This window comes from Cryptomeria japonica, chromosome 8, assembly GCF_030272615.1.
Source record: "Cryptomeria japonica chromosome 8, Sugi_1.0, whole genome shotgun sequence".
NCBI lineage: Eukaryota > Viridiplantae > Streptophyta > Pinopsida > Cupressales > Cupressaceae > Cryptomeria > Cryptomeria japonica.
Genome location: NC_081412.1, coordinates 335178656 through 335250744, shown reverse-complemented (window position 1 = coordinate 335250744; position 72089 = coordinate 335178656). Strand labels below are relative to the sequence as shown.

At 36.5% G+C, this 72089-nt stretch overlaps 1 protein-coding gene across 1 annotated transcript; it reads right to left on the bottom strand.

Moving 5' to 3' along the window:
• Positions 1 to 19347: 19347 nt before the first annotated feature.
• On the bottom strand, positions 19348 to 52858 carry LOC131079163 (kinesin-like protein KIN-10A). Its single transcript, XM_058017072.2, has 6 exons — positions 52091 to 52858; positions 51325 to 51480; positions 51133 to 51240; positions 22848 to 22958; positions 20500 to 22629; positions 19348 to 20267 (listed from the first exon to the last, which is right to left on the bottom strand). Exons 1-6 carry the CDS (start codon positions 52646 to 52648, stop codon positions 19974 to 19976), a joined length of 3357 nt encoding a protein of 1118 aa, XP_057873055.2. The 5' UTR covers positions 52649 to 52858; the 3' UTR covers positions 19348 to 19973.
• Between the last annotated feature and the right edge of the window lie 19231 nt (positions 52859 to 72089).

Sequence of the window (72089 nt, the reverse complement as noted above, 5' to 3'; positions counted from 1 at the left end):
CCTAAAACAAAAAAAAAAATGATTTTTTTTTGAAAATTTTTTTTTGAATTTTGTTTTGAAATTTAATTTTTTCGAAAAAAAATTTCCAAAAATTTTTGTTATTGATTTTTTTTTTCAATTTTTTTTTCTTCAGAAAAAACTAAATTTTTTTTTTGAAATTTGTACAATAATAGCAAAATTGGCGAAAAATTTTTTCTCACCAAAATAGGCTGACTTTATAACCAAAATTCATGGAAATGGCCTTCTGGACACAATGGCAGGGTCGGATCTGGTCTAGGATGCCTCCAAAAGATGTTGCTCCTCAGATCTGCCTCTTGATGTCGCAATAATGTTTCTTCAAGACGAATCAATGACGCTCTAATGGCTCTGATACCATGTGAGATTTTGCCAAGATCAAGAGCTCAATGAAATGTACAAAATAGAGACACAATATAGGACAAGAATAGACTGTATTCTCATCAATAGAAAATGATCAATAGTTCAAATTACATACAATGTAGATGAACCTGCTTATATAGGCAAGGTTAGGGATATGTGAGCACACAAACATGACATGTGGCTCAATAAGAAACAAGGGTAGGTAGGAAATAGGTGTGGGTAGGTAGGAGAAATAATATAATAGTCCACATGAGGTGGATCACCCACTGAATGTGGAGTGTAACAACAAGATCAACACCATAAAAGGTGGAAATTCTCCTACACACACTATCCCAATGTGGCACAAACACCCAAGTGTCTCATACCCAAACTACTATGAGATGCATTTCCTAAGTAAACTTAAGTAAGTGTAATTATATCCAAGATGAATAATTATTTACACCAACAACATAACACCAATATATACGAGTAAAACCCAAGATGGGAAAAACCCCGATGAGAAATGCTGCTGGAGTCTACTGCTCCAATCTAGCCTCACAATGAAAAACTTTGTTACAATGTTTAGGGCACCAACCCAAGGAGATACAACCCTTTATTTAGAGCACCAACCCAAGGAGCACCAACCCCTACTATTTTAGGGCACCAACCCAAGGAGAAACAACCCCTGCACCAAGATACAACTCAGTGTTCACAATAAAACATCAATTATAAAAGTAGTTGTCTTGTTACAAGTGAATCTTGTAACCATTTCATATACCTTACTTTGTCAATGAGATACCTTCTCCACTACACTGACTCACTCTTTTGTTGCTCTCATTCATTGCTTTGCTTGCCAGTAAACTCTACCGATTCACCTCTCTTCTGTTATGTTCTCATTGAATCTCCTCCTCACTGCTCAACGCTTCACTGGTACTACACTCTATCGGTTCTATGTCTGCCTACTCTGCAGCTTCCTTCACCTCTGCTCTATCCGTATGGACACTACTGGTTCTGCTCTTCACTCTCCCTCTTTTCTCAAATACTCATTAAGCACTTGGCTGATTTGCTCTCACATGCAGAAGTAATACTCAATCACTTCGCAGTAGCACTATCCTCTTCTCTTCAGCAGCAACTTAATTATGTCTTTGGCCTGCATATTTATAGACTGATTTTCCCATCAAAACCCAATTCAAAATCTGGGCAGTTAGGGTTTCATCATCACCCTTGAGGCAAACCAAATCCAGTCAGATCTTCTGCAATCTGATCTCCCAGACAACCAATTGTACAACTCTGCCACTAATGCGCCTTCCAATACACGTTTTCCAAATGTAGTAAACATGGTCATGTATCTTGACTTGCCTCTATCAAAACACCATTAATGTTTCTATTGTTTCCTCTTCGAGGTCTTCTCATAGTCTGATCTTCTTGCTTCAATCCAGGCGCCAACAACTCCCTGATTCTTCTCTGTCATTCATTCTTCCTCGAGCCACACTTCTCTGATCCGATTCATAAATCATGAGATCCATATTCAATACACACCTGTAGAAATACCTATCTCTACATAGGACTTCACCAATCTCTGCGAGCTTGCCACCTTGACTCCAAGTGACATCCATGTCGACCAACTGCCAACAAGAATCTTCATGTTGGTCCAGATAGGATCACCAACCAAAAAATCTACCGGTTCCTCTTTCCTGCCGGTTTTCTAACCCTGGTGGTATCTCTCATTCTACCGGTTAACTCCTCATGTCTACACTTGTTGAAGTGTCGGTGGAGCACCTAAACAAGTCTTTAGACATGTCTATCCCAAGCATGCACATTACCACAAGGTTGGGGGGGGACATCTGCATCTGCACCTTGCTCATATTTATGGTGGACTTACATACTGACAAGCACTCTTCATCAATACTGGCATCTCAACATGCCTTCTCAGTCAATCCAGTGCATATCCCTGATTTCATGCACTTAATGCACACCTCTTCTTTCTTATCTCAAAAAACTATGATGCACACAATGCATGATAGGAGATAAGTTCCATTTACCAGTGGAGTAGCACCTTATCTTCTGCATCATGCAATGTACTCATGTGACTTCCCTGTTTGTGCAACATATCTTTAAATAGGCACATGTCATCCGGTGTGGGCACATTTACTATCAGTCATTGCTTCTCATGATGACTACATATTCATCAAGTGGGAGTCTTGTTGTCCTGCAACCTTACAGCATACCTGTGATTTGTTCATTCTTCTCCTCTAGTGTTGATGTGATTTAGGTAACATTCTACCTCTTCATCACAAACAACATCTAAGCACCTTTCTCATCCTGCTTGTATATTGGTCATGACCTTTACAGGCTGACAACCACTCATTTGGTTGATCTGACTTCCCCACGTCAACACATCACTTACTAGTTGACATCCTTTCTTTATCAGAGATGTATTGTATCGGTACTGATCACCTTACCATTCCATCCACACAAGTCAGGCACCAACTTGTGTACCAGTGACTCCCAAGGTCATCTTCCTTACCTTACCGGTGTTCTGCAACACAAGGTGATATCAAAGATATCTCAACCTATACTCCTCCTTAACAGTGTTGCACATACATCTCTCATACCAATAGTCATCCCATACCGATTGACATCAATGACAACCCAATGTCAATAATCTCCCCCTTTGGCATTGATGTTGGCATTGATGTAAACTCATGTAGTATCCGACATACTACATAATCCTTCTCCCCCTTTCACTGATCTATGGATTCTCATCACATGTAGTATGTAGTATACTACATAATCTTTCTCCCCCTTTGACAACAATGGCAAAGGGCACTATCAGAGTATCATTCCTCCTTGTATTTACCAGGCACTGACATAAATCTTTCTCCCTCTTTTCTTTACCGGATGTCTCTCATTCTTTGATACTAATTGTTACATTTTGTTGCATTTTCTCAAGTCACAGCACTTGAGATGGAGGACTCAACTATCAACTACTAGTCAACCTGCATCACCTCCTGTTTGATCCCAAAATTCTTTAGGAATCAAATGTGATTGTACTACCAATACAACTAGCCAACTGACAAGTAGGAATTAAATGTGATTGTACAATGAATACAACCAACCGCATGATAGGTAGATACCCCTTGCAATGAGATTCACCTGGGTATTCCTACTATGACTTTTCATCATCTGCAGTTTTGGGCAGTCAGTGTACTTACTCTTCTAAGTTCAAGCATCCCAGCTTTGCGTCATAGCCACTTGAACTCCCCCTGAGTCATAGATCTTAGTTCCTTATCTCCAGTGAGGTCCAATATCGGGGATCCAATTATCTTCATATTGGTTGAGTTATGCAATTGTGATCATCTGATGATCTTTCAGTTCCATTATATCCACCATAGCCTATGACATGATCCTGGATGAACACAATGCCATACAATTTCATCATCAAGTCATAATTCTAACCGTTTAGCCCAAAAATATGCATGTTTGCATGATCAACCATCGGTCCAACATATGTCATTCAGGTTATTTCCAATACCACCTGAGACATGAACTCCACATTCCATGCTACCGGGGATAATGCAATTATTTCCAACTTTATTGTCTTTCATAACCTACAAGTACCTATTGGCATCTATGTCAGTAACATCCTACACATACTGGTTAACATCTGATACCAATTGTTAACCTCCACTTATTGACACATGCAGTAGTGATCCAACACTGATCTGTAGGTGTCTAGTTAAGGTAGCCTCTACAAAGACTTATCATATCATTTCCATCCTTCATAGCGGCAACAACATATTCTTCCATGTTGCCTTCTTCGTTGAGGGGGTGAAAGATAGATTCAATGTGCTACTCCCCCTAAGATCCTACATCTCCTTTAGGCCTTAGGAGATATCACCTGTGCAATGGGTGCACGGTGTTGGTCCATGGTCTTCTTCCTCCATACCTGCATGATCTCATTCTTCTTCCCATTTTCAGCTTTGGGAGCAGGTCTTTCCTTATTCTGCTGATGAGTCCTTCCATTTCCTTATTCTCCATCACATCCAAAAGTAGTGCTATAGTAGCACATAGTATTCATCCCAACTTCATGACATGGGAATCTCTTGACATACCGGTTTGACCATCTTCTTCCAGTCATGTTGTTGTGACTAGCAACCAAAACCGGTGGACATCTTTCTCCTATAGGGACATTTCTCCTTTGGTTCCATGCAGGTCTTTGACTTCCATATGCTCTGTATTCACCTTTCTGCAGAGCATAGTTATACCGGCCACCATGTGACTGCAGGTTCCTCTTCCTGCACTCAAACTCTCTATGGCCAAATCCATTGTAGTTCTGACAGACAACATTTGCATAACCGGGAGAGGGGACATGCATGTATCTACTCCTGGATACATTTTTCTCAGATGCATGATGTCCATGAGATCCTATATTATTCTTTCTAGATCTCTTTATGCATTCCCATGCCCTACTGACATAAGCATTACATGTAATACAGTAACCGGTAAAGGATGGCATATGACTTAAAAATTTATTTTGCCATGCATGGGGAGATCTTACCGGTTTGGCATCTCCATTTCTGCTTCTCTGAGAATGGATCCTTGGTTGTCCATTCTGTGTAGCTCTTCCATTTGGTCTCTTCTTCTCCCACACTTGCTTTGCCCTATGGTAGCATTTTTATGTCCTTTGTCGGTAGGAGGTCTTCTTTGTTGCTTCCTCATTTTCTTGCTTCCAGTGAAGCTGTCTTCTCCCATCTTCCCTTTACCTTTTGGATCTGCATTGTTCCTCCTTCGTGCAGCACTAGTCTTCATTCTTGTCTCCAAGTCTTTAGTGATTGTTCTTAGGTCAACCTTCCTCTGGGGAGCATTTCTGACTGTGAAGGTCTGTCCCTTGTTCTCTCCATTTGAGGAGACAAACTTAATGTCATTGTGGGGGACATTCTTGTTGGTGGATCATTCACTAGCACCACTTCCTAATCCTTCAGTGTCCTTGGCATGCTTCTTCTTCTTCAACATTTTGTCCAAGGCATCACTACTGCCATCAAACCAGATTCTTACCTTGAGCTCATCCTGACATTTCTCAAGGTCATTTTGGAGAGTCTCCATTTCTCCAAGCAGCTTCTGATATACTTTATCTTTAATTTCTAGCCTGGATACTATATCTTCACACTGGCACACTTTGGTGTTCTTTGCCCAAGACTTCAACTCTGAGATGCATTTCTCAAATTCCTCAAGATATTTTGTCAGCCGATTCTGCTCTACTATAGCAGCATTCTTGAATAGCTTGTATTCATTTCTCAAGTTCTCCCTTTCACTTACCTTGGAGTCCAAGACTGATTTCAAATCATCAGTCAATATTTTTGTCTCTTCTAGTTGAGAGGTCAATAGGCCAACCTTTTGGTTTGACACATCAAGGCAGATTCTCAACTAACTGCAATCCTCATGAACTGATCTTTTGTAGATTTTAAAATCATTTCTAACATTTTGAAGCTCATCTAGAGCACTTTCCAGTTCACACTCAAGATCTACTTCTGCATCTTCCTCGTCTTCTCCTTCACTATCAAATAGATCTTGATGACTAGATCTATCTGTCTTGTCTCCTTCTCCCTCATCATCACTGCCAAACACATCTTGTCAGTGGGATCTATTTTCCTTATCACTTTCAGATGTGTGCACCTCATCTTTAGATCCTTGAGCCATGAGGAGGTGGGTTGCTTCTTCATCAATCCTGCAACTGCTAGTGGATCTGCCTTCATCATGTGCACATGTATCTACTACATTGTTCTTATCACTTCCACACACTAATCTAGTGGTACAGAGTTCATTTACATAGAGCTTCCTTAGTCTATCCCATAGACTCTTTTTTGATTTACACTTATCCACCTATGAGGAGACATCACTAGTGAGCCCACTGAATATGGCCTTCATGGTTTCTTCATTGCACAAGAAACTTCTTTCTTCTTCAGATCTAGTGGGAGGACTGACATTCCTAGGGAGACCATTGATAACCAACATCCATACGTCAAACCCTAGAGAGGATAGGAAGACTTCCATTCTACAACTCCAAATATAATAGTTTGAACCATCAAACACATGAGCAAGGATTGAAACTAAACAAACCATTGTGTCCTTGATCTAGAATCTACCCAAGCTAGAGAAAGCTCGTCTAGCTGGGAACCTAGGCTCTGATACCAATTGTTAAACACAATGTACCACTTAGAGGGGGGTGAATCAGTGGTTCTCAAACTTTTCCCTTTAGTTACCCTATGTGAGCATACCGATTAATAGAGCTAACCCAATGCAGACTTATCGATTAGTAGGAGACCAATACAAATGCAGTCACACAAGGGACATCACATAACACCAATATATATGAGGAAAAACCAAGATGGGAAAAACCTCGGTGAGAAATGTTGCTAGAGTCTATTGCTCCAATCTAGCCTCACAATGAAAAACTATGTTACAATATTTAGGGCACCAACCCAAGGAGATACAACCCCTGATTTAGGGCACCAACCCAAGGAGCATGAACCCCTGTTGTTTTAGGGCACCAACCCAAGGAGAAACAACCCCTGCACCGAGCTACAACTCAGTGTTCACAATAAAAACATCAATTACAAAAGTAGTTGTCTTGTTACAAGTGAATCTTGTAACCATTTCATATACCTTACTTTGTCAGTGAGATACCTTCTCTTCTACACTAACTCACTCTTCTGTTGCTCTCATTTGCTGCTTTTCTTGTCGGTAAACTCTACCGATTCACCTCTCTTCTGTTCTGTTCTTACTGAATCTCCTCCTCACTGCTCACCTCTTCACCGGTACTATACTACCGGTTCTTCTCTTCACTCTCTCTTTTTTCTCAGATACTCGTTGACCACTTGGTTGATTTTCTCTCACATGCAGAAGTAATACTCAATCACTTCACAGTAGCACTATCCTCTTCTCTTCAGCAACAACTTATGTCTTTGGCCTGCATATTTATAGACTAGTTATCCTGCCAAAAGCCAATTCAAAATATGGGTTGTTAGGGTTTCCTCATCACCCTCGAGGCAAACCAAATCCAATCAAATCTTCTCTGATTTGATCTCTCAGATAGCCAATTGTACAACTCCACCAATAATGTGCCTTCCAATACACATTTTCCAAATGTAGAAAACACGGTCATGTATATTGACCTGCCTCTGTCAAAACGTCATTAATGTTTTTGTTGTTTCCTACTCGAGGTCTTCTCACAATCTGATCTTCTTGCTTTGATCTAGGTGCCAACAACTCCCTGATTCTTCTCTATCGTTCATTCTTCCTCGAGCTACACTTCTCTGATCCGATCCATAAATCATGGGATCCATATTCAATGCACACCTATAGAAATACCTATCTCTACACGACACTTCACCAATCTCTACAAGATTTCCACCTTGACTCCAAGTGGCGTCCATGTCAACCAACTGCCAACAAGACTCTTCATGTCGGTCCAGATAGGATCACCGACCAAATACTCTATCGGTTCCTCTTTCCTGCTGATTTTCTAACCCTGTCGATATCTCTCATTCTACCAATTAACTCCTCATGTTTGCACTTGTTGAACTATCGATGGAACACCTAAACCGGTCTTCAGACATGTCTATCCCAAGCATGCACATTCCCACAAGGTGGTGGGGGACATCTGCATCTGCACCTTGCTCATATTTCTGGTGGACTCACATACTGACAAGCACTCTTCATCTATACTGGCATCTCAACATGCCTTCTCAGTCAATCCAGTGCATATCTTCAAACATACACATGTGATTTGGTGTGGGCACATTCACTGTTATTCATTGCTTCTCATGATGACTGCATCTTCATCAGGTGGGATTCCTGTTGTCCTACAACCTTACATCATACCTATGATCTGTTCATTCTTCTCCTCAAGTGTTGATGTGATTTAGGTAACATTATTCCTCTTCATTACAAACAACATCCAAGAACCTTGCTCATTCTACTTGTACACTGGTCGTGAGCTTTGCAGGCTGACAACCACTCACTTGGTTGATTTGACTTCCCCATGTCAACACATCACTTACCAGTTGACATCCTTTCTTTACCGGTGATGTACTGTACTAGTACCGATCACCTTACCATTCCATCCACACAAGTCAGGCACCAACTTGTGTACCAGTGACTCCCAAGGTCATCTTCCTTACCTTATCGGTGTTCTGCAACACAAGGTGATATCAAAGATATCTCAACCTGTACTCCTCCTTAACAGTGTTGCACATACATCTCTCATACCAGTAGTCATCCCATACCGGTTGACATCAATGACAACCCAATGCCAACATATTTTAACCACGAGACCTAAAAGCATAAGTCACAAAGACCGTTCAGTGACCTCCGTGAGCTCTTCATTCATGATGCACGCAAGTCATGGACAACATTGTAGTGTTCTATCATCGTATATGGATGAGATGTAGAAGCCATACCAAAAGGTATGAAAGAAACATGATGCTCGGGTTTATATGTTTTAACACTATATAAAATATAGAATAACAATAAACAAAATAAACAACACTAACAAGGATAAAAAGAGGATTAAAAGAGAAGCTCATAGAACTATAGAAAATTAAGCTTCTACCTAGTACAACCCCTTTTCAATGAACTACAAATAAAATACACAACGACAATATGTTGGGGCTTAATTAAGAGGTCTACCATAGTCAAGCCCTCGCTTTGGTGTTTCTACCTCCATAGACAACCAAGATAGATAAAAGATATGTAATAAAAGAAGAAAGACAATTGATATGCTACACAAAGATATGATAATGATAGATATAACAAACAAGAGCGAAGAAACTCTCATTCAACACTAGGAAAGCGGAAGCCTGCTAGAGTGGATGACCACAAGATGCTTGAACACATGAAGCTACAATAATAGTGGATGAAAGTGACAAAAAAGTGCAACAATTATGAGCAAAAGCATAATCAAAACTACTAAGAAAGAGAGTGTATATTACAACAAAGAACACAAATAATCAAGAGAACCAAGAACAAATTTACAAGAGTGATTAGAAAGCCAAAATGAAGCAAAAAAGGGAATATAAACAACCTAGAAAGGAATGTTGGTGGATGTGGAAGGAGGCGTTACACTATTGAAAAATAGCAAGTGTAACGCTCCGATGACCACTTTTGGACTTTAAATTTGCAGGACACTAGCACAGTGCACAGTTGTTCCCAAGCCAGATAGTCAACATAGTAGAGAAAGAGCACAAAAAGGGTGACAAGACAAGACAAGTGGGCAAGTGGATAACATGGAAGCCAAGGGAAATCTCCAAGTCGTCTTAAAGTGGAGGCATTTATGTGGAATTGTATGGAGTGCAATTTATAATGTTACAAATTTGAACACATTCTCCTACAAATTTGCAGCCTGAAGGTTGAAAGGTAGAAGATAGAAAGGCAATTAAGGAATATTTATTATTCAAGGACAACATGTAAAGGTAGTTCTTATCACCATGGAAGTGACAATAAAGGGTACTATAGCAGTTGGAAAGCTTGTAGGAGATTTTCAGGCAACAATATAGGGAAAAGACCTTTGAAACGGTCAAACATCATTTTATTCAATGTCAACTAAGTTTTTTTGTTTTTATAGAGTCAAATAAGAAAATGACTCTTCCAACACCTTAAGGATAAGTTTTGACCTAACAGCCAATGTAAAACACATGTCATTTGTCCCTCATAACTTGTTGATTACTAGGAATCTATGAAACAACATAAGTATACGCCTAGGGTCAGATTTTAGTTAGTTATTGCTATTCAGACAAAAACATTATAATTGGAAAAATTCATTTCTTTCCAAGTTTTACAAGTATTGTAACCCATTTTTTAGAATCAAAACATATTTTTTAAGTTTGTATGCAGTTTTGCAAGAACCTTATATCAATAAACATTTCTTGTCATTTCTAATTTGTATTTTGTGAGCAAATCATGAGGGCTTCACTTAGAGAACCTAGGCTATAACATGTGTGTTCATGGCATACTAAATCATCCCCCTATTTTCAAAAAATATTGCCCTAAAATCCTTTTTTGTCAGCCCCTCCCAATAGACAACCCAAATTAAAAACCCCCCTATTTTGACCATATATTATATTTTTCATAGCTCGGTTAGAAAACCCCCTATTTTCACTAGATAGGCAATATATTGAACTTATTTTTTTAGATATTAAACCCCCCAATATGAATGCACATGATATAATATTGCCTAGAAAGTGAAGCCCCTATGGTACAAATAAGGATGATAGATATAGTTTTTGTGATGTTGTATTCATTCCTTGAATCTTGTGTCTCATTCTCAACCCCTTCATATAGAAACAAACATATTTTGTGCAGGTCATAAGTTGTGCCATTGGTTAAAACAACATTTTTGCTTTGAAAACATGATTTCCTTCATAATGGTGTTGAGTTCCAACTTTCTTATGAAACACTAATGAATAAATATAATAAAAACCCGAGTTGCACATATCATATTTTGTTGATTAAACTTATTCTATGTCTAAAGCAACACTATAAATTTGCAATCATTTTTATTTGGTGCATCACTCCATGTAGTCTTAGGTTTGATTCCAAACCGTATCCTTTCTCTTTTAGTTTAGTTTAGTTCTATGAAAAGCTCCAAGGGAATAAACCCTCTCTAGAGCTTGTTCTCAACAATTAGAGACCACACTTTGTGAGACCATCCCATGTTTCACTACATTGTCAAGTTGATAGCTTAGCAAGTGTGAAAACCTTAGTGATAACAAGAAAATTAAAGAAGAATTTAGTCATCCCACCTATAAAGGAAAACATGGTTTCCACAACCAATAATTTTGAGAGAAGTGTCATATCTTAAGAAGATCCTTCTACATCATATCTCTTTTACTCAACAAACCACTCCCTATGGGAATTTGTGTAAATATGCACCAAAGCTAATCAACCATGTATTCTTAAGTATTTTTGTGGCAAGAGCTATATAACATACACATCGCTAGTGTCATTATTAGAGGTTCTCAAGCTGAAAAAAAATCTCAAATTCCTTGGCCTACTTCTTGAAGTCCTTCCTAACACATTGGCCTTGACATAGCTCCAACACATGACTTTAGATCTACTAGAAGAATTAGATCTCTCCTTAGCTCTAGGTCATCTATCATTCTTCTTTCTATTCACCTCATCCTCAACATAGTATCTAGTGTCAAAAAATATTTGATAGATTCCAACAAGTTCACCAACTTCTTTTGTGGGTTCTTATCAGTGGTTTCTCTTTATACAATTAAGAGAATAAAGTTGAATTAAAATCTATTTCCTTTCTATCAATTAAAGGGAATCTAACTCAAAAATACTACCATAAATCTCTATTAATGATCAAATCATCCATCTTGAGCTTCCAAAGCTCAAAATTATTTCCATTAAACTTCTCAAATTCCATTCTAGGTGTACCTACTATATCTATCACTAAAACACATGATACACTAAAAGAATCTTTTTGAAATAAATATAACTCACTCCTTCCATGGATATGTCCAATTTGAAAGGTTGAAATAACAAATGAAAGAAAAGTATAACAATTACTATATACTCCAATTAGGAGAGAAATACAAGTATTATAGTTCTAATTGTATTTTAATAGAGTAATGATAATAGTTAAATGTTAAGAAATGAAGATGAGAAGAAGCATAGGAACATAATACAATGCTTCAATCTCGATGCTTCATAAGAGCACTATATTGCGAATTAAGAAAATCTAACATAAAACTAAACATACTCAATCTCCATATGAATCCCTCAATATGTAGACAATAGAGAATTAGGAAGAAATCAATTATTTCCCAAAGTCATGAGATAAAACCAAGCCAAAACCATGCTTCCAATGTGCATAGCCCTATGAAAGGAGTCTTAGGAAAAAATAGTGCATATTCCTACTTGACCCAAAGAGATAAATTATAAGTAGGATATAGATCTTTGCATGATGAAATACAAAATTATGAAATAAGGAAAATACTATTAAGGTACCTAAGTTCACATTTGATAACCACTTATGATAGAGAATGAAAGAAATACATCAAATAAAATAATAAGGACTACTGCCTCCACAAATCATCATGTTGTTCCAATAATCTTGGATATAATTTAATAGATATGTGGACTTCTCTTCTTTTTAGCATAACCTTTTGATAGAAAATGGATTGGATGATAGTATGAATTTTCTCAAAAATTGTGTATTCATAATGGGTTGAAAAATGGCAAATTTATAGTTTTTGGATGACATAATTCAATAGTAGAGAATGATTAGAGGAATCAATAGATGAAGTTGATTCAAGGGACATGTAAAATGTCCATATATCATGTGTCCTTCCAAAGAGCTTAATTAGTGAGTTAATTGATTATAAGAATAAGTGAAGTGGACTTGATTGATGAGTGGGGCTAGGAGTAACTCTAAGTGAATTGATTTGCTAAATTTGCATGGATTTGGAAAATAAATAAACATTGATTTGCATGGATTTGATAATTTCATCTTTAGAAGATAGAAAATAAATAAATTATAATTTTATTTATTTTAGAAGAAATAACAATAGAAAAATAATTAAATAAATTTTATTCTGATTTATTTAATTATATAGATTGTGTTAGCTAATTAAATAATTAAAATTAATTATAATAGATGAGAAGAATTAATAGATGAGAAGAAATGAATGAATAGGTTAATTAAATCATTAAAAATTATTTAATTATTGTAAATGAAAGAATTTAATGTTAGTTTAATTAAATATAATTATTTATATATATCAATAGAATAATTGAAGAGAAATGATGAAGGTAAGGTGTTCACTCAAGAAACTAATTGGAAAAAATAATTTTTTGATTGAACTCTTGATAGGAAGGTTAGGCTAGGTCTAGTGGCTAAGGGCTGAAAAACGGAGTTGAATGGTGGAAAAATGGGTCAAATGTGTTATGTGATGCAGAATATAGTGAAAATTAAGGTTTATGAAGAATAAGTCATTTTTTTTTATCAAATAACGAATAGTGAAATCTATAAGTAAGTAATGGTGTAGATGGGAAAATATGGAATGGAAAGGTGCCATACTTAGGTTATGCTTGAAACATGTAAAAAATAATATTTATTTTGATCTAGCAAATGGATATTATGCACCAAGATATGAGGAACCAAGGTGATGTTGTATCATATGCATGGACTTTAACTCTACAAACAAAAAGTTTGCCCTAGTTCATACTAGATGTAATAGAACCTTGACGTGTGTGTGTGTGTGTGTGTGTGTGTGTGTGTGTGTGTGTGTGTGTGTGTGTGTGTGTGTGTGTGTGTGGAAGATAGTCATATATTGTTTTCTATATACAAAGGATGATTGGATGATATTATATACAAAGGATGGTTGTTTTTTATATTGTAGTAGAGTGGTAGATTCCATCTCAATTATACAACAATATCTTCAATTCCAATGGCATCCTCTACAACAAATCTATTTGTGATAGGTGACTTATCTTCAAGATATTGCACTATATAAAATATGTTTCTTGAAGGATGCACAAAATTCATTCTTTCTTTCTTAATCTACGTTTTCTTTTTGTGTCATCCCTCATCACTTTTCATCATTTTCCCTAAACCATTTTATCTTTTTTTCTCATATCCCACTTTTTTCTTACCTCTTTTCAAGCCATTAAGAGTGCTTGTTTTGATGTTTTCTTTCATTTCCTTTTTATATCTCGTTAAATTTTTATAAAATTAGCATCTTTCATTTCCCATTCCAATCCTCTCTTTAGATCCATATCAGTTTTGTTTCTATTTGTTTCCATTTAGTGTTTTAAATCCATCTCCTCCTCCCTCTTTCTCCTTCAAAACCCTGATTAGCATTGTCTAGATTTTTCATTGGTTGTTTTTTTTCTATATGCAGAAAATTGTGAATGCAAAACTAAAGAGATTGAAAAGATAAAACTAATTAATCAAACATACACATATTTCAACCACACTCAAGATTAGGATGTTAAGAAGGAAGAAAACTATATAAACAAAATAAAAACTATTAAAGTGCAAACTCTAGATTATCCTTCGATTTGATAGTCCCCTGATTTGATGTGTGCTTTCTATATAGTAGATGTTCGATTCTACTCCATGATAGTGAATGCAAGATGGATGTTAAGCTAAAATGAGATGCAAGATGGATGTGAGATGTTTAGTGGATGTGCAAAATGGTGAGTAAACAATTCTACATTATGAGGGTATGAAAATAAAAGTGGATTGATTTGGAAGGAAAATGGAGGGATTAAATAGGCTTGAATGGGAGATGGAAATGCATGAGAAGGACACACATGTCCTTGAGAAGGGAAAGCGTCATGGATGCAATTGGCATGTGTCCTAAAAAGGACAAGTGTCATTAGGAAGGGTGACATGTGTCCTTGAGGACACATGCCTATTTGGGAATGAGATAACCAAATAGGAAGGTTCCATTCCAAATATGGGGATATTTACATGTTTTAGGATATTTGGGATATTTTCCATAATTTTAGGAAATTTCCCCCAATTCAAAGACATTTCCCAAATTTTAAGAAAATTGCGATATTTTGGAAATGTGCACACATATGGTGAGGGCTAAGGGCTATAGGAAAGGTTAGATGGGGAATTAAAGTTAGGAGACATGTGGAGAAAAAAAGAATTAATTAATTAAATTAATTAATTCTATGAGAGGATTTTGGAAGAAAAGGTCGACATGAATTAAATAATCAAATTGCATATTTGATCTATTTAATAGAAGAAAGGGACAAATCTAATTAATTAACTAATTCATAATTATCAATTAATTAATTAAGGGGAGACTTTAGCATAATTAATAAAATTAATTAGCTAGATGGAAGGAACACTAATTAACTAAATATTGTGTAATTACTTAATTAAAGGTGCTTGGGATAACTAAATTCAATTAATCAAATTTAGGTGTCTACACTTTCAAACCCCAATTAATCTCTCTCCAAACCAACATTATTTCCTTCTTACTCTAGACATCTTGTCATTCATTTCATCCTTCATAAGTTTTGTGTTTATTTGTATAGTCTTTTGGATCTCCCAACTCTACCTTTGTTTAGATTCCCTTCCTTGTATCCATTTTCCCAACATGTTGTTTTATATATCTATGCTTGGAATTAGTAATATTTCTTAGTATAGATCTTTATTTCAGCATTTTATTATTGTTATATGCCAAGTAGATTTGTGTTAAAATCCCACAAGAGGACTCCCCATTAACTATTTTGTTTTGTAGAGTTTCCTTTTGAACTCATTGTTTACAAGTGAGATACAAAGAAAACCAGAAAGAATCTTCAATAGTCCAAGAGAAATGACAACATAAAGCTCCTTGTACATTTTCAACTATTTTGATATTTTAGACCAAGTTGCATCCCAAAGACTAGGCCACAATCTAAGGTGTAAGGACAGAACTAGGCCATAATCCAAGGTGTAGAACTAGTAAGAGTCCTTGCATCAAGTTTAGTCAAAGTTTGAATGGCAACTTCCTAGTAGCTTGTATAGTCCATATTTGGATGAATGACCCTTTTGTCGAGTGTATTCCTCACATTTTACTGTATTTAAACATATATTGCAAATTTTCTCTTATCTTTTGTTCTTTAGCTTGACATGTGTTTATAAAGAGAATGGATTAGTGGATCATTGTTGGAGATTTGCTGAAAAGTCTGGGTCTCTATGAGACAAAAGATGAAGCAACATTTATAGGATCAGGTTGTCATATCCCCACATTGCACTAAAGGTAATGCATTGGAATTTGTTGAAATTTGTCTTTGGCTTTTTTAGTACATTTCTCATGGTAACCACTTTTTCTCTATGCATCTAAAATCCCTTTTTTGTTATTTTACATTACCTAGCTTAGTATGTCACATCTTTTCAACTTATTTTCTAGTTTCTCACCATTTATTGGTCCTAACTTCATATGTATTGGAATAGGTCACAATAGGATGATTTAATACACACATGTAGATGTCCTTCATTTGATCTTTAATTATATACACTTGAAAGAAAAAGAAAAAGAAAATTATCATTAAGCCCACATATGCAACTAAGCATGGTTCAATAACCCGGACTCCACAAAAACTTGGCAGCCCAATTTTTTGGTTTGAACTCAACAATATAAAACATAGATATTTTATATAAGAGACGCAATGTGTCAAGTTCGTGCCAATAGTGTGGTTAGTTTAGAGTAGAAAGTGAAAACGGAGGAAGAATAAATATGGAGATATATAGATAGAGAGGTAAATAGATATAGATATAAAGGTCTACGAAGGGAGAGCAAGAGAAAGAGAAGGGGTAGACATGTTTAGAGATATAGGGGAGAGAGGAAGATAGAGAGAGAGGGAGATAGGTAAATAGAGAGGAAGAGAATGAGAGACATAGAGAAAGAGGGAGAGGGGAATGATAAAGAGAGATAGATGGTGAGATAGAGTAAAAATAGAGATATACAATAAGATATGTAGAGAGGGATAGAGAAATATGGGGAGATAGAGATATATGGGAATATTCTTTTTGTTATTGTTACTATCCTCTCACTAAATATAGCATACTACATTCATTGTACTTTGTGGAAATTTTTCATATGATAATTACTAATTGTTAGTTGTTATTTGCAAAGAAATTTATTTGTTTATTATGATGAGCTTTAAATAATCGACTTGTCAAGCAAGTATTAACTTAATCATTTGCAATAATAAATACAACTTAATTATATATATTTAAATTAAACAAATATAAATAAATAGTAAACATATAATATATTTAATGTTTTAATGAATAATATTTTAAAAATTATATATAAATAATAATAAATCATTTGAACTGTAAATTAAAAATGAATAAATTCAATCTAATTTTGTATAACTTTAAACATGTTACCTAATAATATTTAGTAATCAAAAACAAAATCCAATACATTTGACCATAAATATGAATTAATTAAAATTCAAAATTCAATATATTTGATCAAAAACATTAACTAGTAAAAACTTATATATAATAATAAAAATAAATCATTTGAACTATAAATTAAAAATAAATAAATTTAATCTAATTTTGGATAACTTTAAAATGTGTTACCTAATAATATTTAGTAATGAGAAAACAAAATCCAATACATTTGACCATAAATATGAATTAATTAAATATATTTGATCAAAAATTTTAATTATTAAAATATTAAATTGATTATACTTGATTTTATGAATATTTGATAAATTTAAATTCAAAACCCAAACATAAAACATGAATTGATGACTATATATACACCAAACAATTATAAAGAATGAAAAAATACAAAAAACAAACATAAAAAAAAATTTACTATGAAATATTAAAAAATATATAAGTATTTAAATAATAAAAATAAGTGGGAGAAATTCACTAATAGTTTCCAAACAACTAAAACTCATTATTTTAGTATTCTCTCATTATTTTAGTATTCTTTTGAAAAATTATTTTTTCTTGATTAAAATTGGAAATTATTCAATTTAACCATGTGAGCCAACATTTTAAGAAAAGAAAGTATAAAACAATATATTATTTTCAATATGAACCAATAGAAATTAAAATATATATATTTTTATACCTATGTAAAATATAAAATAAATATAAACTATACATTTTTTCTTCAGTTTTTAATACTAAATTTTTTGATTCAAACTAGATGAACACAATAGTCTTAGTTGACACGAACTAATAATAACAAGTAATAGTGGTAATGAACATAAGAACAAATTCACTTTTCACATAGCCCTGAAATTGTTGAAATTAACAGCATTAAAAAAATAGAAAAAGAAAAAGTTTTTGGGACGAGGCTAAACTGGTTCCAAAACAGCATTTTAAAACTGGTGTCATTGATTTTTCAAAAAAAATTAAAAAAATCAAAGCTACAGCTAATTCTGCTGATCACGAATGATCTGTAAATTTGACAAAAATCAATAACACGAAAGTTACTGATCACGAATGATCTGTAAATTTGACAAAAATCAATAACACGAAAGTTACTGATGCGAACTGTGCAGTTTTGGAACCAGTTTAGCCACTGCCTTCATTGTATGAGCCAGAGTGTTTGTGGAGGGTCTTCAATAGCCGACTCTCTGACAAGCAACTCGCAAAGCATTTTTTAAATCACAAATATTCACTGTATTTTAAATCCATGGTCGAGTAGTCTTTGGAGAAGGTTAATGATTGCAAACGATGATTTAATTATATACTTGTGGACGCTTCTAATGATTTTGTGGACATGTAGAGAGAGTCTTGACAGCTTTGAGATTACAGATTCTGATCACAACAAGTATAGAATAGCTAGAATATAAAGGGTTTCGTAACGGATAGCTGACCTGGAATGAAATGCAGAAATTACATTTTTCATGGTTTCCACACAAATCCTTCCATAAATTTCTTGTTTATCAAAGGATTTGTAGTTTATTCTTCATATTTATTAGTGTAATCAGAGGTAACTTTATTTGATTTACATTACTTTTTAACAAGAAAACCACGTAAAAATGAAGTTGTGGCTTTAGCATCTCATGACAATCTATTCAACAATAGATTCGTGTTACAAGTTACCATTAAGTATATTTAAGCATGCATAAGAGTTATGTTCTTTTATCTACCACAAGATTCATAATCGCATTCCTAGAAAAGCATGGCTATTTCAGTAAAGAGTTTGTATATTTGAAATGAGTAGATGCTTACAAAGTGGCTGTATTGGGTGGTAGTAGTATAGCTGCCATGTGACAATCAATTCAGCGATAAGATGGACACATCAGATGATTAATAATCACTCTTTTATTTGAATATACATAGGGATTAAAAAAACTCATAGTAACTACAATAGCATTCCTAAAAAAATCATGGGTATTTCGGTAGAGTTTATATATCTTTAATGAGTCAATCTTTGCAAACAAGCTCTGTTGGGTGGAAGTTGCCATTCAATTCATTGCGAAATTTGCATTGCTAGATGTAATACAGTGTATCTGTTAGAGATGATCTTCAAAAAAGAGTAACAGACTTAGTGCATGTATATATTAATACACTTCATAAAAGAATTAGGAAGAAACAAAATCAGGTAACTACAGTTTTGCCCACAATCCATCAATCAATTGCACTGCCATTGGTGGCTCCCTAACATCGGACCAGACAAGTGCTCTCCCCTCATTATGGGATTGTTGGATGCTGGCAGAAGTTGAACCCTAACCTTACCCATTGGCCAAAACGCCATGCTTTAAATTTAACAAAAAATGAATGTACTATTCTAACAGAACATACTTTAAGCCCAGTACACTATTCATAAAAATTATACATAGAATATACTCTAGTAAGCCCCTTACAAAAATTATACATAGCACCTACTATAGAGATGATAAGGTTTACCTAATAATTGCAGTTTCTCTTACAAAAAAGAAACTATGTAGTTATCAAGGTCATAAATGTAACAAGCTTGCATAATATAGGACCACCTGATAGTAAAATGTTGGCAGGTAAGCAGTGCCTACACTCTTAGAAGGACAACATGATTGCAATCTTTATCACAACAGTTGAAGGATCCTTTGTAATCACTAAGATGCAATACTAAATCAATCTATAGTCTGAGTCCTTTTAACAGGGAAGCCTTGTATCCAGTCATGGCAGGTGGGTTTGAGGTAGCAGGGCTACAGTTAGAAGTTTGAATGCAGCTGTTGCTGCATGTTTTACTAGAAGGCAGAGGCAGCTTATTTTCAAGTGAGTTCAAAGGCATTTCTTGGGGATTTCTTAGGCACTGAGTGCACTTACGTAAGCATGCAAGACGGCTGTTACATTGGTTTTGGCAATCTGGAAGGCTTGTTATTTGGATGCTTGCTTCATTTTCTCTTGAAACTGGAGCTCCATTTGGGTCCTGCAAATATTTCATCACCTGAAATGTCAGATGCAAAAGTGATGCTCTACCAAACCTAAATCTGCCTAAGTTGTATCAGACTTTGAGTTTAGCTTTAAGTTTGAAGTGCAACAGAAAGATGACTGACAAGTAAAGTTAGTGTACACTGTAGGAAATAACTAATACACCTATTATTAACAGAAATAAATTAAAAAACAAAAATGGAAGTGAAAATGTTGATAAAAATTCTTACTCCAAGCATAAGAAAGATGAACTCTTGCTTCTCACCAATGTGAGGCTCTATCATCTTTCGCAGATCTGTCAAATATGTGCTCTTTGACGTTTTGATGATTTGAAGCAATTTTCTTGAGGCTCCGTTTAATGTTTCCCACTCCACATGCACATCACACTTGTCATCCTCTTCCACTTGGGTTTTATCATTCTCTTTACTTTGTTTATGTTGTTTGATCTGGTCATCTCTATGACACTTTCCTGAAACCACTTGTTGAAAACAAGTTTCTTCTGTCAATGGTACTTTATTTTGGTTGTTGAGAATAAGAATGTTTGAAGTTGGCACCCCCAGCTCAGTTTCAACAGTTGTGAACAATCTTGGATATTTTAATTCAAATCTAGTATTTCCTTCCAGGGAAGGGCTCCACAAGGTCAACTTAGCATATTGAGGGGAGGAGCTCTTGCAGCTTGGAGTTACTAAGCCTGCAACCTCTGGGCTAAGATTTTCAATTGGTTCGTCAAAAAAGGTAGTGCTATTCCAGCTAGACCCTGCTCTAGTTCCTTTTGATGTTTCTTGCTTATGGGGAGGCGTATTTCTTGCTTGCTGAGCAAGTTCTCTGGAATTACCACAAAGCAAAAAGATGTTTTGTATGCGTGTCTTTCTGGATACAGTTGCATCAATATGATGTTCTGAGCCCCTCATATTTTGAATGCATGCCTTTCTGGATACAGTTTCATCAGTCTGATGTTCTGAACCCCCCAATGATCTTGTTATTGTATTCCCATTATTTAAATTTGTTTCAGCTTCAAAAATTACAGGTTTATTTAGACTGCCTGACTGATTTTCAGAGTCCCTCTTCTCAACTTCGTTATCAAGGGGAAATTTAGTGGAATTCGGTAAACAGCTCGCTTGCTGCAACTTGGGCTCAAAATAACCAAGAGTTTTACCCTCTGCGTTGCAACCACTTGTGATCTGTGTTTTAGCAAACTCTGATGTGATGCAATTCCTGTTGCGGGAAGTAACCTCTTCTTCTGGAACTTCATCATCTCTAATATTTGTTTCCTCTTCCTCATAAACAGTTGACAACCTACCTCTTTCCATGGATCTTGTTGGTTCTGTGTAATCCTCCTCCTCCATATCACTATTGTGACCACTGCCGGTGCTATCAGTAGAGTTCAACTTCAGGAAAGGGAACCGCTGATGTATTAAGACTTTTTCATCTTTATTAAGGGTACAAAATGAACTACTGACATTATCTGACAACAATGCCAAGTCATCCACTATTGTCAGATTCTCTCCATATTGATCCTTGGAATCCAATTTGGTGTTTCGCTTCAAATTGTCTGGCTTATTTCTGTTTGATTTGCTAGGAAAGTCTAAACTGTTAAGTTTCATTTTATCACCTGAGAACACTTCAACGTGCACTTTTTCTGAAGGAGACAATAAATTTTTTTTTTCTTGCTGTATATGCATTCCTTCTAAAACTCTCATGCTGCTGGAAACCGAATCCACTGCCATAACGTTATCAGGTATTCTCTCATTTTTAATACTTGCATCCATCCTTACGAGGTTATTTGAAAAAGGAGTGCTTTTGATATGCTTAAGCTCAGATTCTATTTCCTCCAAACGATGCCTCAACATTTCAACCTCCTCTTCTTGTTGTAAAATTTTTTGCTCCATCTTCCTCTCACCCAATTCTACAAAAATATTTGCTGATTTCTGACACTCCTCAAATTTTCCTATCAGTTCTAGTTTTAATAGTCTAGCTTTTTCTTCAACCTTTAATTCAATCTCCTTTTGCTTTTCTGACTGTTTTTCTTGAATTTCTTGAAGTTTTGCTCTGAGTTTTGTGACTTCTTCTTCCTTCTTTAGCAGCTCATTTTGGGCTGCTTCTCTCTCCTCCTCCTTCAATTTATTATCAATTTGAAGCTTTGAAATGTACTCATCCATAGCAACAATGCGCGCTCCCAAGACTGTAGAATCAATGCCTTGAGAGCAGACTTTTTCTTTTGAAGGGGAACTGGAGCAGCGGACAATGCACTTGGCCTTGGCACCATATTCTAGGGTACCAATAGTCTTGTGAATGTCTCGTGGATCAGGACTAGCACAAAGAACCATCAGAATTTTTGTTCCATTATCCTCAAATGAATCCTATACAAAGCAGAAAAAAATCTCTGTTAAATTGGAAGCACAAGCCATAATTCTTCATTGATTTTGCCACTTTATATAGCTAAGATAGCTTATAGTCAAACTATCAGTTACACTATTATATCCTATAATTATCTTAACTCTTATGATTCATGGAAACTGGATTTCTTTCAACTTAAATATAAGATCATAGGAAGCAAAAAGTTCATTCAAAAACATACCTGAAGAAGCATAGTGAGTCTGCTGTCTCTAAATGGAACGTGAGTATCTCCATTTGCTATGGCCTCAACAACTCGCTTGAGTGCAATATTTCCTTGATTGATCTTAGCAGTCTAAGATTGCACCAAAAGTATGAGGAAACAAAGTTCAGTGAATAATTAGTTATCTGATGCAATAATCTCTGTATGTGTTAAACAAGATTGATAAATGATGGAGGAATTACTACTTGAATATTAGTAAACTAACCATTAGAAATAAGCAGGAACATTCAAAAAACATGCATAGTTAACAAATATAGCATCTATTATTTTTAGACATTCATGTCATTTACTAATTTAGAACTGGAGAAATGTACAATTATTGTCCCATGGAAAGTGTTAAAAATTAGAACCAGAAAGCTACAAACTCAGACAATAAAAACTAAGAAAACTTAAGAGAACAAGAAACACAACAAATTATCCTAGGAAAACCCTCCACCTGAGGGTGAAAAACCCAGCCACACCAAAAAATAGATTTTATTGGATGCTCAAAAAAGGTACATAGCTCTCACATTTAGTAAACAATCATTTAACAATGCTTGATAATGCTCAAATAGAAGACGACTATCAGAAAACTGCTTAAAAAATAAGGTTGAATAAGATGCTAAGAGAACAAATCTCCACAACACCAATGAACACAACCGAACATGGATAATTATCTCTGAAGACTAAAGAAGATGCAAGAACACAACACCCAAGTTTTGAGTCTTTTATCAGAGATCATCAAAACAGAATGTCGATCACCTTCATTATGACCCTCAGCATATCAATAAATAGCTCACCACAAGACCCGGAAAAGCTCACAAAGAAGACGGAAGGCCAAGCATTAAGGAAGATGCCGGTTACACACCGACATACACCATGAGCCGTTGAACTCCAGCCGAACAAAAGAAACGTTATACCAGCTAATACAAGGTCGGTGACAACATTCAAAGACTTCGATACATGAAATATGATCAGTGATAGATGTAATACGAAACTAAAACATTTTCCAGCTATTGATGAAGCAAACCGAATACAAATGAGAGCTCGAGAATTTCATAAATATGATAGGCATGATGTCTACTGAAGTTACAATCTTTAACACTCCCTCTTAACAAAGGAGATATCATTTACAGATATTCAAGCCATGGAGTCTCTCAACATGACAAACAATATATGAAAACAACAAAATTTAATCACGGATTCTCTCAACGTGATAGGCATCATGGATTCACTCGACATGATGTTCATCATGGCTACTCCCATGGATGAAATAACACAAGCTCTCATCACGGAGTCACTCAACGTGATGTTGTCATGGAGTCTCTCAACGTGTCATCCACTATGGCTACCCCCATAAGTGGAAAGAGCCTCAAGGGCTTTCACCTCAAATTTCTCCATCACAAAGAAAAATGCATTTCAAGGGATTTCACCTCGAAGTTCTCTCTCACAAAGAAGAATTCATTAACAACATATAAAAATTCATTGAAGCTGAGATTCTCTCTCAGCAAGAACATCATTCTCTACAATACCAAGGTTATCTCGAAAATAGCAAAACTTCACTCTAGGAAGTGGTTTGGTAAAAATGTTTGTTGTTTGCTCTTTTGTGCAAATGTATTTGAGCTCCATTGCTTTCCTTTGAACCATATCTCTCAAGTAATGATATTTTATTTCCACATGCTTGGTTCTATCATGAAAAATAGGATTAATCGAAAGCTTCACACAACTTTGATTATCACAATGAATTACTATAGGTTCCAAAGGCTGTCCAAACAATCCTGCAAGCAATTTACGAAGCCACACTGCCTCTTTAGTTGTTGTAGTAGCTGCAAAATTTTCAGCTTCAGCTGTACTTTGAGCCACACATGATTGCTTCTTGATGCACCAGGAAATCATAGTTGAACCTAAGCTAAAACAATAACCGGAAGTGCTCTTCCTGTCAGATGCACATCCTACCTAGTCTGAATCAGAAAAACCTTGCAATTTTAGACCTTCACAAGAAGTATATTTCAGACCATATCCCACTGTACCACGTACATATCTCAATATATGTTTAGCTGCAACAAAATGAAACTGTCTAGGCCCACTCATAAATTGACTGAGAGTGTTAACATCATAACATATGCCAGGCCTTGTATTGACTAAATACATCAAAGATCCAATCAATTGCCTATACATAGTAGGATCAACTAAATCTGAACTAGCTACAACTTCATGTAACTTTTTCCGATTTGCTTCCATGGGAGTTGCCATAGATTTGCAATCTAACATACCAAATCTTTTCAAAATGTCAATGGCATATTTCCCTTGACTCAAAATGACTTCATTTGGTCTTTGCCACACTTCTAAACTAAGAAAATAATGCATCAAACCAAGATCTTTCATCTCGAATTCAAAAGTTTAACTCTTTCTTACATCTAGCAATGAAATCATCCTCTCCAGTAAGAAATAAATCATCAACATATAGAACTAAAATTAAGGCTTTATCATCAATTACCTTGAAATAGATATTTGAATCTGCATCATTTTTGAGAAAACCCAAGCTCAACAAATACCAATCAATTCTTTCATACCAAGCACGTGGAGCTTGCTTAAGGCCATACAAGGCCTTTCTCAATCTGCATACATGTGATTCTTTCTAATGAATCACAAATCCATCTGGCTGCTCAATAAAAACTTCTTCAATTACGCCATTCAAGAATGTTGTCTTTACATCCATCTGATGCAATTTCCACCCTTTAACAGCTGCAATAGCAATAACAATTTTGATAGAAGTATAACGTGCTACAAGCACAAAAGTCTCTTCATAGTCTATGCCTTCCTTTTGAGAAAAACCTCTAGCTACAAATCTAGCCTTATATTTTTCTACACTCCCATCAGTTGCATGTTTAATTTTAAACAGCCACTTAGAAGAAACGACAAATTTACCTTTGGGCCTAGGAACAATATCCCACACATCATTTTTTATAATGGATTGATACTCCTCCATCATGGCATCCTTCCACACTTGCTGATTTGAGGCTTCTTCAAAATTAGAAGGCTCGGATGCTATAAAATGACTCATCAAAGCTACATATCCTGCAAACTTATGAGGCCTTTTACTCTCTCTGAAGGTGCCACGAGGGGCTGCATATTTTTCAGCCTCTTCCATAGTGTTTCGAGCCCACAAAGGTCTTCTCTTATTAAGTGGAATATTACTGGGACCTGCAGAAATATCTATAGAATCAATTGGATCAACAGGATCAGCAGAGGCTTCTAAATTTGTATTCTCCCTCTGAATCTCTAAAGGTGAATCCGGATCAGCCATATCTATGTCTTGAGGAGACTCAAAGTCTTCTCTATCAGATTCCATGTTGGACTCACTGGATTTCTTGTAAGCTACATCTTCATCAAAAGATACATCCTTGCTGATTTCAATTTGCCTTTGACCCGGAATGTAGATTCTATATGCTTTTGAAGATTCACCATAACCAACAAAGATACCATTCTTCCCTGAAGGTTCTAACTTAGTTCTTTTCTCTTTTGGAACATGAATATAGACAGGATATCCAAAAATCCTGAGATGACTAATGTCTAGTTTGATACCTGAAAAAGCTTCTGGAGTCATGTTGTATAGGATTTGATGAGGACTACGGTTCTGAATGTATATTGTTGCCCTACAAGCCTCTGCCCATAAAAAAGTTTGAAGACTTTGATCATGGATCATAGCCTTCACTGCCTCAACAATTGTCCTGTTCTTTCTTTCAGCTACACCATTTTGTTGAAGATTATAAGGGACACAAAACTCCCTCTTAATCCCAACTTCAACACAAAAGTTATGAAATAAACCAGAAACATATTCTCCCCCATTATCAGATCTTAGAATCTTTATCTTCTTGTTAGATAAATTTTCAACAAGTGCTTTTAATTCTTTAAATCTAGACAGCACTTCATTAGATTCTTTAGACTTGAGAAAAAAAATCCAACACTTACGAGAAAAGTCATCGATGAAGGTAACATAATACCAAAAACCACTAAGGGAAGCAACTGACATAGGGCCACACAAATCAGAGTGACTTAACTCTAGAATATCATTTGCTCTATTTTCACTACTATGAAAAGTACTCTTAACATTCTTACCTAGAGCACATCCCTTGCAAACACCTTCATGGTTTTGATTAAGCTTTGGAAGACCAACAACTACCTTCTCCATTGAAGTCAAAATTCTGAAATTTAGGTGACCAAATCTTTTATGCCACAGCTCACTTGAGCTTGTAGACTCATGAGCTAATGCTATCATGACGAACACCAATCTCACATGCAGACTGAATGCTAGTGTTCTTCTTCCATGCAAGAACTTTTCCATCAACAAAAACAACATGATAACCTTTGTCTTCTAATGCTGAAATAGAAATCAGATTCCTCTTAATACCAAGAACAAAGAGAATATCACTCAGAAGAAGAGCAATACCATAATCAAACTGAAAAGAAGTAGAACCAGCACCCTTCACAAAATAACATGCATCATCACCAATGATAACTTGAAGATGCGAATCTTTTTCCTTCAAGTTGGAGAGGTGTTCACGATAACCAGTGATATGGTGGGAGGCTCCACTATCAATAAACCATGTATCATTGTTAGTAGGAATGTTACTAGAGAGAGCAGAAATAAATAAGAACCCCTCTGAATTTTCACTAGACTCTCTATGAGGAGAAACATTTTCAACATTTGTTGCAGCAGCTTGAGGCTTGGGTCTTGAAGGACATTCTCTAGCAAAATGTAATTATTCCCCTTAATTTTTAATTTTTTTTAAACACTGCAATGCACCCGTTAAGGTTAGGAAAGATAATCACAATACTGCTGAAAGTAACCCTCCACTTTCTGATCACCGAGAGCCCAACCTGGGAGGGTGAGAGCATACAGTGCTAAGGGGATAGTTAGGTGCTTGAAAACTGAAATAATTGATTACAATATGGGCGGCAAGACAACCCCTTCCACTTTTCAGCGAGATAGAAGACCAGAAGACTTGGCGGTAAACCAGCCAAGAAGATACACTAACACAAACAAATCAACTCTACAACAGTATTTCAGCAGGAGGACGTAATACAAAAAAATCAACTTAACCGCAGTATTTCAGCGGGAGGACTTATTACAACCAATCAACTCTACCGCAGTATTTAAGCGGGGAGGACATACATTATTTCCTGATTACAAACATAGAAGGCGGCTAAGCCATCCTCTTCCACTTGCACAATGGGAATTACAAATAAGAAGCAACAAGAATGATTGATGAGTACTACTGAAACAATCTTACAAAATAGAGATATGAGATTAGATAAGAAGCTTAATGTCCATCTCACACAATCCACTAATAAAATCACACCACACTTAAACACTACTGCTGTTCTACTTTGCAAGTAAGAAACACATTGTCCGACACTGCCGGAAACAACAAAACACTCACAACTCACTCAAAACTAACTGAAACCACACCAAAACAAATGCAAATGAGATATAGAACATAGGCGACCAATCCCAAACCTCAAACCAGCAACTTTGAAGCTTCAAACATGATGCACGCAAACCAAGGCACCTCCCAAATGGTATGGCCCTGCTGTAAATTTCGATTTGCAGCTAAAAATCAGAATCATCACATCCCAATCTGCAAATTGGTGAGTTTAATCGCCCAGGGAGTACGGTTGGATAGAGCCAATGCCCAAAATGATATGATCAATAGGCAAGGAGATATGAACAAAAGATTGCTTCAGCCACCACATCCAGCAACACCAAAAATCACAGCAGCAAACAAGACACTCCAAAACCACACTAAAACTGAATCAAACTCTTCAAAAACGTCACCCAAAATCTCAGTTACTGGTTCTTGCCAAAAATGGCCTGGTCCTGGTCCTGGTTCATGCTCGGTCCTGGTCCGAGCCTGGTTCGACCTAGGTCCCACCTGGGTCCTGCCCAGCCGCTTGGGCAGGACCCGAGTGGGAACCAAGTCGAACCAAGGGGGACCCAAGTGAACCCAAGCTTGTTCCCAAAAATGGGGCCCACGGGTTAGAAAACAAAGAAAAACAATTAAAAAACAAATTTTTTAATCTTATTTTAACATTTTGAAACTTGAAACTTGAATATTATCTTTTTTGCAAATTATGAATATGATATTACATTTATGATTTACGATATATCAATATCAGAATATTTATTGGCATTGGCCATTATGGATTTATGATTTATGATTTATCTGTTATCATTTATGTATCATTGTATGGGAAAGTTACATTGTATGTTTCATATTTGTATGTTTGAACTGTGAACATATATAATTTTGATGTTTGAAGTTTGAACATATATATATAAAAAAAAACTAAAAAATATATATATGTGTACGGACGAACCCATACTCGTACCCAAAAAAAAAAATTGCCGAATCCAAACCTGAATCCGAACCGGAACCGGTAACTTAGCCCAAAATCAACAATCCAGCTAGGTACTGTATCTCAAGTACGAAACTGAAGCAACTAGGAAGCTATTCTAACTTTGAAGTTCAATCACTAACCATTCCGGCAACATAATGGTGTAAATTCTCCAGATAACCAAATGAGAGGCCAAGCACCTGTATTTATAGATTTTTCCCTCTAAAATTCAAATGCAAATGGCACCCAAATTTGTTTGAAACTAACTTCATTTCATTTTCATGTCCTCTCAAGTCATGGCGCCCACTTTACCCAATCTTCCTAGGCAAAAGTTCAAACTTTTCCTAGGTGAACACTTCCTTAAGTCACCCACAATAAAATTAATCAATAGTAAAATAATTAAATATTAAACCTTAGGATAAGGAAATAATATTTAATTAAATATATTAAAACTCCAATACTCATTATCATCAAAAACAACGATGAAACTGAGCAATGAGAACCACTAAACTGAACTGGATCAGAGCCCTACCCAAGACTGCCAAAAATAGCAATGCTCAAACTGCCACTTACTAAAAATAGTAAGTCATGAAATACTACTCCGAAGAACATGATCTTCGCACCCAGAGAAAGAGCTTGGAAAGCTCGGTAAAACTCTACCATCCAGTCAGCCAAACCCTAACTTACTAAAAATAGTAAGTTCACACTTCACCGTAGAATCAAATGCTTGTTATGCCACCCTGAAGTTCATGAAAAACCCAGAAGGAAACCATAAATAGAACTGAAGAATTCCCTCCTGACAAACCCTAAAAAGCTCGTGCAGAACTCCACAAAAGTAGGAAACCCTAATTCTCCTTTCCAAATAGCCTACGGGTCTCCAGAATAGGCCACTAGATCACTGAATGAACATCAGTGAGAAGGGGACATTACACAAAATGACCAAATTTGTCACATCTGAAGCATTGTACCCTAGAAAGATCCTTTCTTTTCTTAGATTCGGGAGTCGAATCAGAATTTCTATCTCTATTCCTTTTGAAGTTTCTTTTCCTTCCTCTTCTTTTAGACATATGGGCAGCAAGAACATGATCTTCTTCATGATGAGATTTATGTCCAATTCCTCTTGCCTCCAATCTACATTCCTCTTGAATGCAATCAGCCCTCAATCGATCAAACTTGGGTAATTCATTTCTTCCACTAATACCTTGAATGAAAGATTCCCAAGAGTGAGGAAGACCATTCATGGCCAGCATTTCCAGATCTTTATCCTCAATAGAATCACCAATAGTATTGAGCTGATCCTTTAATTCAGTAATCTTCATAAAGAAAGAAACAACAGATTCACCTCTAGTCATTTTAATATGAAGAAGTTGACGTCTCAATGCTAGAGCTCTGCTAGTACTATTGAATTCATACAAGCTTTGAAGGCATTCGAACATATGTTTGGCTGAATTCAACTTGGATATAACAGGTACTAGATGATCCTTAACAGAACCAATTAGAATCTTTCTAGCCATGAGATTATTCTTCCTCCATTGAGCTTTCTCGGTGCCATCTGAAGGTTCATCTACAACAGACTTCACATAGTTAAGAAGATCATTCTCTTCTAGCACAATAACAATCCCGAATTTCCATGAAGTGTAATTGGCTGCACCATCCAATTTGTCTTCAACTTTGAGTCCATTCACCATGATAAAAAACTTGAAATAAACAGACTAAAGCTCCAAAAAAAGAGAATTTCAAAACTAAGCAATCTGATTCTGGATCTTATCTTTATACCCGCCCTGATACCATGTTAAAAATTAGAACCAAAAAGCTACAAACTCAAACAATAAAAACTAAGAAAGCTTAAGAGAACAAGAAACACAACAAATTATCCTGGGAAAACCCTCCACCTGAGGGTGAAAAACCCAACCACACCAAAGAATAGATTTTATTGAATGCTCAAAATAAGTACATAGCTCTCACACTTAGTAGACAATCATTTAACAATGATTGATAATGCTCAAATAGAAGACGACTATCAGAATACTGCTTACAAAATAAGGTTGAATAAGATGCTAAGAGAACAAATCTCCACACACCAATGAACACAGCCGAACATGGATAATTATCTCTGATGACTAAAGAAGATGCAAGATCACAACACCCAAATTCTGAGTCATTTATCAGAGATCATCAAAACAGAATGTCGATCACCTTCACTATGACCCTCGGCATATCAATAAATAGCTCACCACAAGACCCGAAAAAGCTCACAAAGAAGACGGAAGGCCAAGCATTAAGGAAGATGCCGATTACACACCGACATACACCACGAGCCGTTGAGCTCCAGCGGAAGAAAAGAAACATTATACCAGCTAATACAAGATCGGTGACAGCATTCAAAGACTTCGATACATGAAATATGATCAGTGACAGATGTAATACAAAACTGAAACATTTTCTAGCCATTGATGAAGCAAACCGAATACAAATGAGAGCTCGAGAATTTCATAAATATGGCAAGCATGATATCTATTGAAGTTACAATCTTTAATAGAAAGGTGCTACAACTTGTGATTTTCTTGTGAGAGGCCCCATGAAACTATTTAGAGAATTGTAGTGGACATTCATGTAAATCAGTTACTAGTTTAGATTTGAAGAAATGTGTAATTATTGTATCATGGAAAGGTGCTACCACTTGTGATTTTCTTGTGTGAGTGACCTCATGAAACCTTTTTTTGTGACTACTTTCTCCTGAATTTCTGCCACCATTTTTTTTGTTTCAATATTGTCCTAAAATAGGACACATTTTGGTTCAATATCCCATTTTATCTTTGTTATTTGTGTCCTATTGTTGCAATGATGCTTCTCATGTTTTTATATCAAAGGTTATCCTTCTCAGTTCTCACCTTTAATTTGCTTCCATCCAATAATTCTTAGTATTGATTAGATAGATGGAATAGAGTGTTCAAATCTTGTTGCCCAATGCTTTTCAAGTTCCATTTATCTTGTCTTCTCAAGAGTTTTCTCTACAAGTGAGATTGTGACACGCGTCTCCATTTTAAGTGTTTATTATTTTCCTTTGTAGTGATCCTATTGTGGTTGGGTCTCCCTTTATTCCAAATTATTCTTGCATCATGATCAAGATAATGAGACTTGATAGGATTTTGCTCTCCATCATGAGAGAAAAAGATTCTATCATGATTTTGTGTCCCAACATCTTGCTCTTCTACTTTCATTTGAGTAGTTCATTGTTCCACAAAGACACATCCTCCCCCCCCACCAAAAAAAAATCCCCACATTTCCAAGATGAGGACATCTCTAGGACATGGCAACTCAGAGGGGACACCCATTGTTGTCTTGCCACCTCCACCATCCAAGGATGTTTCAAGGACATCCCCCTCAAGGAGGAAATGTTTTCAAGATGTCTCTAGCTTTAGGGATAGCTTAGAGACTCCATGATGTCCTCGAGACATGTAGGGGCCTCCAAAGAGCCTCCATTCGAGAGACTTTTGAGCAACCCCCATGGCAAAAAATAATAATAATTTTTTTTTAAAAATCAAAAAGTGTTTTTGATTTGCATGCTACAAACCATAACCCTAATTGTCTATGGGTTTCCACCCAAATTCTAAGCACTCCCAAAAAAATTATAAATAGGCATCTAACTTCTAAGCCTCATTTCAAATAACTCCGAAGTTTCATGATGGTAAGGACTTGGTGTTGCAAAAAATATGTGATAGAATTTGAAAATGGCATTCATCGTGAAGGTTTATGTGGTTTTGAAGGCCTTAATTTGTTGAGTGCTCTTTGATCTCAATAGCCATAGGCTTGATGGGTAGCATCACATTTGTTTTGGTTATTGAAAGCTTGTTCTATTTTTAGGAAGTCTTGATATCTGAAAGAATATTCTTGATGTGGTACAATAAACAAAGGCATCTCTCTCTCTCTCTCTCTCTCTCTCTCTCTCTCTCTCTCTCTCTAGGTGCAATATTTTATTAAAAGTTAAAACAACGTCTACAAAACAACACAATCCTACATGCTATGGGTTCTACACTCAAACTCATACCTTGCACATCAATTTAGGTAAGCTGGCTCTAATTTTTTCTTGAATCCACATATTAGTTTTCCAAATAAAAATAAGATGCAAAGGAACAACCAAAACATTAATTGGAGAAACAAACTTCCATGGCAGTTTTGATGGTGTTGCTTGGCAACGTTGAGGAATGCCTTAAGTTTTTTCTGAGATTGATTGAGGGGTGTTTTGGGAATGATCCAATGGTAGGTTGGTATAAATTCCCAAATGGGCATTGAAGTGATGGCTAGTAACACATTTATTTTGGTTGTTGACAACTTGTTCTATTTTTAGGAACTCTGATATCTCTCTCTAATTATTGTTTTATGATCAAAATTGTGCCCAAGAAGGAAGGAGTGTGCTAAGTTTTGAGGGAGAAACAATTTTCATGAAAATAGTTCCAATTAACATGAACTCAACAAAATTTTGGGGATCAAACAATTAGGTGACGGGGTGTAAACGGATCTAGATCTCTAGGTTGAGGGTGAGAGTTCATCCTTAAAAGAGTTTCGATGTGAAGCTGTAATGTCTTAGATTGTGCCCTAGAATGTAATGTCTCCTTTTGGAATATCCCTTACTCAAGCCCTAGAATAATAATTTCAGCTTAAGTCTTAAGGGGGTAATTTATTTTTAACTTAAATTATCAAATATAATACATGTTTCAAAGTAATCCTGGTTTAGGTCCTAATAATATTAATAATCATTGAACTTATAAATATTAACATAAACCCCAATTTCCATGATTCTATATAATAATGTAATGCCCTAGATAGAGTAGAATGAGATTAGGGATACTTGGTATTCTGAATGAAGCCCTATAGGCAAGTTAGAAGATATAAAAAATTAAAACGCATGATTATAACAGATCCTAAGAGCTTATTTGAGTAAAGTATGAATTCATTTTAAAAGAACTTAGTCATAGAATAGGAATAGGATAGGATGACCAAGTGTGGTGCCCAAGAAACCCTCTATCCTAGGCGGCTTAACCCCCTTGACCTCATGTGGCCCATACCATCAATGAGGTGGCCTACCTAATGAGGCGTCCTATCACTGTTTTCCTCCACTTGTCATACCTGTCCTATAACTCATGGTTTACATATTCATAAAGCATGATAGAAGGTATGAGGGCTGTTACAGTAAGGTGCCTATAAAGTCTATTCTTCATATGCCCAAGGGCAGCATCTTTGTACCCCCTTGGCCTCGTGGGACTCCCCGGTCTTAAACCATGAGGTGGCGTGCCTACAAGACAACCCCAACACCGTTTTCCTAACTGTAACTTCTCTCCTTTTATCATGTTTAGTAATACTTGGAACAAACCCTCAGAAATATATCATATTTCAGATTTATCATAACAGATATGAACATATTGTATTATCTATCATGGATCTCAGAATCTCAACAGTATACAATATAGATATGCAAAACATAGGTATAATGGATATGCAGAAATATATATGTATTTACATGCAGAAATAGTTATAACATTGTTGCAGAGTCGAAACGTATGTGCAAAGGAACTCATACCAGAATATCATCCTAACTTAACAGTAGCTGCAGATTTGATCTCTTTATTTTGTTCTCTCCTTTCAAGATCGTTCCAGCTTCTATCCTTCTATGCCTTGTTGTTGTACCTGAAATGGCTTTATGTATTTTTCATAGGTGGTGAGGAGACATGCCTCTCCATTTGGTCACAACTATTTTGGGGGACACGACCCTTCTTGTTTAATTTTGGGGGACACGACCCTTCTTGTTTAATTGCTGCCAACCATAACTACTGAATTGCTTCTTTAATTTGTGCTGGCTGATCTTCCTTGCTAATAATATTAATAATGCATGAATTAATTAATTGTTTCCACTAAACATAAGATTGCTGTCCCTAGAGGGAGAGAGAAGAACTTGTAAGATAATTTTCTTGCTAGAAGGTTTTCCAATCAGGGGTATGACACTGTCATACATAAGTGCAGTCTATATTTATATTACTATTAAATTCTGCATAAGAACATTACCAGGCTTCATATATTAAGCATACATAGTAAGCACATCCCCATGCATACCACCAAGAACAAGGATGTTACTGCCTGTAACTTAATAACAGTTCTGATCTGATCTGATCAATGGTGATCTTCCTGGATGTTTTAAATTCCTTTTCTTTATATCTCTCAATGTGAGGGAGAGGTCATAACTCTTCATCATGCATGCCCTTTTGGCAAGAGACACACCTTTTCCATCATTAGCACCCTATGAAAGAGTACAACTCTTCATTATATCTGCCCTTTGAAAAGGACATGTAATGTTCCTTTTCTATGAATTATATAACAAATTAAGATATTGAAAAATATACATATATTATATATACATAATGATAATAAAACATAAATTATAACATTTATACATATAATAAAATAAACGTGGATATTGTCTGGTACATTACTTCCTTAAGTTGCCAGCCGTACACTATCCCCCATACTTGGAGGAGACAATTTCTGACACAAGGATCTGTTTTGTCTGACTTAACTTATTTTATGAGGCCTTGTGAATTTCTTTAACTACCGTATATCTTTCTAAAAAGGAAATGAGCTATGCAAACCTTATTTGGATCATAGCCCCCATGGATATTAGGAGTTAATAAATATGGCAGTGATTCCCAAAACAAAAAAAGAATTTAATTAATATTAAATTAAGAGTTTTTGAAAGGTTGTGAATTAAATATTTTTTACCAAAGGCAGCAAGTGTTTCAAAAGGGTGTGACCGTTGCCTTCCATACATGATGGGGATTCACAAACCAATTTATTAATCAGACATATGCAATTTATATCCAATCATACATATATGTATATTAGAAATAAATATTGACAATTAATGCATAAGCTAAATATATACCACAAGCACTATTATTCATATTATTAGATGCTGATTCTAATTAATGAATGTCTGATCTTGAATGTGTGTTTGCTGTTTATACGTTTCTGATTCTGATTATTTGTTCCTTATTAGCTGATTGCTGTGATTAGTCCTTAGTCCATTCCCTCCCATGAATGCTAAATGATCCTTTTATATCCCTCCTCTTTGGGATGGAAGGTTATGTCTTTCCCAATGATCATCTTACTTCCAAGGGTGGAAGGGTGGCAACCTTTAGTATATTGTGTTTGCCTTCAATTAATCTGTTGAATGTTATTAACTTAACAAAATCACTTCCCTACACTTGTGTCCTCTTTACTAATGACCTGCAGTTGTAAACTAATGAAGTTGTTTGTCTTAGTAACAATAGAGATCGCTGCAGTCAGAGATGGAAGGCGGGCGGTTCCAGGATTCAAATTTGAGCGGGAATTCTGGATCGGCATCGGGATAGCATGCGGCAGATGATTCAGAGATTCCTGCAGAAGGAGAAGGTTCAGATGGTAAGGACCCCGATGATCCCGTGAACTTGGGGGACCCAGGGGGAAGAACAACACCACGTGAAGAGAAGTTAGCAATAGAGAACGGGAAAGGGCAGGTTCAAACTTCAAAAACAAAAGATGGCAACTCGGAAGGAGCCCAAGGACAGCAAACGACTTGTGTTTCAGAGAACACGGTGGAAGGTAAAGATCATCTAGAAAAGGTTCTTTTGTCAACGGACCCTAAAGGGGGACCCAATGGACAGACACATAAGTGGTCCTCGTTGTTTGGGGTCAAGCCCAAAGGTAAGTCCTCATCGTCTCCTGTTAAAAACTCCTCGAATGTGTCTCAAGGCAGGTTTGCTATCGTTGTTCCTGACCAAATCATTGATCAAAACATCGCTAGAATGGAAAACACTTTGATTGGTTATTTCTTTGGATCTAGACCTAATATAGAAATAGTTCGTGGATTTGTCAAAAGAAAGTGGAACCTGAAAAGTCAGGTTGATGTGGTAGCAATGAACAAAGGCTGTCTATCCTTCTCGTTTTCTTGTGATGAGGATAGAAGAAACATTTTATGTAGTGGGTCTTGGGCAATAGGCAAATACATCATGTACATCCAGAAGTGGTACCCTAATGTAGCGAAAGGAAAGAATTTTTTGGCCCAAGTCTCGGTGTGGATCAAACTCCCTGGGCTCCCAATGGAATTCTGGGAGGAAGAAGTTTTTGCAGGAATTGCCAATACCTTTGGGGAGCTTATCGCCATTGATCAGATCACGGCTTCTAGAAGAAGGCTGATCTATGCAAGGATCTGTGTTGGAGTTGGACCTGATACGAACTTGCCAGAGGAAATAGAGATAGAATCAAAACTGGGGAAGTGGAAGCAGAATATTGTTTATGAAACAATCCCCTTCGCCTGTTTTCATTGTAAAAAAGTCGGACACTGGGCTAAAAAATGTCCATCTAAAGAGGATAAACCCCATATCCAAACTAAGATTTGGAAAAAAGTGGACAAGCCACTAAAAGTTCAGCATTCCAATGATCCTAACCAGGAGAAGCAGTCCCAGATAGCAAGGGTGGAGGAAGAAATCATTAGTGAAGTGGGTAATGAACCAAAGATTCAGATGTTGGAACAGGGTATTAAGAACTCAATACACAAAGAAAAAGACAACACTCAGCAAGAGGATCAAAAAGAGGATAAGACAGAGGTAGAGAAAGCAGATAAACAACCCACAGATAATAAAGAGGAAGGAGATAACTTCAACCTTGTCTCAAAATCTCAAGATCAAGATAAAGAAATACACTGGTTCCAAGAGGCCCAACCTGATACCATTTTGGGCCAAGGGCTATCGGAAATCTCATTAACCACCCCAGCAAAGAGAAAGCTGGCCTATTCGGAGGAACAAGATCCAAAATGGGGAGATGAAGAGGATATAAAAAAGGCACTTGGGAAGAATGAATCAAAGCAGGGGGACGAAGAAGCTGCAGAGGATAAAAGAAAGAACAAGCAAAAGAAAAAGAATAACAATAACCCAGTAAATAGTACGCTGACTAGAAACACCAGAAGCAGGCTTGGTGATGTGGGAGCACAACACACTTCTCCAGGAAGACACTCAAATGCCAAAAAAAGAACATTGGAAACAAGCAGGAATTTAGCAGATGGTACCCAAAGAACCATCTTTGAGGCAGGTATTTCTAAAAATCCATGAAAATCATCTCCTGGAATATTAGGGGACTTAATAGTCCTCACAAACATAATTTAGTTAGAAACATGATTAGAGACAAAAACCTTGACATTTTTTTGATTCAAGAAACTAAGATGGTGAAAGATAAAGTTGAAAGTTTGAATATTTTCAAAAATGGAGGAGTCAGCGGAGGTAGTTCAGAAGGTGCCTCGGGAGGAATTGTAACATTCTGGAACAAAAACAATATAGGAGAGGTGTTAATTCAGGACAATAATCTAGCCTGTATTAGATTTAAGCACATTAAGAATTGCACTACGTGGGTCCTAACAAATGTTTATGCCCCTAACACTAAGACTAGACGAAGCAAGATGTGGAGATATCTTACTGGGCTGAGAAGAAGATTTGCTGAGGACAGCTGGATAATAATGGGAGATTTCAACACTCCCTTGAAGGAAAATGAGAAAAAGGGAGGGAGTCATGCTAATCTGGATAGCAGATTGGACCTAATGGACTTTATAAACAATAATGCCATTCATGATCTGGAGTTGCAAGGAGTCAAATACACCTGGACTAATCGAAGAAGTGGTGAGAATTTGATTCAGGTCAGACTGGATAGAGCTCTTCTTTCCTTAGATTGGTTTAATCTTCATGAATGTTCCTTATCTTCTCACATAAGGGCAAGATCAGATCATTACCCTATGACCTTAACGGCTGAAGTAAAAAATAGAAGGAGACATTTCCCTTATAGATTTGAAAAAATGCGGACTAGACACCCGGATCTGGAAAGTAAGATTAAGAACTGGTGGCAGATCAGTATTGAAGGCAATGTCATGTATAAAGTGGTCAAAAAGCTGAAGAATGTTAAAGATAATGTCAAGAAGTGGAATAAGGATTGCTTTGGGAACATCTTTACCTCAAGAGCATCAACCCTCTTAGAACTCAAGGAAATCCAGGATGAGATACAACACAATGGTTATACCTATATGTCTAGAAACACTGAAGATGCTATTCTGATGAGATATCATGAAATAATAGCTAAAGAGGAAACCTACTGGAAACAAAGATCGAGAAATGTCTGGTTAAAGGAGGGGGATAGGAACACTAAATACTTCCATATGTCCACACTTAGACATAAGGCCATAAATAGAATTGTACAGATTAAAGTGAATGGCAGATGTGTTGAAGATGATGATTCCATGAGCAAGGCTGCAATGGATTTTTTCTCTAATCTACTTGCTAAGGATCAGAATTTGAATAAACAGGCCCAAAGGGAACTTCTAGACAGTATACCTACCATTCTGGGGGAAGATCACAATGACCGTTTAACTGCCATTCCCTCCCATGATGAAATTCTGACAGCTATTAAGTCCTTTGAGGGCAGCAAAGCCCCAGGTCCGGATGGCTTTCCCATGTTCTTCTTCCAAATGTACTGGCATATTATTGGAGATGATGTTACCAGAGCTGTGAAAGAGTTTTTTGATGCTAGAAAACTTTTGAAAGAAGTTAATGGTACTTTTATAGCTCTTATACCCAAAAAGATGGGGGCGGATTCAATGGATCTTTTCAGACCTATAAGCTTATGCAACTCTCTCTACAAGATTATCTCTAAGGTTCTTACCTCTAGAATTCTCAAATTGCTTCCTTCCATTATATCGCCTCAGCAAAGTGGTTTTGTCCCGGGAAGGCAAATTTTGGACTCTATCATCTCTGTTCATGAAAACATCCATTCTCTAGCCTTTTCTAAAAAAGAAGGTTTTTTTTCTGAAACTTGACCTTTCTAAAGCCTATGATAGAGTGGATTGGGATTTTATGATGGATGTTCTTTCTGCTTTTGGTTTTAATCCTAGGAGTGTTGGCCTTATCAGGCAACTTGTTTCTTCGGCTACTTTCTCTGGGTTAATGAATGGCTCCCCCTCTCCTTTCTTTAAAGCCTCAAGAGGTCTCAGGCAAGGGGACCCCCTATCTCCAGTGATCTTTATCATCATGGCGGAATGTTTGGGGAGATGTATTGGAAAACTGGTTGAGAAAAGGGAGTTTTGTGGTCTGAATCCTTCTTCGGCAGATCAAATATGCTCTCATCAGCAGTTTGTTGATGATTCTATAATAATGGGAAAAGCCACTGTGAAGGACTCTAGAAGACTAAAAAAGGCTTTGGATATCTATGGAGAGGCTACTGGTCAGCTTATAAACTAGTCTAAAAGCTTTGTTTATTTTATCAATACCCCAGAGAGAAGGAGGATTAAAATTAGTAACATTCTGGGTGGCCAAATTGGTAGCTTGCCTGCCTCCTATTTTGGGCTCCCTTTAGGTCAAGATCCCCCGAATACCTTTTGGGGAGCCTTGGTGGATAAATTCCATAAAAAGCTGTCTGGATGGAAGGGAGCTCTCCTTAGTCAAGCAAGTAAGGTTCAAATGCTAAAAACCACTCTTCAAAGTATCCCTCTCTATGCCATCAGTCTGTTTAGGATTCCTACTAAGTATGCTAAGGCCATTGAAAAAATACAAAGATCCTTTTTATGGACTGGGGTTGAGGAGAAGAAGAGAATGAACTTAATTGCTTGGGAGAAGGTCTGTAAGCCTATGAATAAAGGCAGTCTGGGCCTTAGAAGAATAAGAGACATAAATGAATACCTTATGGCCAAGCAGATTTGGAGAGGATATAGAAATCAAGGAGAGTGGAAAAAAATATGGGACAACAAATATAAAAGCCAATGTCCAAATCTTCAAAGTTTCCTCAAACCGGAGATTATCCCAATTGGATCCAATATTTGGAAAAATATCTCTAGGACTAGACACTTAATTATCAAAGGTACAAAATGGAAGTTGGGGAAAGGGAATCTTATTCAGTTCTGGGAGGACCCATGGCTTATGGAGATCCCTTTAAATGAAAACCCTGAGTGGAACAGATATCAGAACCAATGCAAGGAAAGATTTGGAACCAAGGTGGAGGATTATTGGAAAGATGGACAGTGGAAAGACTTATCTCAAGTGGATCAGTCTTTGGGTAGTTTGAACAAAGTCATGAACTCAATGGTGAGGATTGAAGAAGAAGACCAGTTAATTTGGAAACTCACTGCTAGTGGTACTTTTATTGTGGCATCTCTTTATCATCAACAGTACAATAACATGGAAAGTCCTTGCTGGGCTAAAGCATGGGTGAAAGGCCTTACCCCCAAGATCAACATTTTCTTTTGGATAGCCCTCCAAGAAAAAATTCTTACTACAGAGAATATAAGAAAAAGAGGTATCAACATACCAAGTTTCTGTACACTCTGTAAGCAGAATGAGGAAACAATAAATCATATGCTCTTTCATTGCCCCTTCTCAGCTGATGTTTGGTGAAGTTGTCTGGATCAATTCAATATCAGTTGGAGCTTCCCCAACTCGATTCAGGAGATTTTCAAGTCATGGCATCATCCTTCAAAAAACAGAACCACTACCTTACTATGGAGAATTGCTTTACCACACATGTACTGGGGTATATGGAAAGAGAGAAATGATAGGATTTTCAGAGAAAAGAATACTAAGGCTAACATTGTGTTTGAAAAAATAAGAAGCATAGTGGAAAATATGAATATTATAGGTGGTATTGATAATCCTAACACTAAGGAGGATCAATTTGTCTATAAAAAATGGAGATTAAAAGCTCAAGAGAGTATCCAGAGTAACCCTAGAGAGGGAGTGATATGGACCAGCCCACCTAGGGGATGGATGAAAATCAATTTTGATGGGGCCTCTAAGGGAAACCCGGGGGTTGCAGGATGTGGAGTGGTCCTAAGGGATGAATGGGGAATATGTAAAATCATAAAATGTATTCCTATAGGAAAACAGACCAACCATGTTGCCGAAGCCATGGCAGCTTATCATGGGATTATCCTTGCCAAAGAAGCCAAATGCACTAAAGTTTGGTGTGAAGAAGACTCCTTAAACATTATCAATTGTTTAAATATGAAATTCCCGCCATCATGGTCGATTAGTAATGCTATTAAAGCAACAAGGAAAATCAGCGAAGAGTTTGAAATGTGTGTTTTTACACATGTTTATAGGGAGGCCAACTCTTGTGCTGATTGGGCAGCCAACCTAGCTTGCCAATCGGAAGACATCATCACTAGTTATGGTGAAATGGAGATTGCAAGTGAAATGAAATCCTTGCTCAATCAGGACCGAAGCTATACAAGGCAACGTGGTACTTTTAATCATTATTTCTAATGACCTTTCCGCCTTTTTCGATGCAGGGCTTGCTTGAAGATTATGAGCTATTATATAGGTGTCATATCATCATTATTTGGCACGGATTATGGGCGCTCTTACAAAATAACCACAGAAACCAGAGGAAAAGTTATCAAAATGAGAGAACGAAGAAGTCTGGAGTATCCTTCAGCAGGGGCGTCTCAATGTTTTCATGGAACGACTGAATGGGAAGGACCCTACAATTACCAGCTACTTCATCAAGAACTGGAAAAATGGAAAAGTTCTGATTGGATCACATATGATGAATGTAGACGAAGAGGTTATCGCTGAGGCCACGGGGATGACTACCGAGGGTATGAAATTTTACAGGGACAGAGGGATATCAAATAAAGCTGCAGACAAGTTTCCTGTTACGGATGGTGAGAGAAGAAAGATGATCAAAATTGACAGCTCCTACCACTCCCCAAAAAGAATTTGCAGGCCATGGAGGTTTGTCTTATTTGCTTCTATTGAATATATTACCTTAGACGGTAGGTTTACCAGGGCTTATGGGCATCACTTCGTCCTTCTTAACCATTTCCGTCATGGAGAAAGGGTTAGCCTTCCCTATTACCTGACCTATTCAATGGATCATACTATAAAGGAGATCCAGAAGGACCCTAAAGGCGATCATGCCCTCCGCCAGGGGCTTATGGTCCTGGTTTATAAAATGCTAAAGGGGAAGTGCATTGAAAAGCCTATTAAAGGCAAAAATGCCAGAGATGAGACTACGGAAAGTAAGGATAGTGGTTTCAACTTTGATTCTGAGACCAAGGGAGAGTCGGAAGAAACTAGCAAAAAAGGGAGGATTAGGGCCAAGAAGAGGAGGATTATTGTGGAATCTGAAATGTCGGACTCTGAAACTGAATCCCTTGAGGAAAAACCTGTTAAAAAGAGGAAAGGGAAAGCCTTTGGAAAGAAGGCTCAGAAAAAGAACACTAAAAAGGGTAGCAATTCTGATCTCAATTATGTTTTGGTTGAGTCTGAGGAGGAGGATGATGATGATAAGAGGATTGATAGTCAGGACAAAGAAGGGGAGGGTAACCCGGTTAAGGATAAGTTGGAAACCGTGGAGACCGTGAATACCACTAATCTGCATAATGAGGAAAAAGGGGGTCAAAGTCATAGTGGTGACAAAGATACCATTAAGGCTTTCTGTGAGACCATTACTACTTTGGTGAAGGATATTAATAGTTTGAAAACTGATACACAAGCCATGGCAAGAATTACAGTTGGTGACAAGCCCTTGGTGGAGCATGTTAAAGAGTTAGTGGCCGTTCTGCATAATGCGCAAGCTATTGAATGTATGGTTGGAAAAATCTTAGCCACGGAGAAAAAGATCAATGAGATGGGAGATAGAAAGGAAATGGACAACAAACTGAAAGATTTTGGCAGCAGAATTGACAAGCTGGAGCACAATGTCAAGCAGCTTGCTGATCAAAATTTCCAAATCCTTAAATCTTCGGTGGACAACATGAACATCTTTATCAACAGGTACAAGAATAATGCAGAGAAGGAAGGTGATAAAGAGCAGGTGAACAAGAAGGGTCATGAAAGGAGGACCAGAGCCAACACAAAGAATAAGGTCGACATCGAAGGTCGTGAGCTAGAGGATATGAAGACCTCAGCGAACAACATGAAACAAATGGTTGTTCACGCTGAGGAGATCCTGAATAGTATTTAGTTCCAGTTGTTGTCCTTGGTTCTGTCTCTTTGCTATCTTTTGCTTTCCTTTTGCTGTCTGTTCCGATTTTTATGTAATGATGTTTTAAGTTGTGCCCTTCCGGTGGGTTCATTTTGACTTTTTGAAGTGATCAGGCACTTTTTTAAGCTTTTTTGTTCTCCTGGCTTGTAAAAGGTTCGGGTACCTTTCAAATACCTATTTTTACTTAATCAAAACAATAGAGATCGCTGCTCCACTAAGGTTGAGATTGCAACACTAATGATAAGGTTGTTGCCTTAGTTAATAATGGGACCGCTCCTCAATAGCAATGATATATGCTCTTGTGTTGAACCCTTGCTGGTTCAATTCTTCAACCTGCTGTAATTTTGTAATTCTTTTTGTATTTTTTATTATTAAAGATGGTCTTTCAGAAATAGACAGAAGTTGCAGAAGGGGTTTCTTAAACTTCAACACATATTGAAAATAATACATGAAATAATCAACTAAAACAATAAATTGGAGATTTTAGAAGCATACCAGTAGGTCCTTAGCCAATTTATTGAAATGAAAAGATTAAATCAGCAACTTACAAAGTTCTGATTTTTATTCAGGAAAACAATTCAGATCTGCTCTTATTTTAATAATAAGACGCCCAAACAGTAGAAGATGGCGCCAATTTAATGAGCAAGCTGTGTGTTTGGGAAAGGAGGCCTCCAAACCACAGAAAATTAACAGCAATAATAGTAAATAAGAAAACCTACAACAGATCTGCCCTATAAGAAGCCAAATCTGCCTACAATCATCACCAATTTGACTTCTAAATGAAGCCAACCACAGCTGCAACGATTCAATTGATCTTTCACAGTCTCACCATTACCATGCACTAAAGAATAGACGTTCTCCAATGAAGAATCCAGTCTGAAACCCTCAAGCTCCAAAACCCAGAGAGGAAGAGATATCAAATGATCAACAAATTAATGAGTTTGATTTCTCAAGGGGGCAGCTTTATGCAAAAACCCACGATTTTAATTAGGGTTGTTTTTAGGGTTTGAAAAATATCATTAAGTGTTAAAACACTTTTAATATGGGCACCCAACTATGGAGAAAAATAATAAGTCACTTAAATAAATTTAAGTGAAATATTTTATTAAAAAGTCAATGTGACTTTATAATAAACGTCATTAATTAAATATTGCATGTAATTCACTGAAAAATTAATATCTCTCTCAATATGACTCCAAAAGATGAACTGTCAGAAGCTGGAGATAAAGCTCCCAGAACCCATGTGACCAGGGGCCTATCTAAAAATAACCAACTTCCCATCTATAAATAGCCCAAATGCTATAAATAGCAAATCCCGCAAATGGAGTCAGAAACTGCTCAAACGAAGCCTGAACTGAACCCAACCCTGAACTGAAGAACATCATCCTCCATACACTGTCCCCATGACCCTCTGTCCATACCCTGTTAGCCTATGAGGGTCCAAAAAATAAGCTAACTCATCAACTCTAAAACCCTAACTAGAATGGGGACATCACAGTCCCCCCTCCCTGAATTTGCTTGTCCTCAAGCAAACTCAATGCTGGATGCTGTAAAATGCTATCACTCTCCCAAGTAGCATCCTCTATTGGCAGATCCTTCCATTTAATCAAAAATTCCCTAATGACACTTCTTCGCAAATGATGTTCTTTGAACTCCAGAATAGCCTCAAGTACTAGCACTAGCTTCCCCTCATCATCCAGGGGTGGTAGAATTGTTGAAGGAACTATATGTTGTCCCAAAGCCTTCTTAAGGCATGACACATGGAACACATTATGAACCTTACTATATGCCGGTAAATCTAACTCATAAGCCACCTCACCAACACGCTTGACAATCATGAATGGTCCATAGTAACGTGGCTTGAGTTTCTCTGCACCCTTTTGCCTCAGAGTGGACTGTCTGTAGGGCTGAAGCATTAGATATACCATATCACCAATGTCGAATGCTCGCTCAACCCTCTTTTGATCCGCATACTGTTTCTGCTGATTCTGAGCTTTTTGGATGTTCTCGCGAAGAGCTCTCATAATGTGCTGGTTCTCTTGTAACAAATCCCCAGCACTAGGCACTCTGCAATCGCTCAACAATAAATCCAAGAAACTCGGTGCATCATAACCATACAAACTCTGAAAGGTGTCATCTGAATAGACATGTGGTGAGTGGAATTATAACAATACTCGAAGTGTAACCACTTCACCCAAGCCTTCTGCTGCCCTGAAATGTAGTTTCGCGGGTATCCTTCCACCCATTTGTTGACAATCTTTGTCTGTCCATCAATCTAGGGGTGGTAATTGGTAGTCAGAGTGAGCTCTGTCCCGCAAAGTTTGAATAACTCCTGCCAGAAGTGACCCATGAACCTGTTGTCCCTATCACTGACAATACTCCGAGGTAAACCATGCAATCTGAATAACTCATGAAAGAAAATATCAGCCACCTGAGCAGTTGAATAAGTAGTCGTGATCGGGAAGAAATGTGCATACTTAGTCAGCCAATCAACCACCACATAAATGTTGTCACTACCCTGGGCTTTAGGCAAGCTCGTGATGAAGTCCATAGACAAGCATTCCCACTTCCTGTCAGGAATAGGAAGCGGCTGAAGTAACCCTGCAGGAAAGTTGTGCTCCTACTTGTTCTGTTGGCAAACAGAACACTCTCTGACGTACCGAAGAACATCAGACTTGAGACCCTTCCAAGAGAATCTCTCCCGTACCTACCTATAGGTCTTAAAGTAACCAAGATGTCCAACCATAGGTGAATCATGGAGATTCCTCAATACTATGCACTTCACCTCAAAACCTGGAACTAGAAATATCCTCTCTTTGTAAATGATGAGATCATTCACAAGATGAGTACCTATTGTCATGTACTGTCCCATCAATAATACTAGAGGCCCAAATGCAATAAATAGCAAATCCCTCAAATGGAGTCAGAAACTGCTCAAACGAACCCTGAACTGAACCCAACCCTGAACTGAAGAACATCATCCTCCATCCACTGTCCCCATGACCCTCTGTCCATACCCTGTTAGCCTACGAGGGTCCAGAAAATAAGCTAACTCGTCAACTCTAAAACCCTGACTAGGATGGGGACATCACTGCTCCTCAATAACAATGATATATGACTTGATTGTTGTGATTAGTTCTTAGTCCATGCCCTCCCTTGAATGTTGGAATGATCCTTTTATATCCCTCCTCTTTGGGATGGAAGGTTATGCCTTTCCCAATGATCATCTTCCTTCCAAGGGTGGCGACCTTTAGTATATTGTGTTTGCTTTTGATTAATTCGTTGAATGTTATTAACTTAACAAAATCACTTTCGTACACTTGTGTCTCTTTACTACTGAACTGTGGCTGTAAACTAATGAAGTTGTTTGTCTTAGTCACAATATAGATTCACTGCTCCACTAAGGTTGAGATCGCAGCACTAATAATAAAATCAAGGTTAAAAGCTGATCCTCAAGTATCTTCCATTCATCACATGCAAGCTTCCAAGCTCACCAATCAGCCATTACAATAGTGTGTCATTTCATATTTTTAATCATTATTTGTGTTCTCCATTTCTTTCCCATCAAGAAGGATTTCTAGATTTGAGAGAGGAGGCATTAGGCTAGACCACTAATGATAAATTTTCTAACACAAACACTCTTTAACATCTTATATTGCTCATATCTCAAGTGTGGGATCTATTATTCATTGATTGGCAAGTGCTTAGACTATAGTTTATTTTAGTAGATTAGATAGAATAGACAAATTCTTACTTTTCTCCAAACATGTAGCATCTTGCTATATTTTTTGGATCTAGTGTATGTTGATCCCCAAAACAAGCTTTTGCCAGTTTTAAAGGGAAGTATTCAAGAATTTCCTCAAGCGTGGGACCAAATGCAACCTGCGGAACAACCTCTGAGATTTTAGAAGCCAGCTCTTCAATTGAAAAGGGGATCTGGAAGGGGAGAGGAAAACCAACATTCAAGCCAAAAGACTTTGAGGAAAGGAAACCTCAATGAATGTAGAGCTTTTATAGAGGACTCGGAGAGCTCTGTGAGTGACATTCTACTTGAGTTATCTATTTTGCGGATCAAGCACAGTACGCCACAGACCCTTCATTGTTGGGAGGAGAATGAAATGAACAAAGTGACTCAGAGATAAGCCATAACTTTCAAATCCTCCCGTGGGAAGCATTCATAAAGGCCAAACAAAATTAATAACTCGGCTACCTTGAAAGAACATATCCTTTTATATCTTGCCAAACAAATGTCATTCAGAACCATTCTTCATAAAAGATGAAAGAATAAATATACATGATCCATACTTTAAAAAACAAAGGAGCTAGAAATAGAGCATTCATTGATGAAAACAATCATACATTCACGAAATGGCACAAAGTATCATTTATAGCAACAAAAAGGCGACAAAAGGACAGTCTATCAATTTACAAATAATGTTAAGGCTCCAATGTAGATTATGATTCATGCAAGAAAATAAGAGGGGGAAGCTATTATTTGCTCTTCTAAAACTGCTACATTCATAGGAGTTTTGAGACCAATCCTTTCAATCAAGAAATAGGATCTCATGAAAACATTCCAAAAAAATGCTCAAAGATCGAGCCTCCTTTTTTTTCATTACCCTTTGGCCTATATAATCATTTCAAAAAGGCACCACCACTTGGTGCGAAAAACTTTACAGAGGATGGCGATGCCAATTGCCTCTACGTTGGAGAGTTTTGGGCCAAGTATTCTCCCTTGATTGTCGATATGGAGAGCACATGTTCTTTGATCGTGATTAAGAGAGAGTAACCGCTTCTACCATCCCGTGATTTTCTCAATTCTAAACTCCTTAAAACTTTTCCATTTCATGCATGTGCATATTTTCCCTAACTGTTTCCATCATCGATAAATATTGACAATTAATGCATAAGCTAAATATATACCACAAGAGCTACTATTTAGATTATTAGATGCTGATTATAACATGTCTAAATCAGATTAGTGAGAGTCTAATCCTTAATATGTGTTTACTGTTTATACATTTCTGATTCTGATTATTTGTTCCTTATTCACTGATTGCTGTGATTAGTTCTTAGTCCATGCCCTCCCTTCAACCCTGGAATGATCCTTTTATATCCCTCCTCTTTGGGATGGAAGGTTATGTCTTTCCCAATGATCATCTTCTTTCCAAGGCTGATGACCTTTAGTATATTGTGTTTGTCTTTGATTAATCCGTTGAATGTTATTAACTTAACAAAATCACTTCTGTACACTTGTGTCTCTTTACTACTGACCTGTGGCTGTAAACTAATGAAGCTGTTTGTCTTAGTCACAATAGAGATCACTGCTCCACTAAGGTTGAGATAGCAGCACTAACAATAAGGTTGCTGCCTTAGTTTATAATAGGACCACTCCTCAAAGACAATGATATATACCTTGATTGCTGTGTATATATCATTGTTTGCATTAACATAGGGTCAAATTGATGTTTGGGCACGATTTGAGTTATACAAAATTGTGAAGTCTTGAAACAAGACAATTTTCCCTTATTAGCGGGGACATGATAGAAGCTTGCGCGTGAGAGTTAGAGTTGAAATAGTTTCCTATGTAAGGGTGGGAAAGTGTTGCATTTTGATTCTAAGGGGAGATAGATCTAACTTCGTATGGCATATTAGGATATACAACCATGGTGAAAAGCTTGAAGAATCTATTCATGTTCTGATCAGCCTTGGGTGTTAAGGACTTCTATAATTTCATTAAATGTTTGTGATTGACAAAGTTACCTAAGTTACCTTTGGTCAAGTCATGGTGTTGGAGTTCTTGGACAAGAGTGCTTAATAAAGCTTATAGTTCAACTATGGAATGGAATTTAAGAAGATTAAACCATTCTAAGAGGATCCTCCAATATCCATTTTGTAAGGTTTGTAGCAGTTTGTTGCATATTGTAGATTGTGTAATTGATCTCCCATTATCTATTAGGGAGTAGGAGACACTGATTAGGTGACTCCATGATTTGTTCAAGTCGATTTGACATTTATTATTTATATGATTTGGGTTTGCATATGAATAATTTGAGTATTGATTAAGGCACATGTTGGCCATGAATTGTGAATGTGAGGGTCATTCACAATTGTATTACACAAGTAGTGAAAATATAAAAACATCTTAACCACCTAAATAGTTATGAGAGTTGAAATTTAGGCTGGATTTAGTTGTAAAGTCAATAATGAATTCAAATGATAAAAAAAATACAAGGAATTCTTGTTATCTTTCATGCTAGGGCAACATAAGATCATGAAAACAATATAAATAATTAGTTGTATACATATTTTAACTTTTCTCCAATCCAATAATAAAATATCCTTGTGATTGACCAAGCAAAGTGATCTAAACCTTAGAAACTAATAAACTTATCCTGATGTTTGCCAAAAATAGTGATTCAAAACCTTAAAACATTAATCTTTCCTTGATGATTGCCAAAGAAAAGTGATACCGAACACTAGAAATAAATAAAAGTATATGCATTTTATCTATAAAGTCTGCAATTATTAACTAAAGAAATATGTATATATAGTGCATGGCATCTTTCAAAAGGAATTTAAAGCGTTCACCAAATGAGGAGAGGAAAGTTAGATGTACGGGTGCTATTAAGCTTAGAGCAATATCATTTTGGAGGAGATGTAATTCTAATATTGTGGTTTGGAATTCTCTATTCAGTAACATTCATTTGGCTTTTGTGTGTGTGATATGCTTGCGTTATAAATCTCTGAATTACAAAATGGATACCTGTAGTCTGACCTTAGATATAGAAATGTTGTGCACAATAAGGAAAAGGAATACCTGAAGTTTTGCCTCAAACCCAGCAAAGCCAGATTGATCAATATTCTCAGATCCAGCCATGTCTACTAGCATCAATCTCCCTCCCACGGCAGGTACATCCAAAGTTATCTGAACACACAACCAAGTTTTAGATTGACCAATTAGAGTGTGTTCAATACAAGCAAATGCCCACTTCCAAGAATAGTTACCCACCAAACAGTGGCTTCTAGAGCTTCTATCATTGTAAAGTGTGTTCTTGACAACCCTTCTTTTCTCTACTTTGGCGACCTCATTTGCAATCTTTACAGCATTGCTGCCAGAGATGAAGACTGCATTCTTCACCTTTCTGCCCATTACTTCTAGTCTTGCCTGCAACCAACCACCGACCAAACCAACACAAAACTCCTGTGTCATATGTGAAAAGCATTAAACACTGACAATACACTCCCTTGTTTCTGTTATGTAGGTTATACTAGCAATATAAAGAATCAAAATAAACCATACAAGTTAAGAATTAGGAATTTGTGAATCAAAATGATCACCCATAATCATAGAGTAAATGCCTAAGCATCCAATTTGGACTGATACGCATTTTCTTTCCAAATTTATGATAAATACATTAAAATAGGAATCACAATAGCCATCCGTTGTCACAGAGTGAATCCCTAACCATTCAATTTGGACAAAAACTCAAGTATTTTCTCATCAAAATTATGATAAAAGACAAGAAAATAGGAACCACAATGGTAATCCATGGTTATAGAGTGAATCCCAAATCATTCAATTTGGGCTAAAACTGAAGAATATACTTGTCAAAGTTAAGATAAAAGACAAGAAAAAAGGAAGGCCAGAGCATGGCTGACTGGTAAGATAGGACCATTACCACGATGAAGTCCTCGATTCAATCCATCCAGGGTGTGAGGCTGTAATCCCAAATTTACCAATAAAAAAAAGACAAGAAAATAGAAATGAGACATACCCTGCATCCATTAATCTTGGAGGCATTAGTGGCAAGCAGATCATAAATCTCTTCATTGTATATCTCTAAGACAGAGACATTGACCTGTTTTGCCTTTTCCTCGTGTTCATTTCCACCTAATATGCTGTCCAAAGCCCTGTAAACGATTCCGGGCTCGGCAGAGCAGCCAAACATGGTATGGCTCTTTCCTGAACCAGTAGGCCCGTACATCATAACAGTGCATTTCCCACCTGCTTTTACACTATCAACCCTTGCTTGCACAAATTTCTTGTAAAATGCAGAGAGCCCATCGCTCTGGGCGTCAGAAACCCCATCAAGTCTGAAATCCCTGTAACCCAAATCCGTTCTCACCCGCATGCGATGTCCCTGCCCCTGCCCCTGCAGCACTTGAATTGCCTTGTCTTTTGCTCCTCCACCAGGACATTGGCGGATCCGTCCCACAACTTCAATGGGGTGCTCTGTACCTGCCAAACGAGATCTGCCAATGGGACTCCTCATGCCATTTCCATTCCGCCCCAAAGGAGACGGTGCCATATTTCTGCCGCTGCTCTCTTTCATTACAATAGATTTTCATACCGCTTCCTTCCCTATAAAGAGGGAAACCATTACTTCATATTTTTCATCTTTGTCGATTTTAAATAGCTAGCCGTTGCGCAATCAAAGGATCTCTGCTCCAAAATTCGGCGCAGTTGGGACCTCCCAATCACATTATGACCTTTTGGAGCTATGGGTTGAGTTCACCGAAGTTGACAGAAGGATTCCGTTTTGTAAGGGTATTGATTCTCTATTATATGCGTGTAAAGGTGGAAATTAGATGTATCCACACTTAATAATAGTGTCACTGGTTCAATTTGTGTTATTTTTTTTTTCCAATTTTATTTTATTTATTTATTTATTTATTTTGGTCATCAACTTTTTTTTTAGTTTTTGGTATTTGTAGATTGATATTAGAAGAGAGGATCAAGCGTGTTTCAATTGTTGTGATAGCATTTGTTGATCTAATATTCATATTTGTTGATTTAATGTCCAATTTTTTTGACAACACTGCACCAATAGTTGTGACTTTAATGCCTATAATTGAATGAAATATAACCTTAGTTGTAAAAAGCAACCAATCATGTGATGCCACATCAACTACACAAGTATGGGAGCCCCTTATGCATGACTATTGGTCTCACCTTTTTTAGGGGTTGTTTTGGACACCTTGGCAAAAAGCATGTTTTTTATTAAGGCAAAAAGCATGTTGATGTGGCATCATATTTGATGATGTGGCCTTGAAACCTTAGTTGTAAGCAGGGGACTTGCCAAGTAAGTTGTTGTAAAAAATTGGGAGTGATTTGAAATTTCACATAGGATATTGAGAAGCACAAAGTTAGGGTGCTCAACTACTAGGTCCTCTCCCGAGCTTGTCATTATGTTGTAAGGGGTATGTTGCTCCTAATATCGGTTTAAATAATAAAAATAATTATTTCTAGTCATACATATGTTTTTAGAACGGTATGTTCTTCTAGGTCAAGTTTCATATATATGTGGTACCCATCATTTTCACTAAGTTAGAATAATTCCTTGGAGTCATTAAGCATCTCTTTATTCCGAACACACTTCACATTCCTTAGTTTTTAAAATGCCCAATCGGCCGATCAACCTTATTTTAGACATCAAGTCTCATTATGTATAAAGGGGGCCAACCCTTCCTTTATTGGTCTATCATCGTTCAAAGGAAGTGTGACTCAATAGTCTTCATTGTCATCAAATCTTGTTCCACCCAATCTTCGATCCCCGGTAGTGTTGCGTCAGTGGGTCCCTCACGAGTCTCTTATTGGTCAAACACACCTTAAGGATTTTTCAACACACACATTCTATTGTTCCATGGTTCTTAAAGAGTGTGATGGTTCGATGCTTTGACGACAGCAACCTCGTGATCAACAACTTGTGTGATGACGTTAGCATGGTACCATTTTGTAATGTGCGATAGATTAACATTAATTAAATGTTTCGTTTTAAATATCGAAGTAGTATGGCAGTCGTCGAAATGAAAGAATTAATTACTCCAAGTGCACATATGTATGTCACCTTTGTTATGATCATTTGTATTCAAAACTTCTAGTGAATTTGAAGGAGCACTCAAGCGAAGGCATGGAAACCAAGTTTGAGACGAAAGGCTTTTCTTGTTCCAAATTCATCGAAATTTTCAATTTCCCTTATTTCCACTGAAAAGATTAAGGGAGTTTGTTAATCTAGCATTCATGAACATTTGTTCTTCCTGTAATCTTCTTTTGTTTTATCCCAATTTTAGTTTTCATCCTTTGTTAGAAACCCCAGCTTTTCTCCCTCTGATCCTTTGCATAGCCTAGAAAGGTCCCCCATTACGCAGAAGGTTGTAGAGTTCGCCTTGTCTCGGTTCGAGGGTTACCTTTTTCTATTGCATGTCCAGAATTGGTCTTCCCTTATGTGCAACATTATCATCTCGAATCTCGTGAAATTCGGAGTATAAATCAAGCTTTGATAGCTAAAATTGACACAGATAATTTCTCTCTTGCACTACATATTCCCAAAAGAGAAGGTGAAGTAAATTTGTCTCGATAGTCTAGATGGGAATTATTTCATAACTGAATAAATTGGTGTATTGATATTATTGCTCAGGGTTGGTTGAAACCCCTCAACAAGGTAAATCTAAATTAACTTCCCGAAAAAACAAAATTGTTCAGAGATGACATTATAGATATTATTGTTGCAGATGTGTTGGTGCGGATTTGTGATTTCAGTAATGAAGTATCTCTAGTTGATTCAGTGTTGGTTTCATGATGATATGTGGTGATTTGATTGGGTTATGGATTCCAGTGTGAGGATTGGTTTTTCAGTGTTCAATGTTGCAGTGTTTTGGTATTTGATCTGTTGTGCTCTGGAATGATTATATCTTGAGTTGCAGATTTGGGAGAGTGTTTGGGATGTTCATGTGTATCTTTAATTCAGATGGTTCGTGATTTGGTGCTTTGCAAGTTATCTTTCTACTCCTAGTTGTTGTTGTTGAAGTATTCTTGAATATCAACATATTGATCGATGGAGATTTGATTAAGTGATGTTGGTGCAGCTATTGCAGATGGTTCTAACATGCTTGTTGGTTTTTCTTAATCGTGTCCTATTTGTTTTCTAGATCTACATTGATCATTGTGTGAGTTATTGAAGATCTTATGGGTTTGGTGATGTTCTTTGTGTTATGCGATATTTTCGGTGGTGTAGCGTGTTGCGGATGATCTTGGTGTAATTTTTGGTGGTGATGCATGTTCAAGGATTTGATTTGGGTCCATTCTATGTTGTCATGGCATTGTATTGGTCCAATGGTTGATTTATGTATCATTTGATTTAACTTTGTAATTAGGTCTTAAGGGTTGAGCCAACCTTGTAGTCAAGGTTGATGATTTGTATAAATAGGTGTCATATTCATGTAATTTGTATATAGGTGGTGTGTTTACATTATCAGAGAGTGGTGTATGTGCAAATAAGTGAATTCATATTTCGGTGTGAAGTGTAGAGCAAAGAGTGTTGCAGAGAAGACAAATGTGCTTAACTGGAACTGTCACCAGGCATTTGGAGATGTTATTCCTTCAACTCATCTAATCCGGATTGTTGTCTGATCTTTGTAAGGCAGTGAGCCTTCCTCAGGGTTGTAGCCCTTCTTATTTTTTAGCAGTGATCTCTAGGCAGTGTGTCTAAATGCATGTGCATTCCCCATTGTAACATTTTCATATACTACTGCATAGTATCATCTTATTGTGGGTAGGTCCCCACCATGGATTTTCCCTTAACTGGGTTTTCCATGTCAAAAATCTTGGTGTTATGTGTGTTGTTGTTATTGTGTCTATCTTTGTTCTTGTTGTACTTGATCAAATTTGAATTTGTGCTTAAGTTGTTTAATCCAGTGAAAATTGATTCACCCCCCCCCCTCTTAGTTTCCCTTCATTGTTGTTGCCAACAATTGGTATCAGCGCTAGATCCTTTGGAAGAAGCTTGACCACTTGAGGTGATCCTAGATGGAAACCTATGTTTTCAAGAAAGAGAATCCAAGATTTGATGGAAGCAATTACACTAGAAGGATCGATAAAGTGTCATTTGAAGTGTCTTGGAGAAGATTATTGAGTGTTGAACATAACATAAGAGATCAAGGATGTTGAGCATAACATAAGAGCTAAATAAGCATTATTGAGTGTCCTAACCAATTAAGAGATGACCAATGTAATGGGATTACAGATTGCACATGAGATATGGGGGAAGTTAGAGAACTTGTATGAAGAAGATAAACATGTCAAAGTTGCTAAGCTATAGAGTTTGAAAGGAAAGTATGAGATGCTGAAGATGGGAGATGATGAGAACATATCATCCTTTATGGCTAAAGTGAATGAACTTGTCATGAATATCAAATGTGTCGGTGGAACTCTTGAAGAAGATGAGATTGTTGCTAAAGTACTGAGATCTTTACCTCCCTCTTACAAATCTAAAGTTGTTGGTATTGATGAGATCCGGACTGTGACCACAGTGATAAGAGACATGCTAGTTCGTAAACTTTCAGCTTTTGAGTTAAGTGAATTTGGAGAATCACATGGTAAATTTGAGACTGCATTTAAAGCTTATGTATCCAAGAAGCGAAAGTATGACCCGGGAGAGATTTCATCTAGGGTTTCTAGATATGAAAGAGAAATGAGAGGGATGGAAGAATAAGAAAGAGAGTTGGAAGAGATTGAAGCACTTATTGCTCAAAGATTGCCTAAGGGAGATGCTAAGTATGATGGGAACATTTGAAATGTTTCTCTTGTAATAAGATAGGACATTTTGCTTCTAGGTGTCCTAAAAGAATGTCAAGGTATGATAAGCATGATAAATTTGATAAGAATGATAGATATGAGAGGCATGATAAGTATGATAAGCCCTATAAGCCTAACCGGAAGTACAAATATCAGAAGAAATGTTATTATGTTGTTGATGGAGGTGTGACAGATGAAGAGTTAGTGAATTTAGAAGATGAATTTGTATTTATTGCTATCAAGGAAGATGATCTACTACTAGTGAATTCTACGAGTTTCATTGTTGAGGAAAAAGCTTTGGCTGCTAAGATTGAAGAGAAAGATCAATGGGTGATTGACCGTAGTTGTTCACATCATATGACAGGTGATAAAAGTAAATTTGTGAATATGGAGAAGTATGATGGTGGTATAGTAAGATTTGGAGATGATAAAGCTTGTGTAATTCATGGTAGAGGTTTTATTTCTTTTGATGGTAAGCATAATACTGATGATGTCATATATGTTGAAGGTTTGAAGCATAATCTTTTGAGTGTTGGACAAATGGTTGATAAGGGATATGATTTGCAATTCAAGAATGGTAAATGCAAGATTATGAATGCCTCTGGTATAGAGGTTGCATGACTAAGACTAAAGGTAATATCTTTCACTTGAATACCAATGAGAAAAGTTGGTTGTGGCATAGAAGGACGTGTCATGTTAATTTTGACTACATGATTAAGATAAGTTATCTACTCAAGTTTTTAAAGATTTGCCTAAGATTGTGAAACCTTCTAATCTGATATGTAAAGAATGTCAATTGGGAAAGCAAACAAGAATTTCATTTAAGAGTAAGCAGTATACATCTAATGAATTATTAGATCTTGTGCATACTGATTTGCGTGGTCCTACAAGAGTGAGAAGTGTGTAGGGTGATAGATATTTCATGTTGTTGATTGATGACTATTCTAGAATGATGTGGGTTAGTTTTCTAAGGGAGAAATAAGAAGCACTAGAGAAATTCAAGATATTCAAAGCTAAGGTGGAGACTGAGACAAGATTGAAGCTGAAATGTCTAAGATCTGACAGGGGAGGAGAATTCACATCCGGTGACTTTGATTCATTTTGTGAAAAGCGTGGAATTAGAAGACAATTATTTGCTACTAGAACTCCTTAGCATAATGGAGTTGTTGAAAGGAAGAACAAAATTATTTTGGATGTTGCTAGGACTATGTTGTTTGAAGGAGATGTTGTGAAGACCTTTTGGAGAGAATTTGTTAGCACTGTTGTATACACATTCAACTGGGTGCATATATAAAAGGTGATTCTGGTAAGACTCCTTTTGAGTTATGGTTTGGTCATGTTCCTACAGTTAGATATTTTAGAGTTTTTGGAAGCAAATGTTATATTAAAAGAGATGAGGATATAGGAAAGTTCGATGCAAGATGTGATGAAGGAATCTTCTTGCATTATTCCACTAAGATCAAGGCATACCGGTGTTACAATAAGAGAATGAAAAAGATAGTGGAAAGTGCAAATGTGAAGGTTGATGAAAGTCATGGAAAGCAGATCAAAGCATGTGGATATGAGTTAGATGATCGAGATGTCATTTCAAAACAAGTGCATACTGAGAGCCTAAAGCAAAATGATCCGATAGAGACAGTTAATCCAAATATTGTTGTTGCCAGTGAAGAAGTTCAAGAACCCAAGAATCAGAATAATTAGAAGACTCCGAGGTATGTGAGATTAAATCATTCAAAAAATTGGATTATTGGTGATAAAAAATAAAGGTGTGATGACTAGGAGAAGGATTGTTACTGAAGAGATATGTTTGATTTCCAAAATTGAACCTAAAGATGTTGTTGAAGCCTGTAAAGATGAGAATTGGATAAAAGCTATGGAAGAAGAGTTTAATCAGATTAAGAAGAACAATACATGGGAACTTGTTCTAAGACCAAAAGACAAGAATGTAATTGGTACAAAATGGGTATCCAGAAACAAATTGAATGAAGCTAGTGAAGTGGTTAGAAACAAAGCAAGATCAGTATGTAAAGGATGCTCATAGATGGAAGGAATTGATTATGAGGAGACTTTTGCTCCAGTAGCTAGAATTGAAGTTGTTACATTACTTTCTTGCATATGTTGCTTATAAGAATTTCAAGGTATATCAAATGGATGTGAAGTCAGCCTTTTTGAATGGTGATTTGGAAGAGGAAGACTACATTGAGCAACTGGATGGGTTTTCATTATCAAATGAAGGAGACATGGTATGCAGTTGAAGAAAGCATTGTATAGACTTAAACAAGCTCCTAGGGCTTGGTATGCTAGATTGGACATGTATTTCATGAATTTTGGGAAAATGGTGTCTCAACCTTGCATTTACATGAGGTTACTATTTAAAGTAACTCTTTATTTGAGCATAAAATGGTGTGAAATTCTCCCTGAAGCTTCTGGTTGGCTAGATAAGCATTTTGATAAAGTTACATTGCAAAATCACAACTAGTTTTGAAGATATTAAATACTGTTTTGGAGGGGTCCAATGAAAAGTTTAAATTTAATTTTGAGTACTTTTAGAGGCCCCTAAACACTCTAAAAAGTGGGCGTAAATATCATAGCAGTTTATGAGGCAATAGAGAACTGCATGATCTTTTTGACGCTTCAAACGATTCTTCAATAGTACACACGATTCTTCAATAGTACACTCGGTTCTCAAGTTATGGCCTCCAAACGTTTGTACTCTTGAAATAGGAAATATAAATGAGTTGTAAAAAGGGAGGGACACATCACATGGCATCTAGAAGTGAGATAAGGTCGGCTACACCTTATTAGGTGGTTTTAGCTCATGGTTTTGTAATACCGCTTGATAGTTTCTTGTATTGTATCTCCTATATATGAGGTGCGTGAGATAGAGGTTGTATGTAAGAGTCTTATGGCTATTGAGTTACCTCTAAAACTCTGATTAGTGGTACTCCTATGAAGAGCTTGCTCTGCAAGTATATTGTAATCTATTTTTTATTGTTGAATAATATATTGGGTGGCTTTTAGAGTGTGAGATTTTTTTCCCGAAAGGGTTTTCCCCACGTAAATCACTATGTTATGGTTTGAATGTTATTATATCTATTTTTGTTTTATGTAACTGTTGTGATGATCTGTAAAATTTTTTGCATTACCCTCTCAAGGTTAGTGTAGGAAGTTGTTCTGGTACTTAATTTCCTGACAAGTGGTACCAGAGCTTGATCACCTTTGGTTTCAGTTGTGGGTTGTTGAGTTTTTTGAACTAATCCAGATTTGAGTGGGAGCTTGTGCAGAAGACACTTTTTGATCTTGTTGTAGGAATTTTCAGATGGCAAGTTCGTCAGGGAAAATAGAGGTGGAGAAATTTAATGGAACAAATTCTGAGATGTGGAAGCTGAAGATGGAGGATCTGTTAATAGATTGAGATCTATGGGATGCTACTAATTCAAATGTCCAAAGGCCCTCCAATCCTACTATGGAGGCTCAGTATGATGTTATGGACTGAAAAGACAAGGGTCTAATTAGACTGTGCCTAGCAGACTCTGTTCTGATCAATGTCCATGAAGAAAACACTACAAAGAAGCTATGGACTAAGCTTGGTGAAATGTATCAAGCGAAATCTTTATTAAATCAGATTTTCTTGAGGAAGAAATTCTATTCCTTGAAGGTGGAAATGGGTGGACGAATTGCAAACCACCTGGAAGCATTCAATATGTTGGTGGCTCAATTAGTATATGTTGGTGTTAAGATGAACGAAGAGGAGAAATGTCAGATCTTGCTTTGTTCCTTGTCTGATTTGTGGGATTCTCTTGTTATGGCTATCGGTAGTACTTATGTTGTTTTGAAGTCTTATGATGTTGTGGGTGCCATACTTGGTGGTGAAGAGATGTGGAGGAAGGTATCCCTTAGTTAAAAGGAAGCCCTAACTATTCGTTGAAGACCTAAGGAGAAAGGAAAGAAGAATGAGAAGTGCGATAAGTCCAAATCGAGAGGGAGATCAAAATCTCCTGGAAAGTTCAAAGTCATTTGCTGGAATTGCAGTAAACCAGGTCACATCCGTAAGGACTATAAAGAAGAAAAGAAGAAGAAAAACAAGAAGATTGATTCTGATTCTAAGTCCAAGAAGAAAGATGGTGATGCATTTATTGCAGCTTTGGTGACTCATGCAAGTTATCTTGGTTAATTGAATCAAGTGCATATTTTCATATGAATGCCAATAGAGATTGGTTTTTCTGAATATGAAGAATTTAATGGAGGTAAGGTGAACTTGGGTAATGATTCACATTTAGACATTGTTGGTCGAGGTAAAGTTAGAATCAAGTTTTTTGATGGTAGAATAAAAAATTTAATGGTGTGTTGCATATCCCTGGTTTAAAATGAAATATGTTATTTTTGAGAAAACTCTCAAAAACTAAAAGATGTTGGTGTACATGTAGTCTTTTCTGAAGCAGGATATAAGATATTAAGGGTGTTATGGTAATTTCTAGAGGTGTCAGGTTCAACATTTTGTATAAGATAAACGTATACACTGTTGAGTGTAATAACACTTCTGTAAAAAGTAAATCTGTGGAAGATTTGAGGGTTTCACCTTCAGCAGATGGAAATGGATTTTGGGTACCTAAGGGTGCTCTTTCTTTTGAAGCAAAGTTACCTGTAGAGAAGACTATGTTATGGCACCAGAGGCTTAACCACATTGGAGAAAAGGGTCTAAGGACCTTGAAAAATAAAAAACCTTGTTGAAGGTTTGAATGATTGTAATCTTGACTTTTATTTCTATGAGCATTGCATTTATGGAAAACAAAATTGCGTTCAGTTTTACTCGAGTTCTCATAAAACTTGTGGTGTTTTGGATCTTATTCATTCTGGTGTGTTTGGTCTTGTAGATGTTCCTTCAATTGGAAAATCCACATATTATGTTTAATTTATTGATGATTTTAGTAGGACATGGGTATATTTTCTAAAGAGTAAATCTGAAGTTTTTAGTCTATTTAAAGAATTTTAAACAATGGTTGAGTTGCAGACTAGAAAGAAAATTAAATGTTTGAGGACTGATAATGGCGGTGAATTTTGCTCTAATGATTTTGATAGATTATGTAAAGACTGTGGCATTAACAGACAAAAGAAAACTTCGTATTCTCCACAACAGAATGGAGTTGTAGAAAGAATAAACATGACACTGATGGAGAAGGCTAGGAGTATGCTAAGTGGTTTTGGTCTAGAACAAAAGTTTTGGGCTGAAGCTATTGCCATTTCTTGCTACTCGATTAAAAGGTCTCCTACATTAGCTCTTGTTGATAAAACACCTATGGAAGAATGGTCGAGTCACAAGCCTTCATTGAGACATCTTAGAGTTTTTGGTTGTGAGACATATGCACATGTGACAAAGGAGAAGTGGACAAAGTTGGAGAACAAGGTTGTGAAATGTATCTTCATTAGGTATAGTTATGGTGTTAAAGGATACAAGCTTTGGGACTCTGTTGCACAAAAGGTAATTCATAGTAGAAGTGTTATTTTTAGAGAAATTAAGTCTCCTTCTATTACATTGCAGCCAGAACAAACTAAAAAGGAAGATGTGATTCAATTTCCTTCTACACCTAAAAGAGATGAATCGAGACCTCTAGATAGGCAAAAAGTTGAGGAGAGATCGACTATCTTTGAATCTTTAGAAGAGGAGGAAGAACCTCCAACTCAACTTGTTTGAAGGTCTACAAGACATAGACAACCACTTGAAAGGTATTCACCTGATGATTGGAGATGTATTTTTGCTTTGAATACTAATGTGGATGAACTAAAATCTGTAGAAGAGGCATTAGATATGAATGATACAGAATCCTGGAAGTTTACTGTGGAAGAAGAAATGACAGCTTTGAAAAAGAATGATACATGGGATCTTGTACCATTGCCTAGAGGATGGAAGCCTGTTGGTTGCAAATGGGTGTTCAAGAAAAAGATTGGTTTAGATGGAAGCATTGAGAATTATAAAGAAAGGTTGGTTGCAAAAGGCTACTCTCTGGTTGAGGGTGTTGATTATGGTGAGATATTTTCTCTTGTTGCCAAAATGACATCCATTAGATTTTTGCTTTGTATTGCTGCTACTTATGATTTAGAGGTTGAGAAAATGAATGTGAAAACTTTTTTCCTTCATGGTGATTTGGAAGAGGATATTTATATGACATAGTCGGAGCACTATGTGGTGAAAGGTAAAAGTAATTTGGTCTGTAAATTAAAGAAATATTTGTATGGCCTCAAACAAAGTCCTAGGATGTACCAAAAATTTGATACATATGTGTTGAGTTTGGGATTTGAGCGTTCTAAATCATATCTCTGTGTTTATTATAAATCTGATGGTGATCATTTCCTGTACATCGCATTGTATGTTGATGATGTTATTCATAGGTAAAGGGAGAGGTATGATTTTAAAACTAAAGTCTCAGCTCACTGCTAAATTTGAAATGAAAGATCTTGGTGCAACAAAACACATTCTTGGGATGAAAATTAGAAGAGATAGAGTGAACTTAAAGCTATGGCTAGGATAGAGTAAGTATGTGAATTTAGTGTTACAGAGGTTCAACATGCAAGATTGTAGACCATTGTGTGTTCCTTTTATAGTTGGAACAAAATTATCTATTGCAGATTGTCCTACATCCCCATCGGAGATGGAAGACATGAGCAGAGTGCCTTACCAAAGTGTAGTTGGAAGTTTGATGTATGTTATGGTCTGTACTAGACAAGACATTGCCCAAGTAGTGGGAGTTTTGTCCAGATATATGTCTAATCTTGGTAGAGCTCATTGGGATGCAGTCAAAAGAGTCTTCAGATATTTGAAGGGTACCTCAGAGTATTCATTGTGTTATCATGGTAATTTAGTTGGAGACGTGATTTCCCTTGATATTCATGGTTATGTGGATTTAGACTGAGCATGTGATATTGATAGTAAAAGATCCACCAATGCTTACGTGTTTACTTTATTTGGTGGGGTAATTAGTTGGATGATTAAGCGACAGGCTGTGGTTGCTTTGTCCACTACTGAAGTAGATTCTATGGCAGCTACTCATTCTTGCAAAGAGGCCATTTGGATTAAGAGACTGTGTTCAGACATTAGAATAAAACAAGGAGCCGTGATAGTTTATTGCGATAGTCAAAGTGCGATATTCCTAGTTAAGAACCTGACATTTCATGTCTGGACCAAGCACATTGATGTTCAGTATCATTTTGTTAGAGATGGTCGAAGATGGCAGGGTGAAGGTAGTTAAGCTAGAAACTTTGATGAATGTTGTAGATTCTTTAACTAAGGTTGTGAGCACAAAGAAGTTCAGATGGTGCTCAGAGTCTAAGGGCCTCATGACCCCTAGCAATTGATTCATTGTGTTGACACTCCCTTTGCTCTTGCAAGGTGTTTGACAACTGGGAGATTTGTTGAGAAATGGTGTCTCAACCTTGCATTTACATGAGGTTATTATTTATAGTAAGTCTTCATTTGAGCATGAAATGGTGCAAAATTCTCCCTCAAGCTTCTGGTTGGCTAGATAAGCGTTCTAGTAAAGTTACGTCGCAAGATCACAACTAGTTTTGAAGATATTATATTTTTTTCATTTCAGAGGGGTCTAATGAAAGGTTTAAATTTGATTTTGAGGACTTAAGAGGCCCTAAAATTCCCTAAAAAGTGGGTGTAAATGACATAGCGGTTTACAAGGCAATAGAGGACTTCGCGAGATTTCCAACGCTTCAAATGATTTGTCAATAGGACACACAGTTCTCAAGTTATGGCCTCCAGAAGTTTGTACTCCTGAAATAGGAAATATAAAATACATTGGACACATAAATGAGCTATAAAAAGGGAGGGACATGTCGTAGGACATCTAGAAGGGAGATAAGGTCAGTTACACCTTATTGGGTGGTTTTAGCCCATGGTTTTATAATACCGCTTGATGATTTCTTGTATTGTATCTCCTATATATGAGGTGCATGAGATAGAGGTTTTGTGTAAGATTCTTATGGCTATCGAGTTACCTCTGAATCTCTGATTAGTGATACTCCTGCGAAGAGCTTGCTCTGCAAGTATATTCTAATTTGTTTTTGATTGCTGAATAATATATTGGGTGGCTTTTGGAGAGTTTTTCTCCCGAAAGGGTTTTCCCCACATAAATCACTATGTTATGCTTTGAATGTTATTATATCTATTTCTGGTTTTTGTACCTATTGTGACGATCTGTAAAACTTTTTGCATTAACCTCCTCTCAAGGTTAGTGTAGGAAGTTGTTCTACTACTTGACTTCCTGAGAATAAAGTTGGGATTTTGTAAAGGTATTGCTGATAGTAATTTATACTTTAAGGTTGATAATGATAACGTTTTGATTGTTGAATTTTTGTTGATGACATTATTTTTGGAGAAGATGATGATTTGAGTATAAGGTTTGTTGATGATATGCAAAAAGAGTTTGAGATGTCTATGATAGGTGAGATGAAATTCTTCTTAGGATTGCAGATTACATAAACTGATAAAGGCATTTTCATTTCTCAATCTAAGTATGTAAAGAAATTGTTGAAGAAGTTTGGGTTAGATTACTCAAAACCTGTTGGAACTCATATGGTGATTGGGTGCAAGTTGTCTAAGCATGACGAATCTCCAAAAGTTAATCATACCTTGTATAGATCTATGGTTGGTGGACTGTTATACTTGACTTAGACTAGACTAGATATTATGCATGTTGTTTGCCTTTGTGCAAGATTTCAAGTTGATCCTAAAGAAAGTCATGTTACTGTTGTAAAGATGATTTTTAGATACTTGAAGGGGACAATTGACTATAGTTTGTGGTATCCAAGGAATGATTATTTCATATTATGTTCTTATACTGATGTTGATTGGGCAGGTGATGTTGATGATCAAAAGAGTACCTCCAGTGGTGCATTCTTTTTGGGAAAGAAGTTGGTTTCTTGGGCAAGTAAGAAACAAGATGCTATTTCTCTATCTACTGTAGAAGCTGAATACATTGTTGCTGCTAGCAACTATACTCAAATAGTTTGGATGAAGCAGATGTTGAAGGACATTAGAGTTGTTTATGATGAGCCTATTGTTATATATTGTGATAATTCAAGTGCTACTAATATTTCCAAGAATCGAGTACTGCATTATAAAACAAAGCATATATCAATCGTATCATTTATTGAGGGACAAAGTCAGTGATGAAGAAGTCAAATTGGAGTATGTATCTACAAAGGATTAGATTGCAAATATCTTTACTAAACCTTTTCCTACAGATACATTTATATACCTAAGAGACAAGTTAGGGGTCTCTTCCCCTCCTGATGAGAGCTAGATGCATTGAGATGCATTAATCTGATGGAATTCATAGTCTTATCTTCTTATCTAGATTGATGAGCAAGTATTGCTACTCAGTTGGAGTAGTTAGTGTGTGATTCTATCCTAAGGGGGAGAGATTTTTCTTCTTAGAGTGAGAGATGTATGATTTATCTTTGACAGGGAGAGAAGCATGTGAAAAATTATCTTATCTTGGAAGCTTTGTGTGCATGATCTTAGGGGGAGATTGTTGGTGCTGATTTCTTTCTTTGCATTGATTGTTTTTCACATTCATATGTTGCCATCAATGCCAAAGGGGGAGATTTTTGGATATTGTTGTTTCTAGGATATGTTGTTGTCATTGATGTCAACATAATATTGTCCTTCGATGTTGCAGAGATTTGGTTTGGTTGGTATGTTGCAGATGTGTTGGTGCAGATTTGTGATTTTAGTAATGAAGTATCTCTAGTTGATTCGGTGTTGGTTTCATGATAATATGTGGTGATTTTATAGGGTTATGGATTCTAGTGTGAGGATTAGTGTTTCAATATTTAGTGTTGCAGTGTTCTAGTATTTGATCTGTTGTGCTCTGGAATGATTATATCTTGAGTTACGGATTTGGGAGTGTTTAAAATGTTCATGTGTATCCTCAACTCAGATGGTTCTTTATTTGGTGCTCTGCAAGTTATCTTTTTAGTCTTAGTTGCTACTGTTGAAGTATTCTTGAACATCAACGTGTTGATCAATGGAGATTTGATTAAGTGGTGTTGGTGCAGCTATTTCAGATGGCTCTAACATGCTTGTTGGTGTTTCCTAATCTTGTCCTATTTATTTTGCTGATCCACATTGATCATTTTCCATGTTATTGAAGATCTTATGGGTCCGGTGATGTTCTTCGTGTTAAGTGACATTTTCAATGGTGTAGTGTGTTGTGGATGATCTTGGCATAATTTATGGTGGTGCTGCCTGTTCAAGGATTTGATTTGGGTCCATTCTATATTTTCATGCTATTGTATTTGTTCGGTGGTTGATTTATGTATTGTGTGATGTAATTTTATAATTAGGTCTTAAGGTTTGAGCCGACCTTGTAGTCAAGGTTGATGATTTGTATAAATAGGTGTCATATTCATGTAATTTGTATATAGGTGTTGTGTCTGCATTATCAGAGAGTGGTGTATGTACACACAAGAGAATTCATCTTTCAGTGTGAAGTGTAGAGCAGAGAGTGTTGCAGAGCAGACAAATGTGCTTAACCATAACTATCATCAGGCATTTGGAGATGCTATTCTTTCAGTTCATCTAAATTGGATTGTTGTCCGATCTTTGTAAGGCAGTGAGCCTTCCTCAGGGTTGTAGCCCTTCTTGTTTTTGAGCACTGAGCTCTAGGTAGTGTGCATGAATGCATGTACATTCCCCATTGTAATATTTTTACATACTACTATAGAGTATCATCTTATTGTGGGTAGGTTCCCATCGTGGTTTTTCCCTTAACCAGGTTTTTCACGTCAAAAATCTTGGTGTTATGTGTGTTGTTGTTATTGTGTTTATCTTTTTTCTTGCTACAGTTGATTAGATTTGAAGTTGTGCTTAAACTATTTAATCTAGTGAAAATTGATTCACTCTCCACTCTCAGTTTTCCTTCATTGTTGTTGCCAATAGTATGTTCACATGCCAAAGTTAGAAGAATTTTGGGAAGACTGTGCTGATGAAAAATAAGTCTTTAGGAGAAATTTCATGCGATTGACTTTAAGTCAGATTATAGATTTCAATGTCATTCCTTCAGCTCATGAAAATGTTGCAGATGATGATTCAAATATAATAGATGACTCATATCAAAATGTTTTTTTACCTTTGTTCCAGTGGCCATAAAATTAAGAAGAAACTGATACTATATTTTAGACCTCTCAAAAAGCAACAGGGAAATTGACATTAGAAACTAGTACATTCCAAACAGACTCACAATCTGGTGGAGATAATGACTCTCTTGTGGAAAAACTAGAAATTAAAATATATTTGTGAAGCAAGTGTCATGATGCCATCAAAAAGAGGAGAACGTCCTTGCAGATAAGTCCTAGTGAAGAGGATACTTAGTTCTTTCATCAATTAGGAGAACAAAACCCTCTAGGCTCCCTAATTGATGATGTGGATCCACAAACACCTATATCTAATGTTTATGTGTTGTCGGCTAATGTTGCTGCCAATACCTTGGAAATCAAAAGTTCAACAGATACTTCATCCACTCCATGGCTCAAAAAGGCTATCGAAAAGAAGAAGAAGCAATACTCACTGATCATTGAGATTAGGGTCGATACAGTGACATGCATGTTGGGATAAACATCTAAACCTAAGAAGGTAAGGAAAATGGCCAAGATGATTGTAGACTCGCAAACATACCACCAGGTGTTAGAGATTGTTGATCCTAGTGTGGACAAAAGTGAATAGGAAATCACAAAACAAGAGTTCAACATAAGCAAAATTGGCATGGGTCCCTCAACAACTGAAGGTGACATTTATCATGGAAAGCTTTGTGTTGCTATTCTATCCAAAAGAACCAAAGCAACATAAAGGAAGAATCAAGAGCTCACATAGTATGTAGACGTCGTCACTTCCTTTATTTGATCTGCTTGGTTTGCTGAAAGCTTTGCAACTAGCTCATCTTCAAGAGTGTCTATCACAAAACTTATCAATTTTGATAAGTTAGAATTTGTTAAACGATCACAAGCCATTACAAAAGCAGTCAATGATGGGTTAGTATGGTAATCTTAAAATGGGTGTCTTTTATAGAGCATGGATTAAGGAATTATGATACTCTTAAAGAAATGATCACTGTACACCAAGTTTAGCTGCAAAGGTCAAAAAGAGAAATTGGTAGGATATTTGTTGCCCTCCTAGAGATGCAAGAAATAACCAAGTTGCTCCCTAATATTCTGACATCAAAACATATCAATGAGAATCTTGATATAAATAACATTATTGTTTGAACATAAATGTTAGATTGGAAGCATCATGTCACAAAAGAATTCCAATCTCATCTCATAGCCTCTGTTGTTCAGAACATAAATCTCCAACGAGACCTGAAAAGCCACTTCTCCATAATTGGCATAAATATATTTGGAGATGATGGAAAGGAATTTTTAGGGGGAGAGATGGTAAAAAGAACATTTCAATAGAAGGTGTAGGATAGTCTTTCTACAACTAATGATGGTCCCAACTCTCTAGAACGTCTAAAGGACACAATCATGATGTTGAATTCTATCGATGAAGAAGTTAAAGATGTCCCAGGGAAGATCGTTGAGGCTAGCCAAAGGGTTGCCAAGTGGAAGATTAGAGTCGGAGCCATAGATGAACCTACAAAAAAAGAGTTATTACCAATTGTCTCCAACTTCAGAGCGTACAGGAAAAGAGTAAACGAACAAGTGACACAACAATATTAGGATGGTGTAATGGATGTAGCAATGAAAGATCAAGAAGTAGCAGATGATGTAGCAGAGTTGGAAGACGAAGAGGCAAATGAGGAAGTGGTAGCTCTTTAGTTGTTCTTTAGTTAGTCCATTTAATTTTCAAGGTCTTGGCTTAAAAAAGTATTGGTCCTAGTGGACCCTTTCTACTTTAAGTTATGTTTTAAAACTCTCTTTAGTCTGTTGTCCTCAAGAAGTCATTATTTCTAATTAGTTAGATGTTGAACTATTTAAGGGATGGGGAACTAGTTGAAAGGGTTCCAATTTTTTGAATCTATATAGTTTTTCAATTGATAGTAACATTGCAAACTTATAAAAGTTTAATTGAATTTTGTTTGGACTAGACTTTGTGCTATTTCAACAAGAATTTCAATTTATTCTCTTATATCTAGATCTGAATGATTCATTGAATGCTGGAAAAAAAAAATTGAACATAAACTTTGTGTTATGATGGAGAGCAGTTTCCTGTGTTGTGTTGAATTTGAGATGGATATTGTCATGTTGTTGTTATTGGATTCTTTTCTATATAGAAATCATATATTGGTAGCAATCTGATGAGCCTAAATAATGGCTCTATTTTGATAGATTTTTGATATGATAGTCCTGCCTAGGTCTTATGATTAGATGACATTTGGATTATAATACTCTCCTAAGTTGATACCTTTTAAGTGTTTTTGAAACTGATTTAACTTATACCTAAGAATGCCATATATTGGTTTTAAATGATCTATCTATGCAAATATCTAAAATCAATTATAAATATGGTTTACATTATATCATGTTAGCATTAGTATATACACATGTTTGTTGTGCACATTAATATCATGATGCAAGGTCAGCAAAGGTGAAGTAAAGACTAAATGGCGGTTTAAAGGAGCATCAAGTATATAACCGCAATGCAAACACAGTCAGAGAAATGCAGTAATGATCGAAACCGCTTGACCGATTCTTCAACATATTTATGAAATATTTATAATTGTTCTTATTGGATCTCAGATCTAGGAAGTGAGTCATGCTATATTTTCTCAGCTGTAGGACAGATGTTGTTCTATTTTCTTGCACTGACTTCTTCTTCTTCTCTTGTTAATAAATCTTGTTCACCTATTTCATAGGAATGTGGTCGATCAGTTAGAAGTTTTTTATAAGTTTTCCTATAAATAAAGGGATCTCTCTCCTCTCGGGGATGTCATAGAACGACCATAATATTTTGTAATACACGATCTTCTAGTATTGGTTATGTATTTTCCTATCAAGATGAAATAAAAAGATCAATGTGATTTTGAATGATTAGATAATTGCAATCTGAAGTTCTGAAGATACTCACTCAATGGGGCCCACTTGGTGAGTAATCGTTTGTATGTTCCAGTTAGTTTCATACTTCTGTAGTAGTTGTTTCTACAATTGTCTATTCCTACAGCCATTGGAAATAGTTCGTGTCTGTTCCTACAACCACAACAACAGAGTAGTTCCTACTGCTCGCTAGAACTTTATCATTTAACAATAGCTATTTAAAGTAATTTCCAGTTGTAAGATTAAGTATTAGTTCATTTAAGATTCTATGTGTTTACTTTAAGAAGAATTTCCTTTCTTGCAGTAATATAGAATGGTTGCAATATGAACTTGGTGCACATACAGTGCTGGTCCATTTCAAATTTACGTCCTTGGTTGATAAATAAATGAGCCTTTTCCATAAGAAAGTTAGCTATTCAAGGATATTCAACCTCTGAATTGTGTTTTATTACCTAGTTGTCATTCTAGTTGTGAGGACCAACATTTTTGGCACCGTTGTTGGGGATGGTGCCAAGATAAGAACCTATTGTAAACCATTAGTTTCTAAGTTTTCTTAATTAGGTCTTTTAATTTTCTTCATTAATTTGCACACATAGGAGGAGAAGAGATGCACTAGGAAGATTTCTTCCCTCGCATTCCACTCAAGATATAAGATCAGATCAAGCACCTGAAGTAAACCCTTTTGCAGAAACTTATGTGCTAAATCGAGGTGTCTTTAATTTGTCAAAAGGAGACCTAGACTTCCTGAATGAACCCCTTGAACAAAACATTTTACCTCTAGTCATTTATCAGGGACCAATGGCAGCGAATCCTCCACCTCCGCCTATAAATCCAACATTTGAGTTTCCCATTCCTGACCAACATGATAATGCAAATTTGAAAAACATACCAGCTTCTTCACTTCTAAAATTTCATGGATTGGTAACAGAAGATCCAGACACCTTTTTGTTTGAGTTTGATATCCTTTGTAGAAGTTATGATTATACCACTGATTCTCATAAAATCAAGTTATTCCTTGCTACTTTGAAAGAAGCTGCCTTGAGATGTTTTATGAGTTTAGGAAGAGATGTAATCACTACCTGGGAGGAGATAAAGAAAAACTTCTTGGATAAGTATAAAGCCTATTGCAGGGGAATGGATCGACATAGTGATGATATCTTCAG

What these genes read in the sequence shown, in the direction of transcription:
- LOC131079163 (XM_058017072.2), bottom strand. Translation starts at nt 52,648, where the DNA reads ATGAAAGAGAGCAGCGGCAGAAATATGGCACCGTCTCCTTTGGGGCGG. An exon ending in GCTCTAGAAGCCACTGTTTG is followed by an intron (nt 51,241 to 51,324) that starts GTGGGTAACTAT and finishes TTGTGTGTTCAG; the next exon opens with ATAACTTTGGATGTACCTGC. An exon ending in TCATCTTTCTTATGCTTGGA is followed by an intron (nt 20,268 to 20,499) that starts GTAAGAATTTTT and finishes AAATATTTGCAG; the next exon opens with GACCCAAATGGAGCTCCAGT.